The sequence below is a fragment of the Aegilops tauschii genome, chromosome 3 (assembly GCF_002575655.3).
Source record: "Aegilops tauschii subsp. strangulata cultivar AL8/78 chromosome 3, Aet v6.0, whole genome shotgun sequence".
NCBI lineage: Eukaryota > Viridiplantae > Streptophyta > Magnoliopsida > Poales > Poaceae > Aegilops > Aegilops tauschii.
The window spans coordinates 591,867,132-591,939,220 of NC_053037.3; the positions used below are offsets into that span (position 1 = coordinate 591,867,132).

Genomic DNA, 72,089 nt, shown 5'->3' on the forward strand with positions numbered 1-72,089 from the left:
CACCTCCCCTTTTAAAAACAATCTCTCTGTACACGATCTAAATTAAATGAATTAAACGAATTAATACTCACCCGAACATACACAATGTGGGCAACTACTAATTGGCTAGGAACATGTGTTGAAAGTAAAGAAACACATGGACTCACCAGATGATAAAAAGGCAAGTAGTGAGATGCCCTCACACTCACAAAGCCCAAGCCATACATGTAGATCCTTAATTCATAGACTCTGAGTTTCTCTTCCTTTGGAGATTATGTACATACATCATTCATGCATTGAGGGAGTGTTGGTTGCACATCTGGATTTGTTGCATAGGCTTGGAAGGCATTGGGATTTACTCTTTCACCACATGTGGCGCTTCATCAAGTAACTTGGTTCTTCAACTTTGTTCAAAATGCACAACTGGGTGTTGAAGAGACCTTTCATGTGAAGTCTCAAGGAACATGTGATATTGGTGGGTACATAGCATTCTTTCGGGGCACAAAAGCCAACAACCTTGTGGCAACTACAATAGCAAAGATTATGATGGTGTGGAATAAACCACAATCAGGGCATTCCCATGTATAACTCCTATACAAACAAGATAGGCGTTGCAAAAATAGAAATGTCATCAATACTACATATAACAGTGCGCAAACACAGACTTAGGGCATCTCCAATGCCGACCCGCAAATTTCCTCCCACATCTGTCCACGGACACGGATGCGGAAGGACGCCGTCAAACCGTAGGCGCATAAATTTTGACAACACTTCGAACCAACCGGACGAAATTTCTGCAAACACGGCCAGATTTGATATAAATACGACGGATTTCATACAAACCAGACGATAACATTTATATTTTGAACATATTTTAAATAAAAAGGTAAAACTATGTGCATGTACGGTCGCGTGGAGCTCCACTCCCACGACATGGATACACTACACGAGTCAACGGCCCGGTAGCGGCGGATCCCTTCTGTCTTCCTCATGTCCGGCAGATCGCTCTCCGAACTGCCGCAAACCCCGGAGGTATATGCTTCAGCGCAAACGGCGGGTCGCTTCCCCGCTGCTCATCGGTGTGGAACCGCCGGCTGATGCTTCAGCCAGAGGGGAAGGAGGCGCCTCCGCTTCCGTAGAGACCATGTGAGGGTCGATAATGATATGCGCTGAAGAAGAACCGGGCAAGACTCCGGCTGTGTACGCCGGCTGTCGGTGTCAAAACCGGCGGATCTCGGGTAGGGGGTCCCGAACTGTGCGTCTAAGGCGGATGTAACAGGAGGCGGGGGACACAATGTTTACCCAGGTTCGGGCCCTTTCGATGGAGGTAATACCCTACTTCCTACTTGATTGATCTTGATGATATGAGTATTACAAGAGTTGATCTACCACGAGATCGTAGAGGCTAAACCCTAGAAGCTTGCCTATGGTATGATTGTTGTTGTCCTACGGACTAAACCCTCCGGTTTATATAGACACCGGAGGGGGCTAGGGTTACACCGAGTCGGTTACAAGGGAGGAGATCTACATATCCGTATTGCCAAGCTTGCCTTCCACGCCAAGGAGAGTCCCATCCGGACACGGGACGAAGTCTTCAATCTTGTATCTTCATAGTCCAACAGTCCGGCCAAAGGATATAGTCCGGCTGTCCGAGGACCCCCTAATCCAGGACTCCCTCAGTAGCCCCTGAACTAGGCTTCAATGACGATGAGTCCGGCGCGCAGATTGTCTTTGGCATTGCAAGGCGGGTTCCTCCTCCGAATACTCCATAGAAGATTTTGAACACAAGGATAGTGTACGGCTCTGCAAAACAATTTCTACATACCACCGTAGAGAGAATAACATTTCCACAAATCTAATCTGCTGATGCATTTTGCAGCAGACATCACACCACGGCCCGGTCATTATTCGAACCGTTTTTCACAACCAGCCACTGCACATATTGCGAGGCAGTTTCCTTGGCACGTCTTGTTGAAGCAGAGATCGTGTCCCCTTATCACGGGATTCTCATCAATACGGGTGTGGGTAACCCAACCGCGCCATCAATTATGGCGCTTGGGGAATAAGTGATTTTACCAGGTAGGTGGGGAGGTGCATAGCTTCTTCTGTCCTTATAAAGGGACAAGGATTCACCCTTTTCACCCACGCCTTCTTCCTCCTTGCTCATCCATTCTTGCGCACTCGAGCTCCAGCGCCCAAGTTCGCGTTTTTCTCCTCAAACCACTCCAAGCATGTCCGGAGCGGGAGGCAAGTGGATGGTCTCCTCCGTTACGGAGGAGAACATCACAAAGCTGCGGGGAGCCGGATACCTAGCCGCGGATATCGCGCATCGGCTGCCAGATGCGGGGCAGATCATCCCTACTCCAGAACCCCATGAGAGGGTGGTTTTCCTTACCCACTTCGTCCGTGGACTGCGTTTTCCCCTCCACCCGTTTGTCCGCGGGCTCATGTTCTACTACGGGCTGGACTTTCATGATCTGGCCCCAAATTTCATCCTCAGCATCTCGGCGTTTATCGTCGTGTGCGAGGCCTTCCTCCGCATCAAGCCACATTTCGGCCTGTGGCTGAAGACCTTCAATGTTAAACCGAAGGTGGTGGTCGGCCAGCAAGCGGAGTGCGGAGGCGCCATGGTGGAAAAAATGCCCAACGTCACCTGGCTCGAAGGCTCCTATGTGGAGACCATAAAGGGGTGGCAATCGGGGTGGTTCTACATCACCGAGCCGCGCGACACCAACTGGGTGGCGGCCCCCAAATTTCGATCCGGAATCCCCATGCGGCTCACCTCCTGGAAAGAGAAGGGCCTGTCCTGGGGTTCCCCGGTAGAGCTGACCGGACTCCAGACATGCATCAAAAACATGATGAGCAAGAAAATCAAGCTCGTCAACGTGGTCCAAGTCATGCTCTTCCGCCGGATCCTTCCGTGTCAAAGACGGGCATTCACATTGTGGGAGTTCGACCCGGCCGAGCACCAGACGCTGCGAGAGCTCTTCGACACGACGCACAAGGACGTCTGGAAGGTGCTGTTCAAGGGCGCCGAGGTACCACCTCCCCTTACCAAGGACCGCGGACTCAGCGCAAAGCACCCTGCGAATCTGGTAAGTCTTTTATATCTTATAAGATGTTCATTTCCCCAGTATAACTACGCGCGGGATCTAAGCCTCCACGCCGTTTAACAGGACTGGGTAGCGACAGCAGAGCGGATCGATTGTCCGGCTCCCCTGCCCGAAGATCCAGCAGATGCTCTCCTAACGGAGATGCTGGTTCCGGCACCTTATGAGGTGCCGGAGAAGAAGGCCAAGAAGAAGTCCACGGTGACCAGGAAGGGTCTCCGGCGCAAGGTTATATCAGACTCATCGTCCGAAAGCACCGAGGCGCACTCCTCCCGCGAAAACAAGGAGGAGGAAGAGGAAAGTTCTCCCCCCTCCAGCCGGGGGAGACAAGAAAAGGAAGGCCGCCCCGTTCAGGGCAGACGAAGGGTCCAAGAAGGGAAGAACCCTCCTTCCGGACAACTCCACCACCGCCGCCTTCAGCGAAGAGGAGTGGTTGCCCAGGGACAAGCCCCTGGCGAAGTTGTAAGTATCCGGATACCATAATAATTTTGGTATGTTTCATTTTATTGCTCCTTATCATGCCGAACATGATTATGCAGTCCCTCCAAGGCCCATATTGACGTATCCTCTTCGGATGGGTCTTTGGATCCGTTGGTGATGAACAGCGATTCACTCCCGACCGCCACCTCCCCCGCCCTACGGACGACGCCGAGGTGTTGTCTCGAAGGGTGGTAGCTCAAGGGGAGATAGTCTTGGAGGCGCCCCAAGGCGACATCCCGGACACTGGGCGCATGGGGAACAAGACTCCCAAGGGCTCCAATGGCGGGGGCAACAAGCTTGGCCCCCAGCCGAATACTGTGCCGGAACCTCCAGTGGTTCCGGACTCCGTCGGGCGACCCCTCGCTAAGGGGGGTGAGCCGTCTGTGCCGATGACCTCTGTCCATCCAGAGGCATCGGAGAACTTGCTAGAAGCGCTTCGCGACGCTTCCATTGATGAAGAGCACCGTACTATCATGAGTGCGGTGGTCAAGAAGGTTTAGTCCGTCAAAAGTGGACTGACTGAAGCCTGTGCCAACCTCCTAACAGGCTTTGAGGTAAGTAATCAAATTATAAGAAAATATTATGTCATAGACAGTAGTCCCTGATGCTCTGTTTGGCATTCGCGAAGAAAAGCCGAATAGAGGATCAAATAATAATCGCAGGAGTCTAATCATAATATGTCTATGTGCATATGCAAGCTTCACTGCTGGCCGCTGCCGCACGTACTGCGGAGGTCGCCGCACTGAAGCGGGATCTTGAGCGGTCCAAGGAAGAGCTCGGCCTTACCAAGAGGCAGCTCGAAGAGAACAAAGGTAAGTGATACCCCGTCTGTATATTGATTAGAAAAAACAAGGGTGGTTGCTTAGATCATAGGATCCTCATGAATTTTACTAGGGGCCACGACCGAAGTGGCGACCCTGAAGAAGGCGCTGTCCGAGGCCGAGGACAAGGCGGCCAAGGAGAGCATCGAGCGAGAGAAACAAGAGGCCCGAGTAGGCGAGGTGCGGCAAGAGCTCCAGGCCCTCGTCCAAAAGCATGAGTCCTTGGAGCGTGACTCTAAAACGCAAGGGTCCGAGCTTGCGAAGGCCCTCGAAAGTGCACAACACGCCAAGGCCGAAGCCCAAAAGGCCCTCCAGGAAATTGAGGCGGTTAAGAAGATAGCGGCGGGTAAGGCATTCATTATGCAAAGCAAGCATGTGAAAGAAAATTTCCTTTTACTTACCCGAGTTCGGAGCTCTCCAGGAGCGTTCGCAGATCTACCCCGCAGTGTGTCAGATGCCGCGGAGTTCTACCGGGCCGAGGAGGGGAGCTCGACGGAGAAGTTGTTCTGGTCTCAGTATACTGGGACCGAACACCCCATGCCCTTGAGCGACCAGCTGAAGCAACTGGTCGAGCTCCACAAGGCAGCCGAACAGGCCATGAAGGGTCTTATAGTCCGGATGTGGCCTGGCGATCCCCTGCCTGATAGCTACTTCGGCCTGGTGAGGCGGCTTGTGAATGCCTGCCCACGGCTTGAAGTCATAAAGTGGTCCGTCTGCATCGAGGGTGCGCGCAGGGCTTTTGCCTGGGCAAAGGTGCACTGGGCGAAGCTGGACGCTGAGAAGCTGGTGAAGGAGGGGCCGCCGGAAGGCAAGGAGCATCGCCACCCCGAAATGTATTATAACAGTGTCCTGAAGGGTTCTCGCCTTGTGGCGGAGGAATGTGCTAAGGATGTAATATTCGAATGAATGTACTTATGTGATCCTGTAATATGAAACGAGTTCATTTGCGCTATGCAACGCTTGTGAATTTAAAATATTACCTTCTGTGCGGCCGTTTATAAAATCTGAGAGTTGGCCAGTCGTCGGCTTCTACCCCCGTGTAACTAGTACTGGGGTGTTCGGGATAAACCTGAGCACTCTTTATCCCAATTTTGGGTCCTTCCAGGGAGGTGTTCAGCACAACGAACCAGGCAATCGGACTATAAGGCTTTATCACTCTCACTTAGCCATAGAAGTCTACAATTTTAAATTTTGGCGAAGCCCCTAGTATTCGGAAGGCCGAATTTGGGGCGCTATATACGCCTAAGTAGGGCAAGGCCGACTCCTCGCCCGAAGCGGAAAATGTCTTTAAGGACTTGAGACCTCTCGAACAGCGACCAGCTCTCGCCTTATCATGACAGTTAGTTTTCGGCTTTCTCTACTGAGGTGCTCGTCCGGAAGAACCGGGACACAATCGCAGTAGTTCTCCCAGCGCTACCTTAGCCGATATTGCGGAACGTAAGGTACCAAAACATGGGAGCCGGGAAAACCCAACTATTGACCCAAGACATGATTCGGAGCTGATGCATATAATGCTATAAGTTTGGGGTGCCGCACTATCGAAAGTGTTCGGACTTCTCACGCTGTATTATGGGGTATACTGAAGCCCCTGGCGTACTGGTCGTACCAGAATGTACGGGTGCAAGTTGTCGTAAATAAACAGACAAGGAAAAAGGGAAGGGTAATGCAATAATAGACTAATGCTTTGCATTGTGATTTAAATAATACGTCGAAGCGTACTGATACAAGTAGTGCAATAAGCAAAAAAAGGACTATTTGACATGTCCTATCCAAGGGCAAGCTGCGTATCGGTATTAAAAACGGGTACTTCGGTTGTTATCAGAGACCACCTGGGGATTCCCTTGTACGTCTTAGCTTCTTGCCTCCTTGGTTGTTCCTTCCCGTAATGTGTCCAGCAATCAGACTGCCGAAAAGGGCTTCCAAAGAGTAAGGTCCTGAAAGAGAGAAAATGATCAAGATATACATCCCCTGGGGCGGTTGAGCCGCATTTTGGGACGAGCCCTGGTCGTGCCCCCGCCTAAGCCCATGGTATTTTTAGTGCGTAATTATGTACGCGCGGCACAGATTTTGTCGCTTGACTGGGACTAGGACGGGGGCCGAATTTCTAGGCGAGCTCTAAACGTGCCAGGCGATCCTGTTGCAGGTTACTCTGGACTCGCTTGAAGGTATCCGGGGGCTTTATCACCGAATTGGCGGTTTGCCTTAAAAGGCTGCTTTGTGCCTCTGCTGCGAGGGCCGCAGTGTGCTCCTCTGTGCGGAGCGAGCGTTCTGTGTTTCCATTGACTGTTATAACCCCACGAGGTCCTGGCATTTTGAGCTTGAGGTATGCATAATGCGGTACCGCATTGAATCTGGCAAATGCGGTTCGCCCGAGCAGTGCGTGATAGCCACTGCGGAATGGGACGATATCGAAGATTAACTCCTCGCTTCGGAAGTTGTCCGGAGATCCGAAGACCACTTCCAGTGTAATTGAGCCCATGCAATGGGCCTCTACACCTAGGATGACACCTTTAAAGGTGGTTTTAGTGGGTTTGATCCTCAAGGGGTCTATACCCATTTTGCGCACTGTATCCTGATAGAGCAGGTTCAGGCTACTGCCGCCGTCCATAAGGACTCTAGTGAGGTGAAATCCGTCGATGATGGTGTCAAGGACCAATGCGGCAGATCCGCCATGACGGATACTAGTGGGGTGGTCCCTGCGATCGAAGGTGATCGGACAAGAGGACCATGGGTTGAATTTTGGGGCGACTGGCTCCATCGCATAGACGTCCCTTAGTGCACGCTTTCGTTCCCTCTTGGGAATGTGGGTTGCGTATATCATGTTCACCGTTTTCACTTGTGGAGGGAATCTCTTCTGTCCTCCTGTGTTCGGAGGCCGAGGCTCTTCCTCGTCGTCGCTATGCAGCCCCTTGTCCTTGTTTTCGGCGTTCAACTTGCCGGCCTGCTTGAACACCTAGCATTCTCTGTTGGTGTGATTGGCTGGCTTATCGGGGATGCCGTGAATTTGACACGAGCGATCGAGTATGCGGTCCAAACTGGACGGGCCCGGATTACTTCTTTTGAACGGCTTTTTCCGCTGACCGGATTTAGAGCCACTGAATCCGGCATTGACTGCCGTGTCTTCGGCGTTGTCGCCGTTGTTGCCGCGCTTGTGTCTGTTACGACGTGGTCTGCCGTTAGTATCCTTTGTATCTGAAGTGCCATGACTTCTTGATGTTTTGTTGCAGCGAGCCAGCCAGCTGTCTTCGCCCGCACAAAAGCGGGTCATGAGCGGCGTGAGGGCTGCCATAGACTTCGGCTTCTCCTGGCCGAGGTGTCGGGCGAGCCACTCGTCACGGATGTTATGCTTAAATGACGCTAAGGCCTCTGCATCCGGACAGTCGACAATTTGGTTTTTCTTAGTTAGGAACCGGGTCCAGAATTGCCTGGCCGATTCCCCTGGCTGCTGAGTTATATGGCTCAAGTCATCAGCATCCGGTGGTCGCACATAAGTGCCCTGGAAATTGTCAAGGAATGCATCTTCCAGATCCTCCCAACTGCCAATGGAGTCTGCAGGCAAGCTATTCAGCCAATGCCGAGCTGGTCCTTTGAGTTTTAGTGGGAGGTACTTGATGGCATGTAGTGTTATAAATATGCCCTAGAGGCAATAATAAATTGGTTATTATTATATTTCCTTGTTCATGATAATCGTTTATTATCCATGCTAGAATTGTATTGATAGGAAACTCAGATACATGTGTGGATACATAGACAACACCATGTCCCTAGTAAGCCTCTAGTTGACTAGCTCGTTGATCAATAGATGGTTACGGTTTCCTGACCATGGACATTGGATGTCGTTGATAACGGGATCACATCATTAGGAGAATGATGTGATGGACAAGACCCAATCCTAAGCCTAGCACAAGATCGTGTAGTTCGTTTGCTAAGAGCTTTTCTAATGTCAAGTAGCATTTCCTTAGACCATGAGATTGTGCAACTCCCGGATACCGTAGGAATGCTTTGGGTGTACCAAACGTCACAACGTAACTGGGTGGCTATAAAGGTGCACTACAGGTATCTCCGAAAGTGTCTGTTGGGTTGGCACGAATCGAGACTGGGATTTGTCACTCCCTGTAAACGGAGAGGTATCTCTGGGCCCACTCGGTAGGACATCATCATAATGTGCACAATGTGACCAAGGAGTTGATCACGGGATGATGTGTTACGGAATGAGTAAAGAGACTTGCCGTTAACGAGATTGAACAAGGTATCGGGATACCGACGATCGAATCTCGGGCAAGTAACATACCGATAGACAAAGGGAATTGTATACGGGATTGAATTAATCCCCGACATCGTGGTTCATCCGATGAGATCATCGTGGAACATGTGGGAGCCAACATGGGTATCCAGATCCCGCTGTTGGTTATTGACCGGAGAACGTCGCGGTCATGTCTGCATGGTTCCCGAACCCGTAGGGTCTACACACTTAAGGTTCGATGACGCTAGGGTTATAGGGAATAGATATACGTGGTTACCGAATGTTGTTCGGAGTCCCGGATGAGATCCCGGACATCACGAGGAGTTCCGGAATGGTCCGGAGGTAAAGATTTATATATGGGAAGTCCCGTTTTGGCTACCGGAAGAGTTTCGGGCATCACCGGTAATGTACCGGGACCACCGGAGGGTTCCGGGGGTCCACCGGGAGGGGCCACCAGCCCCGGAGGGCCCTATGGGCTGTATGTGGAGAGGGACCAGCCCCTTAGTGGGCTGGGCGCCTTCCCTCCCAGGGCCCATGCGCCTGGGGGTTTGGGGGAACCCTAAGGGGAGGCGCCCCCCTTGCCTTGGGGGGCAAGGCAACCCCCTGGCCGCCGCCCCCTCCTCAGATTGGATCTGAGGGGGCCGGCCCCCCTCTCCCTTGCCCCTATATATATGTGGGGGTGGGAGGGCAGACACAACCCAAGTTCTGGCGCAGCCCTTCCCCTCTTTCATGTCCTCCTCCTCTCCCGCGGTGCTTGGCGAAGCCCTGCAGGATTGCCACGCTCCTCCATCACCACCACGCCGTCGTGCTGCTGCTGGATGGAGTCTTCCCCAACCTCTCCCTCTCTCCTTGCTGGATCAAGGCGTGGGAGACGTCACCGGGCTGCACGTGTGTTGAACGCGGAGGCGCCGTGGTTCGGCGCTTAGATCGGAATCAACCACGATCTGAATCCCTACGAGTATGACTCCTTCATCCGCGTTCTTGCAACGCTTCCGCATCACGATCTACAAGGGTATGTAGATGCACTCCCCCTTCACCTCGTTGCTAGATTACTCCATAGATTGATCTTGGTGATGCGTAAATTTTTTTGAATTTCTGCTACGTTCCCCAATAGTGGTATCAGAGCTAGGTCTATGCGTAGTTTCTATGCACGAGTAGAACACAAAGTAGTTGTGGGCGTCGATTTTGTCAATTTACTTGCCGTTACTAGTCTTATCTTGATTCGGCGGCATCGTGGGATGAAGCGGCCCGGACCGACCTTACACGTACACTTACGTGAGACAGGTTCCACCGACTGACATGCACTAGTTGCATAAGGTGGCTAGCGGGTGTCTGTCTCTCCCACTTTAGTCGGATCGGATTTGATGAAAAGGGTCCTTATGAAGGGTAAATAGAAATTGGCATATCACGTTGTGGCTTTTGCGTAGGTAAGAAACGTTCTTGCTAGAATCCCATAGCAGCCACGTAAAACATGCAACAACAATTAGAGGACGTCTAACTTGTTTTTGCAGGGTATGCTATGTGATGTGATATGGACAAAAGGATGTGATGAATGATATATGTGATGTATGAGATTGATCATGTTCTTGTAATAGGAATCACGACTTGCATGTCGATGAGTATGACAACCGGCAGGAGCCATAGGTGTTGTCTTAATTTATTGTATGACCTGCGTGTCAATGAAAAGCCATGTAATTACTTTACTTTATTGCTAACCATTAGCCATAGTAGTAGAAGTAATAGTTGGCGAGACAACTTCATAAAGACACGATGATGGAGATCACGGTGTCATGCCGGTGACGAAGGTGATCATGCCGCGCCTCGGAGATGGAGATCAAAAGGCGCAAGATGATATTGGCCATATCACGTCACTTTATGATTTGCATGTGATGTTTATCATGTTTACATCTTATTTGCTTAGAACGACGGTAGCATAAATAAGATGATCCCTCACTAAAATTTCAAGAGACGTGTTCCCCCTAACTGTGCACCGTTGCGAAGGTTCGTTGTTTCGAAGCACCACGTGATGATCGGGTGTGATAGATTCTAACGTTCGAATACAACGGGTGTTGACGAGCCTAGCATGTACAGACATGGCCTCGGAACACATGCGGAACACTTAGGTTGACTTGACGAGCCTAGCATGTACAGACATGGCCTCGGAACACAAGAGATCGAAAGGTCGAACATGAGTCGTATAGTAGATGCGATCATCATGGAGATGTTCACCGATGATGACTAGTCCGTCTCACGTGATGATCGGACACGGCCTAGTTTGACTCGGATCATGTATCACTTAGATGACTAGAGGGATGTCTATCTGAGTGGGAGTTCATTAAATAATCAGATGAACTTAATTCATGAACATAGTCAAAAGGTCTTTGCAAATTATGTCATAGCTTACGCTTTAGTTCTACTGTTTAAGATATGTTCCTAGAGAAAAAAAATTAGTTGAAAGTTGATAGTAGCAATTATGCGGACTGGGTCCGTGAACTGAGGATTGTCCTCATTGCTGCACAGAACGCTTATGTCCTTAATGCACCGCTCGGTGTGCTGAACCTCAGCGTCGTCTGTAGATGTTGTGAAACATCTGACATACACGTTTTGATGACTACGTGATAGTTCAGTGCGTAATGCTAACGGTTTAGAATTATGGCACCAAAGACGTTTTGAAACGTCGCAGAACATATGAGATGTTCCGAAGACTGAAATTGGGATTTCAGACTAGTGCCCACGTCAAGAGGTATGAGACCCCTGACAAGTTTCTTAAGCCTGCAAACTAAGGGAGAAAAGCTCAATCGTTGAGCATGTGCTCAGATTGTCTGAGTACCACAATCGCTTGAATCGAGTGGGAGTTAATCTTCCAGATGAGATAGTGATGGTTCTCCATAGTCACTGCCACCAAGCTATTAGAGCTTCGTGATGAACTATAACATATCAGGGATAGATATGATGATCCTTGAGCTATTCGCGATGTTTGACACCGCGAAAGTAGAAATCAAGAAGAAGCATCAATTGTTGATGGTTAGTAAAACCACTAGTTTCTAGAAGGGCAAGGGCAAAAGGGATACTTCATGAAACAGCAAGTCATTTGCTGCTCTAGTGAAGAATCCCAAGGTTGAACCCAAACCCGAGACTAAGTGCTTCTGTAATGAGGGGAACGGTCACTGAAGCAGTACTACCCTAGATACTTGGTAGATGAGAAGGCATGCAAGGTCGACAGAAGTATATTGGATATACATTATATGAATGTGTACTTTACTAGTACTCCTAGCAGCACCAGGGTATTAGATACCGGTTCGGTTGCTAAGTGTTAGTAACTCGAAATAAAAGCTGCGGAATAAATGGAGACTAGCTAAAGGTGAGATGACGATGTGTGCTGGAAGTGTTTCCAAGGTTGATATGATCAAGCATCGCATGCTCCCTCTACCATCGAGATTGGTGTTAAACCTAAATAATTGTTATTTGGTGTTTGCGTTGAGCATAAACATGATTGGATTATGTTTGTCGCAATACGGTTATTCATTTAAGGAGAATAATGGTTACTCTGTTTATTTGAATAATACCTTCAATGGTCTTGCACCTAAAATGAATCTCGATCGCAGTGATACACATGTTCGTGCCAAAAGATATAAAATAGTAATGATAGTACCACATACTTGTGGCACTGCCATTTGAGTCATATTGGTATAGAACGCGTGAAGAAACTCCATGCAGATGGATCGTTTGGACTCACTTGATTTTGAATCACTTGAGACATGCAAATCATACCACATGGGCAAGATGACTGAAAAGCCTCGTTTTCAGTAAGATGGAACAAGAGAGCAACTTGTTGGAAGTAATACATTTGATGTGTGCAGTCCAATGAGTGCTGAGGCACGCAGTGGATATCGATATGTTCTTACTTCACTGATGATTTGAGTAGATGCTGAGAATATTTACTTGATCAAACACAAGTCTGAATTATTGAAGGGTTCAAGTAATTTCAGAGTGAAGTTGAAGGTCGTCGTGACAAGAGGATAAAATGTCTATGATATGATCATAGAGATATCTGAGTTACGAGTTTGGCACACAATTAAGACATTGTGGAAAGTGTTTCACAATTAATACTGCCTGGAACACCACATGTGATGGTGTGTCCGGACATCATAACTGCACCCTATTGGATATGGTGCATACCATGATGTCTCTTATCGAATTACCACTATCGTTTATGGGTTAGGCATTAGAGACAACCGCATTCACTTTAAATAGGGCACCACGCAATTCCGTTGAGACGACACCGTTTAGAGAAACCTAAGCTGTCGTTTCTTAAAAGTTTGGGGCTGCGATGCTTATGTGAAAAAGTTTCAGGCTGATAAGCTCGAACCCAAAGCGGATAAATGCATCTTCATAGAATACCCAAAACAGTTGGGTATACCTCCTATTTCAGATCTGGAAGCAAAAGTAATTGCTTCTAGAAACGAGTCCTTTCTCAAGGAAAAGTTTCTCTCGAAAGAATTGAGTGGGAGGATGGTGGAGACTTGATGAGGTTATTGAACCATAACTTCAACTAGTGTGTAGCAGGGCACAGGAAGTTGTTCCTGTGGCACCTACACCAATTGAAGTGGAAGCTTATGATAGTGATCATGAAACTTCGGATCAAGTCACTACCAAACCTCGTAGGTTGACAAGGATATGTACTACTCCTGAGCGGTACGGTAATCCTGTCTTACATATCATGTTGTTAGACAATACTGAACCTACGAGCTATGGAGAAGCAATGGTGGGCCCATATTCCGACAAATGGTTAGAAGCCATGAAATCCGAGATAGGATCCATGTATCAGAACAAAGCATGGACTTTGGTGAACTTGCCCGATGATCGGCAAGCCATTGAGGTAAATGGATCTTTAAGAAGAAGATGGACGTGGACGGTAATGTTACCGTCTATGAAGCTCGACTTGTGGCAAAGAGTATTTTCACAAGTTCAAGGAGTTGACTACGATGAGATTTTCTCATCCGTAGCGATGCTTAAGTCCGTCGGAATCATGTTAGCATTAGCTGCATTTATGAAATCTGGCAGATGGATGTCAAAACAAGTTTCCTTACCAGTTTTCGTAAGGAAAGGTTGTATGTGATACAATAAGAAAGGTTTTGTCCTAAGGATGCTAAAAGGTATGCTAGCTCCAGCGATCCTTCCATGGACTAGAGCAAGCATCTCGGAGTCAGAATATACGCTTTGATGGAGTGATCAAAGTTGTTGGGTTTATACAAAGTTTGTTAGAAACTTGTATTTACAATAAAGTGAGTGGGAGCGCTACAACATTTCTGATAAGTATATGTGAATGACATATTGTTGATCCGAAATGATGTAAAATTTCTGGAAAGCATAAAGGGTTATTTGAAAGGAGTTTTTCAAAGGAAGACCTGGATAAAGCTGCTTACATATTGGGCATCAAGATCTATAGAGATAGATCAAGACGCCTGATGATACTTTCAAAGAATGCACACCTTGACATGATTTTGAAAGAGTTCAAAATAGATCAGCAAAGAAGGAGTTCTTGGCTGTGTTACAAGGTGTGAGTATTGAGTAAGACTCAAGACCTGACCACAGCAGAAGAGAGAGAAAGGACGAAGGTCGTCCCCTATGCTTTAGACGTAGGCTCTACAGTATGCTATGCTGTGTACCGCACATGAAGTGTGCATTGCCATGAGTTGGTCAAGGGGTACAATAGTGATCCGGGAATGGATCACATGACAGCGGTCGAACTTATCCTTAGTATCTAGTGGACTAAGGAATTTTCTCGATTATGGAGGTGAAAAGGAGTTCGTCGTAAAGGGTTACGTCGATGCGAACTTTGACACTCATCCGGATGACTCTGAGTAGTAAACCGGATTCGTATAGTAGAGCAGTTATTTGAAATGGCTCCAAGTAGCGCGTGGTAGCATCCACAAGATGACATAGATATTCGTAAAGCACACACGGATCTGAAAGGTTTAGACCCGTTGACTAATAACCTCTCTCACAAGCATAACATGATCAAACCAGAACTCATTGAGTATTAATCACATAGTGATGTGAACTAGATTGTTGATTCTAGTAAACTCTTTAGATGTTGGTCACATGGTGATGTGACCTGTGAGTGTTAATCACATGGTGATGTGAACTAGATTATTGACTCTAGTGCAAGTGGGAGACTGTTGGAAATATGCCCTAGAGGCAATAATAAATTGGTTATTATTATATTTCCTTGTTCATGATAATCGTTTATTATCCATGCTAGAATTGTATTGATAGGAAACTCAGATACATGTGTGGATACATAGACAACACCATGTCCCTAGTAAGCCTCTAGTTGACTACCTCGTTGATCAATAGATGGTTACGGTTTCCTGACCATGGACATTGGATGTCGTTGATAACGGGATCACATCATTAGGAGAATGATGTGATGGACAAGACCCAATCCTAAGCCTAGCACAAGATCGTGTAGTTCGTTTGCTAAGAGCTTTTCTAATGTCAAGTATCATTTCCTTAGACCATGAGATTGTGCAACTCCCGGATACCGTAGGAATGCTTTGGGTGTACCAAACGTCACAACGTAACTGGGTGGCTATAAAGGTGCACTACAGGTATCTCCGAAAGTGTCTGTTGGGTTGGCACGAATCGAGACTGGGATTTGTCACTCCCTGTAAACGGAGAGGTATCTCTGGGCCCACTCGGTAGGACATCATCATAATGTGCACAATGTGACCAAGGAGTTGATCACGGGATGATGTGTTATGGAACGAGTAAAGAGACTTGCCGGTAACGAGATTGAACAAGGTATCGGGATACCGACGATCGAATCTCGGGCAAGTAACATACCGATAGACAAAGGGAATTGTATACGGGATTGATTGAATCCCCGACATCGTGGTTCATCCGATGAGATCATCGTGGAACATGTGGGAGCCAACATTGGTATCCAGATCCCGCTATTGGTTATTGACCGGAGAACGTCTCGGTCATGTCTGCATGGTTCCCGAACCCGTAGGGTCTACACACTTAAGGTTCGATGACGCTAGGGTTATAGGGAATAGATATACGTGGTTACCGAATGTTGTTCGGAGTCCCGGATGAGATCCCGGACGTCACGAGGAGTTCCGGAATGGTCCGGAGGTAAAGATTTATATATGGGAAGTCCCGTTTTGGCTACCGGAAGAGTTTCGGGCGTCACCGGTAATGTACTGGGACCACCGGAGGGTTCCGGGGGTCCACCGGGAGGGGCCACCAGCCCCGGAGGGCCCTATGGGCTGTATATGGAGAGGGACCAGCCCCTTAGTGGGCTGGGCGCCTTCCCTCCCAGGGCCCATGCGCCTGGGGGTTTGGGGGAACCCTAAGGGGAGGCGCCCCCCTTGCCTTGGGGGGCAAGGCAACCCCCCTGGCCGCCGCCCCCTCCTCAGATTGGATCTGAGGGGGCCGCCCCCCCTCTCCCTTGCCCCTATATATATGTGGGGGGTGGGAGGGCAGACACAACCCAAGTTCTGGCGCAGCCCTTCCCCTCTTCCATGTCCTCCTCCTCTCCCGCGGTGCTTGGCGAAGCCCTGCAGGATTGCCACGCTCCTCCATCACCACCACGCCGTCGTGCTGCTGCTGGACGGAGTCTTCCCCAACCTCTCCCTCTCTCCTTGCTGGATCAAGGCGTGGGAGACGTCACCGGGCTGCACGTGTGTTGAACGCGGAGGCGCCGTGGTTCGGCGCTTAGATCGGAATCAACCATGATCTGAATCGCTACGAGTACGACTCCTTCATCCGCGTTCTTGCAACGCTTCCGCATCACGATCTACAAGGGTATGTAGATGCACTCCCCCTTCCCCTCGTTGCTAGATTACTCCATAGATTGATCTTGGTGATGCGTAGAAAATTTTGAATTTCTGCTACGTTCCCCAACATGTAGATAATCACCGCGAGCCATGTGGATGTGGAGGAGGAAATCCTCGATCCATACCGCGGGATCTGTTGTACCATCAAATGATTCAATGTTTACGGGTTTAAAACCCTCTGGGAATTCGTGATCCATTACTTCATCAGTGAAGCATAAGGGGTGTGCGGCGCCTCGGTGGCGGGCTATGTCACGACGCAGTTCATACGAGTCTTGTCTGCTGTGTTCGGCCCGGCCGGATTTGTTTTTAGTGTATCCGGCGTGACGATCATCGTCACGTGTTGGGGCGCGACCCCGTGATCCGTAGATCGACCTTTCATGTTTTGTTTTGTTCTCCAATACGTCTCGCAGGTCCCACGTGTTGCCCCGGGCCTTGGTATTTTTGTTTGAATGGCGGCGGGGTGCGGGCTGGACTTCGGGCTGAAATGCCTCTCTGTCTCGGCCACGAGGTGGTCGATCAGCCGCATCATACGCTGGTGCTGTAGGTTTCAATGCTTCCTCCTCGAGTTGAGGTAGCAACCTGCGCTTTGGGTAACTCTTGGTTGGGCGTTCGAGTTCGTATTCCTCGGCTGCCAGGACTTCAGTCCATCTATTCGCTAGCAGATCTTGATCAGCTCGAAGCTGCTGTTGCTTTTTCTTCAGGCTGTTTGCTGTGGCTATAAGCCGGCGCTTGAAGCGCTCCTGCTCGACGGGATCCTCAGGCACGATAAATTCTTCATCGCTGAGGCTCACTTCGTCTTCGGAGAGAGGGATATAATTGTCATCCTCTGATTCTCCGTTTGCTGCCTGTTCCGGAGGGCTAGCTTGTTCATCCTCCCGCTCGAGGTCTAGCTGGAGGGGATTATCGTCGTCTTCGGCACTATCCGGAGCGTTATTGTCTCTTGTGCCGGTATCGCTGCTTTTGCTATGGCGAGACTTAGAGCGGCGTCGCTGACGTCGGTGCTTGGGTTGCTTCTTGAAGGGATTACCCTCCGTTGTCTTATCGCCATCCCCTTCTTTGGGGATGTCCACCATGTATATGTCATATGATGAGGTGGCAGTCCAGCGCCCTGTGGGCGGTGGTTCCTGTTCGTCTCCTGCGTCGTTGTCCATACCATCGATGTCTTCGGAGCCGAAGTCGAGCATGTCGGTTAAATCGTCGACAGTGGCTACTAAGTGGGTGGTGGGTGGGGTGCGAATTTCTTCGTCGTTCGCATCCCATTCTAGCCGGACATAGTTCGGTCAAGGGTCTCCTGACAGGGAGAGAGACTTCAACAAGTTTAGTACGTTGCCAAAAGGCGAGTGCTGAAAGAAGTCCGCGGAGGTAAACTCCATGATCGGTGCCCAATCGGATTTGATGGGCACGGACGCAAGCGGCTTGGAGTCCGTGGCCGGGGACGAATCCAACGGTTCGGCAACACGGGTCTCGTAGGAGGTGAAGTCAGTATTCGGCGCTATCGCCACTGAGTGTGCGGCCTCCGTGGCGGGGTCCATCCACCCGTCCACAGATGGCGCAATTTGTTCCGGATTGAGGGCCGGAGTAGTTGCAGGTGTGATCAACACTGTCCGACCGCAGAGCTAAATCATGCTCGTCGTGATTGTGCGGCGCACCTGACATGGGCTCAAATCTGCCGAAGATCAAGTCTCCGCGGATGTCGGCAGTGTAGTTCAAGTTTCAAATCTGACCTGATGGCCAGGGGCGTAGCTTTCGATCTGTTCCAGATGGCCATGCGAATTGGCCCGCAGTACGAAGCCTCCGAATACGAAGATCTGTCCAGGGAGGAAAACCTCACCCTGGATCGCATCGTTGCCGATGATTGAAGGAGCCATCAAGCCTTATGGTGACAGCACAGTGGAACTCTCAATGAAAGCACCAATGTCGGTGTCAAAACCGGCGGATCTCGGGTAGGGGGTCCCGAACTGTGCGTCTAAGGCGGATGGTAGCAGGAGGCGGGTGACACAATGTTTACCCAGGTTCGGGCCCTCTCGATGGAGGTAATACCCTACTTCCTGCTTGATTGATCTTGATGATATGAGTATTACAAGAGTTGATCTACCACGAGATCGTAGAGGCTAAACCCTAGAAGCTAGCCTATGGTATGATTGTTGTTGTCCTACGGACTAAACCCTCCGGTTTATATAGACACCAGAGGGGGCTAGGGTTACACGGAGTCGGTTACAAGGGAGGAGATCTACATATCCGTATTGCCAAGCTTGCCTTCCACGCCAAGGAGAGTCCCATCCGGACACGGGACGAAGTCTTCAATCTTGTATCTTCATAGTCCAACAGTCCGGCCAAAGGATATAGTCCGGCTGTCCGAGGACCCCCTAATCCAGGACTCCCTCACCGGCATCGCCTCGGCGGTAGCCTTCATGGGACCAAGCGGCGACGACCTCATGTGTTCTACTTCTCCTCAATGATAACGTCAGGCGCGGACGTGCTGGTCACCACCTCATCGACATCCCTGCAACTGGTTTCTTTCTCTGCCTACATGGCATGGCTACACGTGCATCGACGGCGGATGGCGCGGTCGCAGGCACTAGAGGCGCAGTACGACGCAGCATCATCGACGACAGCGACGATGCCCGTGCCGCCATGCTCCACGCCGCGCCGGCATGGAGCAACTCACCACTCCTCAGCTAGCTGGCTTGGAGTGACTAGTTGCTAAACCACGCGCCGGCTTGGGGCGGCAACTTGCTCCGTCGGGCTAGGCGAGGGACGTGGAGCAGTGAGCTGCCTCGCTCGTATCCGCAGGCTTGGGGCTGCAACTTACTCCGTCGGGTTTTTATGCCGGAGAACTGCTCTTCCTGCACGTCGAATGCCATCGAAAGAGTGGAGAAAATTGTGGAAGGAGGAGATGGGGAGTGGCACAGTGGTGCGATTCTTGCCCGGTGTCTGGCCTCGTTTAAATAGAGGGCGGACGGAGGAGCTTGCCCGGTGTTGCGTTTAATGTCGACCCCCTCCTGAACAGACGTGTGGACGGAGTAGGTTTCTCGGCTTCCACGCAAGTTTAATGGAGGCGTTTGAATGTTGCGAGGAGACGGGTTCAGCCGGGCGTGCAACCGGCAGTGCCCTCGGCCGGCATGCCGCTTCAATGGCGGAGACAGTGAGAGGTCGCATCCACCCTGAGCCGCCTTCAATGTGGTGCTACGCGCTGTACAATGGCATGAATGCGGGCGGCTGGCCACGGGCGGGAAACACGCGCGGGAGGGGGAAGGGGTTTTTGGTGGGCCAGGGCCGTCAGAAGCGGGCGCGTCTGCTGTCCGGACTTCCGCAAAGCTCCCCATGTTTATCTCCAGTTTGCGGAAGAAAATGCGTCCGGACCTCCCCGCGGACCGATACATGCCCGCGTTGGATGGCTTCCACGGTCCGGACAACGCTATTCGGACGGATGCGGGAGGTTTGAGGGTCGGCGTTGGAGATGCCCTTAGCACAACATATTCATCCATATTGCGGTCCTATGAATTGAATAGTTTTCACCGAAAGGAAATGTTTTGTATGGAAGTTATTTGGATTATTTTTTTTAGAAAAGGAGGATGACCCCCTGCCTCTGCATCTGGACGATGCATACGGCCACTTGATTAATTATTCTCACAAGACCTTATAAAGCCATACAACAACAACACTAAAACCACCGTCTAAGCAACAACTGCCGCTACACCTATCCAATTGATGAAGGGGCGCAGATAGTCTGGGCCTAATACCAAACAGACATCGCAGCCAAACCTAAACATCTAAAACCTGAAGTCCCAATCAGGACGCCTGCCGGGTATGGGGCACCTACCAGTCCGGCGCACTCCTCAACCAGGACGCCTGCCGGGTATGAGGCCGCCGCAGCCACCTGCCACCAATCCATCTTCAAAACTGTACTGTTGCATGTACCGTGCCAAGTCTCTCTGCCATCATTTGGATTAAATGAAGTAGATAATCAATACCTTTTCCTTCATCTCCCTTATATGGTTCTTTCCGATCAAAATAATTCACACCGATATAATGATGTGGTCAAAGTAATGGCCGACCACCCAATTCTCATGGCCTAAAAGACGAAGGAAAAACAAAGAAATATGAATCGTTTCTATGGTTACACAACATTTGGTTCAAAGAAACAGAGCAAATATTCACTTGGACCTCAGCAAAACCTCAGCAAAAAAATAATGAGAATGTTATTATGCCCCAAAGGATCCTAGTCCCGTCACTACTAGAAAAACAGCTATAGCCAATATAGACACTAATGATACACTGTGCATGTGGTGCGCCATTACTAAATAGTGGTGCGCCATTAGTGTGTAAATACTAATGACGCACCACATGCACGGTGCGCCATTAGTAAAAAAATTATTTTTATTTTTTCAAAACTAGTAATGGCGCACCAGGGGATAGTGCGCCATTACTAGTTAAACTAGTAATGGTGCACCACTCCCACAGTGCGCCATTAGTAATTATGTTTCAAAAAAAAAATTCAAATTTTTTTATTTTATTTTTTAAACTACTAATGGCGCACCGTGGGAGTGGTGCGCCATTACTAGTTGAACCGTGGGAGTGGTGCGCCATTATTAGTTCAACCGTGGGAGTGGTGCGCCATACACCACTCCCACAGTGCGCCATTAGTAATTTGGCCCAAACAATCCCCCGAATGCACCCCTCCCCCTTGGATCGCCTTTTCAGTTTCAGAAAAAAATAAAAGAAAATGATAGAAATGTCAAAAAAATAAAAGAAAATAAGATTCCCATGTGATATGTGGTCTAGTTGTTAGCAAAATTTACAAACATGAATTTTTGACTTTTTTGCAAAATCTCTCGAGAATTTGTAAAATGGGCATAACTTTTGCATACGAATTCGGATGGAAAAGATTTTTATATGAAAAATCATCTACTCGAAAAGATACATCCAAATATAACAGGGAAACCCCGTTAAACATTTTTAAAATCCTCAAAAACCTAACAGAAAAAAAGATACGGGGCTTTTAAGATCTGGAGAGGCAAAAAAATTCAAAAAAATTCAAACTTACTAATGGCGCACCTGCCCGTGGTGCGCCATTACTATCTTCCCGCCTTGAAAATTCAAAATAAATAAAAAAAGTTAGTAATGGCGCACCTGCCCACGGTGCGCCATTACTATGCCGTATATATGGCTGGGCGTGGTCCTCTCCTCCTTACCTCTTCATTCTTCTCCTCCACTCCATCTCCTCCTCTCCTCCACTCCATCTCCCCTTCTCTCCTCCACCATACTACCCTCCTCCTCTCCGGCGACCTCCTCCTCCTCTCCGGCGACCTCCTCCTCCTCCTCCTCCTCTCCGGCGACCTCCTCCTCCCTCCTCTCCTCCCCTCCCCTTACGGTTTCTCCTCCCTCCTCTCCGGTGAGCTCCTCCTCCCTCCCCTCACGGTTTCTCCTCCCTCCCTCCTCTCCGGTGAGCTCCTCCTCCCTCCTCTCCGGTGAGCTCCTCCTCCCTCCTCTCCTCCCCTCCCCTCATGGTTTCTCCTTCCTCCTCTTCGATGCTCCGGTGAACTCCTCTCCGGCGACCTCCTCCTCCTCTCCGGCGATGTAGGCGAGCGCCTCTCCGGTGACCTCGGCCCTCCTCTCCGGCGAACTCCTCTCCTGCAAAAGAACGTACAAGATCCAAAAACGAGAACAAAATTTGAAAAAAAAACGAGCAAAAAAAACGAGCAAAAAATGGGCAAAAATATCGCGATCCAGATCCAAATTCAAAATTCAAAAATAGCAATGGCGCACGGTGGGGGTTAGACGGTGCGCTCTACTATTTTCCTGTCTTCAAAATTCAAAAATACTAATGGCGCACCGTGGCCTATACTAATGGCGCACCCGTGGTGCGCCATTAGTATACCAGATACTAATGGCGCACCAGTGGTGCGCCATTAGTAAAAAATACTAGTGGCGTGGTACTAGTGGCGCACCAGTAGTGCGCCATTAGTAGGCAAAACTGGTGCGCCACTAGTAGGCCTTTTCCTAGTAGTGCGTTCTTCTTCCTAGGAAATTGAAAAGGAGGTCCAAGTAAATGTTTGCTCCATTTCTTTGAACCAAATATAATGAGAAGTCTACAAATTTCATGTGCTTTTAGTCCGACGTTTCACGCATGTATTCCTATCGCGTTCCAATGTTTTTCACGTTCCTGCGTATTTAGAACACTGCATATACTTATATAATTGTTGGTTAGGCGGGTCAGTCGCTCATGCATGGATCAAACTTGATGCGTATAATTAATTAAACTATAGTGCACTTCTACGAAACAAGAACTCTCCCTTTTCTCAACCGTCCATGAAAAGGTGCTTTCCAACCATTGGCCGGCAGTTCCTTTATGCGTAAGCTACCTTTCCAAGTCGACCGATCATTGGAGCTCAAATTTAAAACCAGATACCGTACTCACTGCGACTTATGCTTGGAAGATACTATATAAAAATGCTCCTAAACTTTTCAAACCTGCCGCATTAGCGTAAAACGCTGGGCTTAACCTCTCCCGTTACACGTGCGTGTGTGTCAAACCCAACTAAGCACCGCGATGATAGTATTATGGGAAGCCTTTTGACGAACTCGTTGGATTATATTTATGGTCCGTACTGTCAACGCACCAAGGAATAGCTACGAAGTCGCGTGTGTGTTGTTCAAACATTTAAAGCCATTTTACACGTGATATACACGACTAAATTGGTTTTGTTAAATTAGAAGTTTCCCTGGTTCATCGGAAGCAACTTATAGACGTGAAAAACATTACAAGTGACAAGGTCTCTGCAAGAAAGGAGAACATAAGGAGTGCAGCGTTCTGCACCCAGCCTCCGATTGCACCCGCTGATGAACATTAAAACAAAGAAAATCAAACAAATCTGAATTTTTTATGCATGAAAGTTGAGAGAATCTTCTAGATGATACCACGGACTGCTCAAAGTTCGAAACACCTTGAGAATTTGCAGGTACAGGAAGATTCTCTTAACTTTCATGTGTACAAATTTCAGATTTTTTTGAATTTGTGTGCTATTTATTGTTCATCCGGTGCAGCTGAGCCTAGGCTAAGACGCGAATTTCTGCAACATAAGGGCATCTCCAATGGCGACCCATAAATTTTCTCCTGCATCCGTCCGGGAGGGGGGGGGGGGCAGTCCTTGGACACAGATGCGGGAGGCTGCCATCCGACCGTATCATGTTTATGTCCACCAGTAAATTCAAATGTATGCTGATCCTGGGCCAAAAGAAGCTGGCCAAATGTCCGAACAGGAACAAAAGGTGTCTTAATGTATGTAGCGGGACTTGATTAACTACTCGGAACAGGTAGTGCTTGCATGTGACCTCTAGGTCCTATCTTGTGGCTGTACTCTACTACACAACTCCCGTTGCACGCATATATCCCCTTAACATCATGATCTAGGCAACCGGAGTAGGACATTAAAATGTCCTACTCCAGTATGATGCGATAAATAAACTAATCACGCAGCCGGCAATCACATGGTTAGGCTTAAAGTACTCATCTCACGTTTCTTTTGCTAGGTGTGATGCATAATCTTTATCTTCATTTAGGTTTATTAAGATATAATATTAACTTTTGTGAAGCAAAGGACATTATACGATTATAACTATTTAATTTTACTATGTTTTATTTTGACTTGGCATGCTTCTTTCATCCTCAATATAAAAAATCAGAGTTATACACACAATCATTTATATTTATAAAATGAGTAAGACATTAAATAAGAAACAAACATGAACAGAATGTATTTTTAAGAGAATGAGCCGAATGTTTATAGAAATGTGTAAAGTGATATATGTTAGATAAAAGGCTAAAAAATACTTAAGTATAAATATGAAGTTTTAAATAAGAGTAAATAATAATAATAATACTTGATTAAGACGGCATTATGTTGGTTCAAAAAAAGAAAAAACAAGTAAATAATCACCATTTGCTCGCGCGCAAAAAAAAGATAAATGGTTCCTACAACACTTATGAGCAGGATGACAAGGAAACATGGACTGTCGAGAGCGGTGAAGCGGAAAGTTTCCGAGCCCTCCTCCCGCCGGTGAGGGCGTGGATCCTACCTCCTTCGCTCGTTTCGACAGCGGGAGGAGGTGGGGATCCCGTTCCTCTGCTTGAGGCATATAGCTAGGGTTAGGGTAGTCCCAGGCGGCGTCAATTCGGGGATGTGGTCACCGCCGTTCGAGATTAATAAATCCTGCTTCGTTCCCTTGTCGGTGCTAGTGGTTCCGACATGAGGGTGGTGTTGCTCTCCTACTGATCTACGTATCGACCCGCGCTTTGGATCCCACAGTCGTCGGTGGTAGCAGCGATCTGTGGGATTTCTTCGGTCCGTGTGGGTCGCCAGATCGCACGAGTTCTTCGATCCTCGGATTGGATAGTGAAGCGACATCGGCGACTGGGCCTTGTGAGTACCATCCTCCCCTCCCTCTTCGTCGCGGCGCCAACGTGTTCCGCATAAGCAGTGCGTAGATTGGTCCTGGTGTGATAGTGGGGTTGAATCTCTGGATTTCCATGAAGATTCGTCGGTGGTGCCTGCCTCTAATCTGTGCTAGTCCTTCATGGCCCAGGTTGGTGACTTCCAGTCCGCCATGGCTGTCAACATGAGGGTGATGTCTCCAGGAGGAGCTGGAGCGACATCGGCGTGCGCTCAACCCACTCTGGCGATGTGGTCTTCTATGAGTTGTCTAAGGACCTCACTACTAGGAAAATGCTTATACATAGAAGTTTAGCAGTAGCGTTTGTTTGGGCCCCCACGCTACTGGTAATTTCTAGTAGCGCTGGGTACAAAGCGCGCTACTGGTATGGCTTAGCAGTAGCGTTGGTTAGCACGGGCCCCACTGCTGTTACGTGGGCCGCAGGGCCAAAACGGTAGCCCACTTAGCTGTAGCGTAGGTTGTCCACTCGCATTACAGCTAGTGGGTTAGCAGTAGCGCCGGCCCGTACGCAGCGCTACTACTACACCAAAAGAAAACCCGCGGCCGCCCGCACCCTCACTTCGTTCGATCCCCTCCGCCCGTCGCCGCCGCGGTTACGGTTCCTCCCCCAGCCACCGCGTGCCACCTCCCGCTGCTGCAGGTAATGCTCTTCCCCTCCGCTGCTCCTCCCCCCGCTCGCCGCCCCGATCTGTCGCCGCCCGCGTGCTCTCGCCGGCCTGCCTCCCCACTCCCCCTGCTGCCCCACTATCCCGGCCACCCCCAAATCCGCCGCCGCCCCCACACCGGCCGGCTCGGGTCCTCACTGCCCCACTATCAAGCCCCTGAGTCTCGACGCTCGAGTCCGATGACGAGAGAGACATTGAGAGCCCCGCTGCTCTAGTGTAGTATTTTGTAGGCTACCGATGCTCTAGCTCTGCTTTGGTTGTGGTTTTTGTGTTCCTCACAGTAGTTGTTTTTTATGCTATATTGAAGTTGGTGTACCACTGTTTTTGATTGGGTTAATTTTAGCATCTTTAGATCCTACTGTTAGTATCACATATAAACCTGAATATATTCAGTTTGGCTTGGGTTGAGATATCTTGTGGTCCAATTTAGGTTAGGTGGCATAACACATTTGTGTGGTTTGGTCTGGTTTAGTTTTCTTAAATTTGTCACATGGGTTCAGGTTGGGTATGGTTAAGTTACCCAACCATTGCCATAATCACATAGGATCTTATATGTTACTAGATCTTAGGATTATAATTGTCCATCATATGGCAGTTCTTATTATATGTAATGTCCTCACATGCAGAATCTAATAAGTTTTGGAATTTTGTTTTGTTTCTTTATATGCACAAGATAAACAACAAAGATTGAAAACAGTAGCATGGCAGTTCATGTTATATGTAATGTCTCACACTGCAGTTCTCGTTAGCCTTTGTGACTAGATATTTCTGTCGCTTGTACGACCTGTTGCAACTTGCAAGTGTTGACGATTTTTATGTAAATATAAAAGTTGGACGGCAGCATGTGCATGCTGTTAATTTTAGTTACTAAACCTAAATATTGTGTTTTCTGATTAAGATCGATGCATTGAGAACTTTATGTTACTGTTTTTCTTTCCTCTGAAGTGGATCACTCTTCCTTGCTCATATTGCTTTAGGAAAATGGCGCCACCACCACCACCACCATGTCGACTGTGCAAGTCAAGGTGCGCCAGCAGCCTTGAAACTGGCACGCTGTTCGACATCTACTTCCAACTGAATTTCCTTCATGCGGCGGTATCAAATTATATGAAACTTGTAACGACTATTTTGTTTTTAGTGTTATTGGCATTAAGCATTGTGTATATATCATTTTTCTTTTTTTACACAGATCGCCCATGCAATGTGAGGTTGAAATTCAACAAGCTGACCGGAGATACTGTGACCTTTGAGGCTCCTGGGGGCCCCTACACTATGGAGGTTGAGAAAGGACGAAATATGTCGTAGATTGGAGGAGATCGATGGGTCCGTTTCCTCGCCCACATGGGTATCAGTGGTGGTGAGTTGATCAGCTTCTCCTTTAGAGCAGAAAGACCCAAGCTGGCTGTCATTTATATTAACACGGAGGAAGATGATGAAGATGATGAGGACCCACTTGATGAAGCCATCTATGCTCAAAGAATGAGGCTGGGCGAGGAGGAGGTGTGCAACCTATGGGAGATAATTCCGCCACGTGCTGACTTTGTCGGGGTGCCATTCGTGACCCGCCTGACAAGTACCATGGTTGATCGGCATGTCATGGTATGTTATACTTACTGTAGTAATTTGATGATATGCTTTATTGTTATACTTACAAATGCAAATTATCCGATGATATGCTTAGTGAATCCGATGATATGCTTAGTGTAGAGTCCAATGATATGAAGTGTGGAAGCTAGCCGATGATATGCTTTAGTGTAGAGTCCGATGACATGCTTAATTAGTGTAGAGTTCAATGACATGCTTACTGTCCGATCAATGATATATATACTTTAGTGTGTAGCTAGAGTCCAATGATATATATGCTTACTGTAGAATCCGATCGATGATATGCTTTAGTGTAGCTAGAGTCCAATGACATATATGCTTAATTAGTGTAGAATCCAAGGAACTGTTAATAGTGTAGATAATCCATACTTATTAATAGAATTCATGCTTAGTAGAAATGTAGTATTGTGTCTTTTGATAGTGTAGAAATCTATACTTAGTGGAAATATATTTGCGAGAGTATGTGCGAGGCTACTTATTAATTGATATGTTTCTCTTATTCAGAAATTGCCAAAGAGCCTATCTGTGAGTTGTGGTATCGAGCCTGATGAAGAAGGCTCTGCTGGAATACCCCTTACTGCAAGGGGCTCCATCACCAGTTGTGCGTACGGTGTGGACACGGACGGTCGCACACACTTAAGTTCGGTTGGGTGGAAGAGCTTCCTGTTGGCAAGAATCTTCGTGTTGGACAGGCCATCCTAATTATTATCAGGAACACCCACCGCCAAGGCTTGAGGATGATGATCATCATCGATATCATCTAGAACTATATATGTGTGTGGCTGTATGACTACCTAGTAGACTGCTTATCAACTATTATTATATGCTACTGTATGAACCATATATGTGTGTGAGGATGCATGTTGGCTATATATGAGTACCTATAATGTTTAATGATATTGTATGACTACTGTATGATTATATATGAGTATATGGTATTGTGGTTAATGATATTGTTATCTGGTATATGTGAAATTGCAGTTTATTGAAACGGGTACTGTTCTACAACAACAGAAAGCAGAAAAAAATGTTGAAAGATACAGCAGCAACGCGTGGATAGGAAAAGCGCTACAGCGACTGAATAGTAGCGCGTTACTGAAGAGCGCTACTGATACAGTTACTAGTAGTAGCGCTGGGTTAGACCGTGCTACTACTACCTGTTAGCTGTAGTGCCATAGTAGTTGTGTGGCTACCCGCACTACTGATAGCAATAAAACTCGCCTCACTACTAGGGTTTTCCCTAGTGGTGCCTCTTTGTTAATTTATTTACCTACGGGGTGCTTTGTAGCTTTGCACTACATCTGAAACTTCAATATAATCATGAGGTCCTTTTTGGAAAAAAAAAGTAAAAATATTTTAGATCAGAAGGCTAAATATGTATTTTTAATCAATGTAAATATCTAAATTTAGATAATTAAATAGTTGTCTGGTTCCAAAGAAATTAAATAGAAGCACGTAAATGGCTGCTAGAAAATAGGAGCCTTGGCTACAAAGCAGCTAGCTGACCGATGCTCTGCTCCGCTCCAGCTCCAGCTCCACTGGCGCCAAGTAGTCGTTGAAACCTAGGATCTGGTTTTCCAGATCGGACGATAGCGGCACTGCGGTGTCGTTTCTTTCTTGGGAGCATCGTTTATGGAGCAGCGCTGGAAGTCAGAGGTAGGAGTTGGAGCGGCTTTGTCTTGCACGGAGCTTCGGTGATGTCAAGTCATGCCTGGCCAACAGGTGCTACGCTTTGTCATGCCTAGTCGGCAGGTGCTACGCACGACAGATCTTTCAGAGACTTCAAGCTGTGTCGGCTGGTGGTACTTGGCGGCATGGTGCTGAGGTGTACCAGCAGTGACCACGACGTTCTCAACAGTTCGCGTGTAGGGAAGTGGTGACGTTGGGCGCCATGGTGGTGTCGACGGCAGCTAGACCAGGCAAGGATGATGCGTCAGTACAGCTCTAAAGATGGTGTGGTGGCAGTTGGCAGCGGCGGCCTCTGAGAGCGCGCTGGACCGGTCTGTGTCCCATACCCGGCAAGTGGCTTGGTTGGGGCATCAGGTATTAGATGTTAGGCTTGGCTGCGAGGTCTGTGGTATTAGGCCTGGACTATCAGCATCCCTTCGTCAACTGGACAGCAGTAGCCATAGATGTTGCCTAGACTATGGCTTCAGACTTACTGCTGTATTTCTTTGTAAGGTCTATTGTGAATAATTAATAAAGTGGTTGCATGCATCGCCTAGATGCAGAGGCCGGGGGTCTTCCTCCTTTTCAAAGAAAGTAGCCGTTGAACCACGCCTCCGTCCCGGACCCGCCCACGATCGCCTTTAAACTTTTCTTAATTTTCTCTGTTATAAGAAGGGAAAAGAAACGGCAGCCGGGGGTCGCCGTCTTAAAACCAAGCCCCGCCACTTGTCGCCCACCGCGCCTCCACTCCTCCTCTGCAATTATAGTCAAGCCTCCTGCCCCATTCCCAACCCAACGTCTCTCCTTCCCAACCCCGCGTGCCGGGCGTGCGCCAAGAAACCAACCATGGCGACAATGCCGCCGGACCAACAACGCGCCGCGATATCCGAGCCCCTGCTCCCCTGCCCGGCCTCCCTCCCCTCCTTCGCATCCTCCCCCTTCTCGGCGTCGGCGTCCTCCTCCCCGACCGACGCGACGCCGGTGCTCATGCGCGGCGACCCATCGGCGGCGTGCAAGGAGCTGGCTGTGCTGCGGGACGCGCACAACCTAGGCACCGGCTTGGTGTCCTGCCTCTATAATGCACGGTCTGATTTTCTTTCGTACCGGGCGGCGATCTGAATTGCAACTAAACACCCATTAAAACCAGATTGAGAGGAAAGAAAACATCATAACGACACATGCACACCTCTGAAAAATCTCTCGGGGAAGAACATCATATTTCTCATCTTATTCCGAGTGAGTGCGACTGCGAGAGAGAGAGAGACCTTACAACTAACCACATTCAAACGTGTTTTCGTTGTGTGAGTACTGAGGCCACCATCGGTACAATAGATGTGATGCCATGTTGAAATAAAGGACACGGACCTATTAGGGTCTTGAGTTATGGTTATTGGGCTAAGAGCGTGTGTTATTTTCTCTCCCGTTGCAACGCACAAACTCTTTTGCTTGTTTAAAGAAAATAAAGCAAGGACTTCTAAGCATGTATACCCCCACCTTTCCAGAAGAAAAGCATTTTATAACTTATGCCTAAGTGTATTTAACAAATTAATATTGAGCGAACTATGCACAATGTGGGTAACCTGACGAATAACAAGTACTCCCTCTGTCCCATTGATACGTCCATTTTGCATCATGCTTTTATATAGATATTTATTGCATTATGGGCTGTTATTACACATTATGTCACAATACTTATGCCTATTCTCTCTTATTTTACAAGGTTTACATAAGGAGGGAGAATGCCGGAAACTGGAATTCTGGGCTGGAAAAGGAGCAAATATTAGAGACCTATTCTGCACAACTCCAAAAGTCCTGAAACTCCACGAAAGTTATTTTTGGAAATAATAAAAAATACTGGAAGAAGAATCTACGTCAGGGGGCCTCCACCTGTCCACGAGGGTGGGGGCGCGCCCTACCCCCCTGGGCGCGCCCCCTGCCTCGTGGGCCCCCTGTTGGCCCTCCGATGCCCATCTTCTGCTATATGAAGTCTTTCGTCCGAAGAAAAATCATAAGCAAGCTTTCGGGACGAGAATCCGCCGCCACGAGGCGGAACCTTGGCGGAACCAATCTAGGGCTCCGGCAGAGCTGTCCTGCCGGGGACACTTCCCTCCGGGAGGGGGAAATCATCGCCATCGTCATCACCAACGCTCCTCTCATCGGGAGAGGGCAATCTCCATCAACATCCTCACCAGCACCATCTCCTCTCAAACCCTAGTTCATCTCTTGTATCCAATTCTTGTCTCTAAGTCTGGGATTGGTACCTGTAGGTTGCTAGTAGTGTTGATTACTCCTTGTAGTTATGCTAGTTGGTTTATTTGGTGGAAGATCATATGTTCAGATCCTATATGCATATTAATACTCCTCTGATTATGAACATGAATATGCTTTGTGAGTAGTTACGTTTGTTCCTGATGACATGGGAGAAGTCTCGCTATTAGTAGTCATGTGAATTTGGTATTCGTTCGATATTTTGATGAGATGTATGTTGTCTATCCTCTAGTGGTGTTATGTGAACGTCGACTACATGACACTTCATCATTATTTGGGCCTAGTGGAAGGCATTGGGAAGTAATAAGTAGATGATGGGTTGCTAGAGTGAGAGAAGCTTAAACCCTAGTTTATGCGTTGCTTCGTAAGGGGCTGATTTGGATCCATATGTTTCATGCTATGGTTAGGTTTACCTTAATACTTTTGTTGTAGTTGCGGATGCTTGCAATAGAGGTTAATCATAAGTGGGATGATTGTTCAAGTAAGGACAGCACCCAAGCACCGGTCCACCCACATATCAAATTATCAAAGTACCGAACGCGAATCATATGAACGTGATGAAAACTAGCTTGACGATAATTCCCATGTGTCCTCGGGAGCGCTTTTCTCTATATAAGAGTTTGTCCAGGCTTGTCCTTTGCTACAAAAAGGATTGGGCCACCTTGCTGCACTTTATTTACTTTTGTTACTTGTTGCTCGTTACAAATTATCCTATCACAAAACTATCTGTTACCTAAAATTTCAGTGCTTGCAGAGAATACCTTGCTAAAAACCGCTTATCATTTCCTTCTGCTCCTCGTTGGGTTCGACACTCTTACTTATCGAAAGGACTACGATAGATCCCCTATACTTGTGGGTCATCAAGACTCTTTTCTGGCGCCGTTGCCGGGGAGTGAAGCACCTTTGGTAGGTGGAATTTGGTAAGGAAAAATTTATATAGTGTGCTGAAATTTACTGTCACCTATTACTATGGAAAGTAATCCTCTGAGGGGCTTGTTCGGGGTATCTTCACCCCGACCAGTAGAGCAAAGAGTTGCTCCTCAACCTACTGAACCTACTAAAAATGAAAATATCTACTTTGAAATTCCTTCGGGTATGTTAGAAAAACTGCTAGCTAATCCTTTTGCAGGAGATGGAACAATGCATTCTGATGAGCACCTAATCTATGTGGATGAAGTTTGTGGATTATTTAAGCTTGCAGGTATACCCGATGATGTTATTAAGAAGAAGGTCTTCCCTTTATCTTTTAAGGGAGATGCATTGACATGGTATAGGCTATGTGATGATACGGGGTCATGGAACTACAAACGATTGAAATTGGAATTTCATCAGAAGTTTTATCCTATGCATCTTGTCCATCGTGATCGCAATTATATATATAATTTTTGGCCTCGCGAAGGACAAAGCATCGCTCATGCTTGGGGGAGGCTTAAATCAGTGTTATATTCATGCCCCAATCATGAGCTCCCAAGAGAAATAATTATTCAAAAATTTTATGCTCGGCTTTCTGATAACAATCGCACCATGCTCGATACTTCTTGTGCTGGCTCTTTTATGATGAAGACTATTGAATTTAAATGGGATTTATTGGAAAGAATTAAACGCAACTCTGAAGATTGGGATCTCGACGAAGGTAAGGAGTCAGGTATGACACCTAAGTTTGATTGTGTTCAATCTTTTATGGATACCGATGTTTTCCGTAAATTCAGCACTAAATATGGAATTGACTCTGAGATAGTAGCTTCTTTCTCTGAATCTTTTGCTGCTTATGTTGATCTCCTTAAAGAGAAGTGGTTTAAATATCATCCTCCCATAGAAGTAAAAGTAGCTGCACCTATTAAAGCTGAAGAAAAGACTATCACTTATAATGATCCTATTGTTCCTACTGCTTATGTTGAGAAACCACCTTTTCCTGTTAGGATAAAAGATCATGCTAAAGCTTCAACTGTGGTTCGTAAAAGCAATATTAGAACCTATACACCTCCTGAGCAAGTTAATGTTGAACCTAATATTGCTATTGTTAAGGATCTCTTGTCTGATAATATTGATGGGCATGTTATTCATTTCCGTGATGAAACTGCTAGAATTGCCAAACCTTGTGCTAAAGATAAACATAGACCTGTGGTAGGCATGCCTGTTATTTCTGTTAAAATAGGAGATCATTGTTATCATGGCTTATGTGACATGGGTGCCAGTGCTAGTGCTATACCTCATGACTTATATAAAGAAATTATGCATGATATTGCACCTACTGAGTTAGAAGAAATTGATGTCACAATTAAGCTTGCCAATAGAGATACCATATCACCCATTGGAATTGTTAGAGATGTTGAAGTCTTGTGTGGGAAAACTAAATATCCTGCAGATTTTCTTGTTCTTGGTTCCCCACAAGATAGCTTTTGTCCCATTATATTTGGTAGACCCTTCTTGAACACGGTTAATGCTAAGATAGATTACGAAAAGGATGTTGTTACTATTGGCTTGGGTGATATGTCTCATGAGTTTAATTTCTCTAAATTTAGTAGACAACACCGTGAAGAGGAATTGCCTAGTAAAGATGAAATTATTGGTCTTGCTTCTATTGCCGTACCTCCTAGTGATCCTTTAGAACAATATTTGCTAGACCATGAAAATGATATGTTTATGAATGAAAGAAGGGAAATAGATGAAGTATTCTTTAAACAGGAACCCATCCTGAAACACAATTTGTCTGTCGAAATCCTAGGGGATCCTCCTCCACCCAAGGGTGATCCCATGTTTGAGCTTAAACCGTTACCCGGTACTCTTAAATATGCTTATCTTGATGAGAAAAAGATATATCATGTTATTATTAGTGCTAACCTTTCAGAGCATGAAGAAGAGAGATTATTGAAAACTCTGAAGAAGCACCGCGCTGCTATTGGATATACTCTTGATGATCTTAAGGGCATTAGTCCCACTCTATGTCAACACAAAATAAATTTGGAGAAAGATGCCAAACCAGTTCGTGATCATCAACGACGGTTGAATCCTAAGATGAAAGAAGTGGTAAGAAAGGAAATACTAAAGCTCGTTGAGGCAGGTATAATTTATCCCGTTGCTGATAGTCAGTGGGTAAGTCCTGTCCATTGTGTCCCTAAGAAGGGAGGTATTACTGTCGTTCCTAATGATAAAGATGAATTGATTCGGCAAAGAATCATTACAGGTTATAGGATGGTAATTGATTTTCGCAAATTAAATAAAGCTACTAAGAAGGATCATTACCCCTTACCTTTTATCGATCAAATGTTAGAAAGATTATCCAAACATACACATTTTTGCTTTCTAGATGGTTATTCTGGTTTCTCTCAAATACCTGTGTCAGCCGATGATCAATCAAAGACCACTTTTACTTGCCCTTTCGGTACTTTTGCTTATAGACATATGCCTTTTGGTTTATGTAATGCACCTGCTACCTTTCAAAGATGCATGATGGCTATATTCTCTGACTTTTGTGAAAAGATTTGTGAGGTTTTCACGGACGACTTCTCCGTCTATGGATCCTCTTTTGATGATTGCTTGAGCAAACTTGATCGAGTTTCCCAGAGATGTGAAGAAACTAATCTTGTCTTGAATTGGGAAAAGTGCCACTTTATGGTTAATGAAGGTATTGTCTTGGGGCATAAAGTTTCTGAAAGAGGTATTGAAGTTGATAAAGCTAAGGTTGATGCTATTGAAAAGATGCCATGTCCCAAGGACATCAAAGGTATCAGAAGTTTCCTCGGTCACGCCGGTTTTTATAGGAGGTTCATTAAGGACTTCTCAAAAATTTCTCGGCCTCTGACTAATTTATTACAAAAATATATACTATTTGTCTTTGATGATGATTGTGTAGAAGCATTTGAAATACTTAAGAAAGCATTGATCTCTGCACCCATTGTTCAACCACCTGATTGGAATTTACCCTTTGAAATTATGTGTGATGCTAGTGATTATGCTGTAGGTGCTGTTCTAGGGCAAACAGTTGATAAGAAATTAAATGTTATTCAATATGCTAGTAAAACTCTAGACAATGCTCAGAGAAATTATGCTACTACTGAAAAAGAATTCTTAGTTGTTGTATTTGCTTGTGATAAGTTCAGGCCTTATATTGTTGATTCTAAAGTAACTATTCACACTGATCATGCTGCTATTAAATATCTTATGGAAAAGAAAGATGCTAAACCTAGACTTATTAGATGGGTTCTCTTGTTACAAGAATTTGATTTGCATATTATTGATAGAAAGGGAGCTGAGAACCCCGTTGCAGACAACTTGTCTAGGTTAGAAAATGTTCTTGATGACCCACTACCTATTGATGATAGCTTTCCTGATGAGCAATTAAATGTCATAATGCTTCCCGTACTGCTCCATGGTATGCTGATTATGCTAATTATATTGTTGCTAAATTTATACCACCTAGTTTCACATACCAGCAAAAGAAAAAGTTTTTCTATGACTTGAGACATTACTTTTGGGATGACCCACATCTTTATAAAGAAGGAGTAGATGGTGTTATTAGACGTTGTGTACCTGAGCATGAACAGGAACAGATCCTATGCAAGTGACACTCCGAAGCTTATGGAGGACACCACGCTGGAGATAGAACTGCACATAAGGTATTGCAATCCGGTTTTTATTGGCCTACTCTCTTCAAGGATGCCCGTAAGTTTGTCTTGTTTTGTGATGAATATCAAAGAATTGGTAATATTAGTAGACGTCAAGAAATGCCTATGAATTGTTCACTTGTTATTGAACCGTTCGATGTTTGGGGCTTTGATTATATGGGACCTTTTCCTGCCTCTAATGGATACACACATATTTTAGTTGCTGTTGATTACGTTACTAAGTGGGTAGAAGCTATTCCAACTAGTAGTGCTGATCATAACACTTCTATTAAAATGCTTAAAGAAGTTATTTTTCCGAGGTTTGGAGTCCCTAGATATTTAATGACTGATGGTGGTTCACATTTTATTCATGGTGCTTTCCGTAAAATGCTTGATAAGTATGATGTTAATCATAGAATTACATCCCCTTATCACCCACAGTCTAGTGGTCAAGTAGAATTGAGAAACAGAGAGCTCAAATTAATTTTGCAAAAGACTGTTAATAGATCTAGAACGAATTGGTCCAAGAAACTGGATGATGCATTATGGGCCTATAGAACTGCATATAAAAATCCTATGGGTATGTCTCCGTATAAAATGGTTTATGGAAAAGCATGTCACTTACCTCTCGAACTAGAACATAAGGCTTATTGGGCTATTAAAGAACTCAATTATGATTTCAAACTTGCCGGTGAGAAGAGGTTATTTGACATTAGCTCACTTGATGAATGGAGAACCCAAGCTTATGAGAATGCCAAATTGTTTAAAGAAAAAGTTAAAATATGGCATGACAAAAGGATACAAAAACGTGAGTTTAATGTAGGTGATTATGTATTGCTATACAACTCTCGTTTAAGATTTTTGCAGGAAAACTTCTCTCTAAATGGGAATGCCCTTACGTTATCGAGGAGGTCTATCGTTCCGGTGCCATAAAAATCAATAACTTCGAAGGCAGAAACCCGAAGGTGGTGAACGGTCAAAGAATCAAACATTATATCTCAGGTAATCCTATAAATGTTGAAACCAATGTTATTGAAACCGTAACCCCAGAGGAATACATAAGGGACACTTTCCACAACGTTTCAGACTCCGAAAAGGAATAGGTATGTGGTACGGTAAGTAAACCGACTCCAAAACAGTTCTAATGGCAATATTTCTCCGTTTTGGAATATTTAGAAAAACAGAAAAATAAGAAGCAGTCCGGGAAGGACACGAGGTCTCCACGAGGGCGGAGGGCGCGCCCTACCCCCCTGGGCGCGCCCCCTGCGTCGTGGGTACCTCGTGCGCTCTCCGGACTCCGTTTTCTTGCACGATACATATTTTGGTTGGTAAAAATTCATTATATAATCTCCCGAGGGTTTTGACTCCCGTATCACGCAATTATCCTCTGTTTTCGTTTCGAGCTGTTTCTCTGACAGATCTAGATCATCATGACGTCTCCAAGCGCCCCCAAGGGCAAGTTCTTCGATAAGGTCATCAACCCCTACCTCGCGGAGGTGCTGCAACACCCTCAAACCATTGAGATGCGTGATGGGTTGCTGCACATCCGCGATGTTGAGGGACCACGGAGGACCGGAAGCGTGGAGACAAGGCTTGAAGCAATGGAGCAACAAGTTTTCAAGTGCCAGGAGATGGTGGAGCGTGGACTTGACTCCAATCACATAATGATCACGGAGTTCACCAACAACCACAAGCTGGATGCCAAGGACATTGGGGAGGCCATCTTCAAGCTCCACGAGAAAATCGAGCACCTCCAAGCTCAAATCTATGACCTGCAAAACCAAAACTGTGAGTATGAATATAGATTCAAAAGGATGAGTTTGGCTGCTGATTTAAGGATCCCGGAGACTCGATCATCCTTCTATGATGGTGAGCCTATGCTTTGGAAGATGGACGACAAGCCTACATCATCAACAATCCCTTCACCAACAAAGGAGACATAATCACATGGGTATGGGCACTCCCCTTGGCAACTGCCAAGCTTGGGGGAGATGCCCCGGTATCGTATCACCACCACATCTCCTATCTTTACCGTTTTTCTTAGTTCGATCCTTTTAGTAGTATCTTGATGTAGTAGAATAAAGTTTTAGTATGATCTAGTTTTGAGTTTTGCTTTATGATCTCTCTATGTAATCGTCCGTGAGCTATATATAATAAAGATTAGCGTTGAGTCAAGGGCTTGATTATTTTGCTATGATCTTGAGGGAATAAAATAAAAAGAAAGAATAAAAAGAGATCATATTGATCTTATGAAGAGTAATGACTTCACATAGGAAGAGTTTGATGATTAAAAATTGTTGAGAGTTGACAAACATAGCTTTGGTCATCGTTGCAATTAATAGGAAGTAATAAAGAAAGAGAGGTTTCAAATATAAATATACTATCTTGGACATCTTTTATGATTGGGAGCACTCATTAAAATATGACATGCTAAAGAGTTGATGTTAGACAAGGAAGACAACGTAATGGGTTATGTTTTCTTATATCTGAGATAAAGTATATTGTCATGGATCATCCAACATGTTGAGCTTGCCTTTCCCCCTCATGCTAGCCAAATTCTTTGCACCAAGTAGAGATACTACTTGTGCTTCCAAATACCCTTAAACCCAGTTTTCCCATGAGAGTCCACCATATCTACCTATGGATTGAGTAAGATCCTTCAAGTAAGTTGTCATCGGTGCAAGCAATAAAAATTGCTCTCTAAATATGTATGATTGATTGGTGTGGAGGAAATAAGATTTATACGATCTTGTGATGTGGAAGAAATAAAAGCGACGGACTGCATAATAAAGGTTCATATCACAAGTGGCAAGATAAAGTGACGTTCTTGCGCATCAAGATTTTGTGCATCCAACCCTGAAAGTGCATGTCAACCTCTGCTTCCCTCTGCGAAGGGCCTATCTTTTATTATTATCTTCTACCTTATGCAAGAGTCATGGTGATCTTCGCCTTTCCTTTTTACATTTTATCCTTTGGCAAGCACAGTATGTTGGAAAGATCCTGATATATATATCTAATTGGATGTGGGTTAGCATGAGTTATTATTGTTGACATTACCCTTGAGGTAAAAGGTTGGAAGGCGAAACTATAAGCCCCTATCTTTCTCTGTGTCCGGTTAAAACTCCGTAACCACAAGTATTGCGTGAGTGTTAGCAATTATGAAAGACTAAATGATAGTTGAGTATGTGGACTTGCTAGAAAGCTCTGACATAGACTCTTTCTGATGTTATGATAAATTGCAATTGCCTCAATGACTAAGACTATAGTTTGTTAGTTCCCAATAAAGTTTCTGATTCGTACTTTGCATTGTGAATAGATTATTACTTGAGCATAAGAAATCATATGACAATATCCATATATGTTGCTGTTATGAGAATAATCATGATGCCCTCATGTCCGTATTTTATTTTATCGACACCTCTACCTCTAAACATGTGGACATATTTATCGTTATCGGCTTCCGCTTGAGGACAAGCGAGGTCTAAGCTTGGGGGAGTTGATACGTCCATTTTGCATCATGCTTTTATATTGATATTTATTGCATTATGGGCTGTTATTACACATTATGTCACAATACTTATGCATATTCTCTCTTATTTTACAAGGTTTACATAAGGAGGGAGAATGTCGGCAGCTGAAATTCTGGGCTGGAAAAGGAGCAAATATTAGAGACCTATTCTGCACAACTACAAAAGTCCTGAAACTCCACAAAAGTTATTTTTGGAAATAAGAAAAAATACTGGAAGAAGAATCTAAGTCAGGGGGGCCTCCACCTGTCCACGAGGGTGGGGGGCGCGCCCCCTGCCTCGTGGGCCCCCTGTTGGCCCTCCGGTGCCCATCTTCTGCTATATGAAGTCTTTCGTCCGAAGAAAAATCATAAGCAAGCTTTCGGGACGAGACTCCGCCGCCACGAGGCGGAACCTTGGCGGAACCAATCTAGGGCTCCGGCAGAGCTGTCCTGCCGGGGACACTTCCCTCCGGGAGGGGGAAATCATCGCCATCGTCATCACCAACGCTCCTCTCATCGGGAGAGGGCAATCTCCATCAACATCCTCACCAGCACCATCTCCTCTCAAACCCTAGTTCATCTCTTGTATCCAAATCTTGTCTCTAAGTCTGGGATTGGTACCTGTAGGTTGCTAGTAGTGTTGATTACTCCTTGTAGTTGATGCTAGTTGGTTTATTTGGTGGAAGATCATATGTTCAGATCCTATATGCATATTAATACTCCTCTGATTATGAACATGAATATGCTTTGTGAGTAGTTACGTTTGTTCCTGAGGACATGGGAGAAGTCTCGCTATTAGTAGTCATGTGAATTTGGTATTCGTTCGATATTTTGATGAGATGTATGTTGTCTATCCTCTAGTGGTGTTATGTGAACATCGACTACATGACACTTCACCATTATTTGGGCCTAGAGGAAGGCGTTGGGAAGTAATAAGTAGATGATGGGTTGCTAGAGTGACAGAAACTTAAACCCTGGTTTATGCGTTGCTTCGTAAGGGGCTGATTTGGATCCATATGTTTCATGCTATGGTTAGGTTTACCTTAATACTTTTGTTGTAGTTGCGGATGCTTGCAATAGAGGTTAATCACAAGTGGGATGCTTGTTCAAGTAAGGACAGCACCCAAGCACCGGTCCACCCACATATCAAATTATCAAAGTACCGAACGCGAATCATATGAACGTGATGAAAACTAGCTTGACGATAATTCCCATGTGTCCTCGGGAGCGCTTTTCTCTATATAAGAGTTTGTCCAGGCTTGTCCTTTGCTACAAAAAGGATTGGGCCACCTTGCTGCACTTTATTTACTTTTGTTACTTGTTGCTCATTACAAATTATCCTATCACAAAACTATCTGTTACCTACAATTTCAGTGCTTGCAGAGAATACCTTGCTGAAAACCGCTTATCATTTCCTTCTGCTCCTCGTTGGGTTCGACACTCTTACTTATCGAAAGGACTACGATAGATCCCCTATACTTGTGGGTCATCACCCATAGTATAAGAAAGTTTTGCAAGCTAACACATGTCTTGAAACTGAAGAAACACATGGACATGCAAGCTGATAAAAAGGCAAGCAGTGAGTATGCATGTACATGTAGGTCCATAGTTTCACAGGCTGTAAGTTTTGATTCCCCTAGAGATTATGAACATACATCATCCATACATTGAGGGAGTGAATATTGCACCACATCTAGATTTTTTTTCTTAGGCTTGGTATGCATCTGGATTTACTCTTCCACGTCGCAACAATGTCACAAGAATTACTTGGTTCAGTCAACCTTCTAGAGGATGATCCGTTGGGTGTTTCAGACACCATATATTTCCTCTGTCAAGGAACACACGATGTTGTTGGGTACTTTGAATTCTACTATTGTGTCTGTGGGTCACAAATACCAGCAACAGTGTGGAACTATTGTCCTATAGACTACCAAGAACTCGGTGTGGAATAAACCGTGACTAGGGCTCCGATGTAAACCTTGGGAAACCATGAGATCTCAAGGTTAGCAAATACAAGATGTGTATGCTTCTAAGTGAAAAGTTGTCGAAAAGATATGGACCAGTGCATTAACCAATAAATAGCACAAGAACTAAGACATAAAATCCTTTCAAATGCATGATTTGATGAGTAAAAAATATGTTAAATGGAATTATTTGAATCAATGGAATAAAATCACCAAAATTCATATGAATGCCATTACTACACTTCTTGTTGGGGGTCAAAACAACGCACACCAACATAATGACATGATTATAAATCCCAATAACCAGACATACCCTTTAGACAACGCAAACATGAATATCAATTATTCAATACTACCCACTAGGATGCATCACCTACAACAAACTCCCGTTACACATCATCAATCGGTACAAGAATGATTATCTACTCCATTCCACCCACGCCTAGTAGTCGTTGAGACATCCCTCCACGTCTTTTGCAAGAAGTGGTGAAAGAAAGGAAACGACAATTAGTGGCCAAGGTCGGCGCGGTCGGATGCCACAAGGGGTGTATGGTGTACAACGGGAGCCTCGGAAAGATCATCAGAATTTGGTGGATGCCGATCGATGGTGAACAATGGACATGAAGGATCAAATGTTATGTGTGTTTGTGAGGTGAAGTGTGTGATTCTCTAGTTAGAAAGCATGTTCTTGATATTTTTACTGCTTGGGGGCATTGGATGACTGAGTTGGTAATTATAGTTGTGGGAGGATTTAAATTATATAAGATTCACAAAAAACTAGTTATAGGTTTGGGTGTAAACGGCTATAAAGTATTAAATATAACCCCCATTCTCTAATTTTTATATGGGTTTTGATATTCTTAACTTATTTTTGGGCATTGCCAGATTGGTTTTGAATACAAATGATTGTTCTCTCTCTCTCTCTCTCTCTCTCTCTCATCGATATGTATTTCCTTCTGAAACGAGGAGGACATTGAGTTGCTCATGTGTAGTATAAGATTTATTCCACTTTGGAGCATGTTCTTGTCTTGTTACATAGTTTAGTTATTTTAATAAGATAAACTTGTGATTTATAAGCATGTGCATCTCCTCCTTTCAAGAAAAAAAAATCTCCTTATGCACCTTACACATTAAATATATATGAAAGAAAATTAATACTCACCAAACTATGCACAATGTTGGCCACTCCTAGTTGACTAGGAACAAGTACATGTGTTAAACCCCCGCAAAAAAAGGTACATGTGTTAAAAGTGAAGCAACATAGAAACTCATGAGCCGATAAAAAGGCAAGTGCTATCACACCCACAATGCCCAAACTTATTTCACACCCACAAGTTTTGATTCCTCCGAAGGTTAGGAACATCATCATTCATGCATTGAGGGAGTGGAGATTGCACAACATCCTGATTTGTTGATTAGGCTTGGAAGACATCGGGACTTACTCTTTTGCGGCATACTGCCTTGGTGCGATTAACTTGGTTCCCACAACATTGTTCAAAATGTACTAGCTATCGATCTCCACTGCTTTTGGCATTTTTGTTTAAGTGGTACGTGGACGTGTGCGGTGTTGTCTACTTGTCTTTGTGGGTTTTGGTCGGTGGACAAATAGTATTCGTAGCATGGTAGGTGTAGGAGTACTGGCCGGCCGGCCTGCAGACTTGTTATTATACAGAAGCAGTACTACTCTTCAAGGGAGCTCCAGCTACATACGGACGTCATGCGGCTGTGTGTAAAGGATACATCGGGCGGGTCGTCCGGCCGGGAACGACGACATGCGTGCATGCAGGTCATGCATGCGACGGAAAGTCACCGCGAGATTGCTTGGTTATGAGTGGCTCGTATATTCCTGCGTCGAAAGATGCTGGCCAAATGTCCGAACGGGAACAAAAGGTGTGTTAATGTATGTGCGCGACTTGATTAACTACTACTCGGAATGGGTAGTGCGTGCATGTGACCTCTAGGTAGGAGTACCATATTGTGGCTGTACTGCACGGCTCCCGTTGCACGCAAATGTTCTTTCCATCATGATCTTGGGTATGATGCGATGAATAAACTAATCACGCATGCAGCCGGCAATAACATGGTTAGGCTCAAGTGCGATGGATAAACTTTACCCTCATTTATAGGTTTATTTGGTATAATTTCCAGTAGTAACTTTTCCGAAGCAAAGGATATTCTGCGATTATGATTAATTTAATTTTATTATGTTTTATTTTGACTTGGCATGCTTCTTTTATCCTCAATATAAAAGATTAGGAGTTATACACACATTCATTTATATTTATAAAATGAGAGGACATTAAATAAGAAATAAACATTAACCGGATGTTTTTTTAAGGGAATGAGTCAAATGTTTTTAGAAATGTTTAAAGTGGTACTCCCTCCGTTTTTATTTACTCCGCCAAGATTAGCTTTGTTTGAAGTCAAATTTTACAAACTTTAACTAAGTTTATAGAGAAAATTGTTAACATATACAAAATCAAATCAATACCATCAAATTCATCATTGAATGTATTTTCACCTCATACAAAAATTTATTGTAAATGATTTTATTATTTTCTATAAACTTAGTCAAACTTTATGAAGTTTGACTTCAGTCAAAGTTAATATGCGGACTAAATAAAAATGGGCGAGTATATTTTAGAAACAAGCCTAGAAAAGACTTAAGTATAAATATGAAGTTAAAAAAATAATATTGATTAAGACGGCATTATACTGGTTCAAAAAAGAAAAACAAGTAAATGGTTTGCTACTTGCTCTTGTGCAAAAAAGGTTATGGGGAAAGGAATCAGGGACAGTCGAGAGCGGCGAAGTGGAAAGTTTCCGAGCGTCCCCTCCTCCCGCCAGTGAGGGCGTGGACCTTGCCTCCTCTGCTCACTTCAGCGGCGGGAGGAGGTGGGGATCATGTTCCTCGGCTTGAGGCGTTTAGCTAGGGTTAGGGTAGTCCCAGGCGGCGGCGATTCGGGGATGTGGTCACCACCGTTCCAGAGGAATAAATCCAACACTTCTTTCCCGTGTGCCGTGCAGGTGGTTCCGTCATGAGGGCAACGTTGCTCTCCCGCTGATCAACGGATCGACCCGTGCTTTGTATCCCAGGGTTGTCGGTGGCAGTGTCGATCTGTGGGATGCTTTTGCTCCGTGTGGGTCTCCAGATCACACGATTTCTTCGATCCTCAGGTTGGTCGGTGAAGCGACATCTGTGACTAGGCCTTGTGAGTATCACCCTCCCCTCCCTCTCCGTCATGGTGCCGACGAGTTCCCCATCAACGGCGCGAGGTTGGTGACTTCCTGACCGTCATGGCAGTCTACACAAGGGTGCTGGCTCCAGGAGGAGCAGCAGTGACGTCGGTGCGCCCTCAGCCTGCTCCGTCGAGTGTGGCCTTCGATGAGTTGTCTAAGGACCTCGTTGTAAATTTATTTACCTTTGGGGTGCTTTGTAGCTTTGTACTACATTTGAATCTTCAATAAAATCATGTCCTTTTCACAATTGTTTAAAATACTTTAGATCAGAAGGCTAAAGTTAGATTTTTAATCAATGTAAATATAAAAAATTAGATAATTAAATGGTTGTCTGGTTCCAAGGAAATTAAATAGAAGGAAGTAAATGGTTGCTAGAAAACAGGAGCCTTGGCCACGAAGGAGCTAGCTGACGATTCTCTGCTCTGCTATGATCCAGCCCCGGCTCCAGCTCCACCCGCGCCAAGTAGCCGTTGAACCGCGCCTTCGTCCCCGGCCCACACACGCTGCGCTAGCCTTTAAACTTTTCTTTATTTTTTAAGATTGGAAAGAAACGGCAGCCGGTGGTCGTCGTCTTAAATCCGAGCCCCGCCACTCTGTCGCCCACCGCGCCTCCCCTCCCCTCCCCTCCTCTGCTCTGCAATTATAGCCAAGCCTCCCAACCCCGCCCAACGTCTCTCCCTACCCCGCGTGCGCCAAGAAAACCAGCCATGGCGACAATGCCGCCGGACCAACAACGCGCCGCGATGTCCGAGCCCCTGCTCCCCTGGCCGGCCTCCCTCCCCTCGTCCGCCTCCTCCTCCTTCTCGACCTCGGCGTCCTTCCCCTCCTTCTCGGCGTCCTCCTCTCCGGCCGACGCGGCGCCGGTGCGCGGCGACCCGTCGGCGGCGTGGAAGGCGCTGGCAGTGCTCCGGGACGCGCACAGCCCGGGCGGCGCCGGCTCCGTGTCCTGCCTCTCGCTCTGCGGCGAGTTCCTGCTCAGCGCCTCCACGGGCGCCGACATCGTCGCCTGGCAGCAGCCGGACCTCCGCCTCTTCGCGCGGTTCGGGCATGGCGGGGAGGGCGCCGTCAAGGCGCTGGCCGCGGCCGGCGGGCGCGTGTTCTCGGCGCACCAGGACGGCCGCGTGCGCGTGTGGCGCGTGTCGCGGAGCTCCGAGAACGCGTTCAAGCTCGTCGCCGCGCTGCCCACCACCCGGGACTACCTGGGCCGGGTGTTCCGCCAGGCCAGCTACGTGCAGGCCGGGCCCCGCCGCGGCCGGCGCGGCGGGCGGCGCCTCTGGATCGAGCACGCCGACAGCATCTCCTGCCTCGCCGTCGCCGCGCAGGACGGCGTCGTCTACTCGGGCTCCTGGGACCGGACGCTCAAGGTGTGGCGCATGTCCGACCTCCGGTGCCTCGAGTCCGTGCGCGCACACGACGACGCCATCAACGCCGTCGCCGCCGACTGCGGCGTCGTGTACTCCGCCTCCGCCGACGGCCGCGTCAAGGCGTGGGAGAGGGGCAAGGCCGGCGCAGGTGCACACACCCTCCTGGCCATCCTCGTCGCCCGTGACGGCGTGTCCTGGAACGCCGTCGCGGCGAGCGGCGACGCCGATGCCGCGGGGCGGCGCGTGTACGCGGCCGGCTCGGACGGGCACGTCCTTGGTTGGGACCGGCACGGCGCGCGGTGGAGCCTGGCGTGCGACGTCAAGGCGCACGCCATGGCCGTGCTGTGCATGTGCATGGCCGGCGACCTGGTGTGCACCGGCTCCGCGGACAAGACCATCGGCTTGTGGCGCCGGCAGCCGTGCGGCGGCCTCGCCAAGGTGGGCGCCGTCGGAGGCCACGAGGGCCCCGTGAAATGCATCCAGGCCTCCCTGTGCAGGGCCAGCAATGGCTATATGGTGTACAGCGGCGGGTTGGACAAGAGCATCAGAGTCTGGTGGGTGCCGAATGGGGCCGACGGCGACGAGCGCCCGGGAGAAACGGACGCCAAGGATCACAGGCCCTGCGTGTTCCTGAGGTAAAGCGTGTGATTTGTCCGGCTTGCCTAGAAGAGTGCACATTTTTTTTTCGAGAGGATTCTTTGGGTCTGTAAAATTTACCCGAGGAAGGGTGTTGTTCAGATTGTTTTGGGTTTGGTTTCATAGATTTAAATTTTAAAGCGACACACAACTAGTCATAGGTTGTTGGGTGTAAAATAGCTGGAAACTGTAAAGTATAGCACTTATACTCTGGTTTCTATATAGGTTTTGATTTTTTTAATAAGAAAAATATGTTTTTATCCCTCAAGTTCACTAAAAATAGACACTCGGTTCCTCAAGAATTTTAGCAAGATATTTGGTCCCTCAAGTCTCAAAACCGGATAAATTTTGGGGCAGTAATAGGCGTCGGTGCGCCGGCCCAAATTTGGGCCGGTCACCTCGCAGCCACGCGATTTGCCCCTACTACTAGAATCAAATCTAATCCTCACCAAGTCAACACAGCCCGTCTCTTCCTCCGCTGGTGTCTGCCTCCATCTCTATGCTTGTCGTCCGCCTCAACGATGCAGCGGCGCACGGCTTCGTCCCACACAGTTGCAGCACCGCTGCATCCTCACCGGACTGCTTGCCGTCCTCGCTGGTGGCCGCAGGGATTGTTGTAGCACGACCGCGAGTGGGTCCCAGCTCCTGTTGTTGACGACTGCAGCTCTAGTCGTTTCCAGCGCGTGGTTGCCATGGTTGTAGCACTCCAGCGTCAATGCCGCTGGTTCGCCGTCGTCGCAATTCACCGCCGTGTTCCAACAAAGAAACTCAAAAACCTTATTGAAGAATTAGCCGGTTCCAGCAAAAAAATAACATCGGTTCCAGCAAAAAGTTCACAGAAACAAAAACACCAGTACTCAATGGTAGCAAAAACACTAGTCAGTCCAGCAAAAAAGAAGAGTGGTTCCAGCACCTCACAACGTGGTGGTAGCAAACTCCTCGCAGCCGGCCGAAGAACTGGCGCCGCCGAACGCAACAAGCCATGGCCGCGGCACAAAACGTTTGCCGGTTCCAGCAAAAATATTCTCTAGTTCCAGCAAATGAGATCGTCCGTTGAAGCAAAAATTTCGCCGGCGGGATGCATGGTGATGCTGTTTGTAGCATTTGTGCCCCACGGTTCCAGCAAAAAAAATCTCTGGTTCCAGCAATACAGATCAACGCTTGCAAACAAATGTCGCAGACGGGGATGCGTGTGTGCCGCCAAGTACGCAACAAACCATGGCGCCGGTTCCAGCAAATTTTGCCACCGGTGCCAGCATGTCGCAAAGCTCGATTCCACCATGGCCATGGAGCTTGCAGCAAAGCCATGGTCGCTACGGGAGGGGGTCGATGGGGTGGGTAGTGCACGGCCATGTCATCGGCGGCGCGGGAGAAGAGATCCGCATCTCCAGGAGCGGGGGTGGGAGCGGGGAGGGGGGTGCGTGGGTGATTTGCTCGCAGCAAACCACATGTGCTAGCGCCGTTTGTCGGCGGCGAGTTCCTTGCGGTGATGTTAGAAAGAAGGGAGACGAAAGGAGAATCAGTCGATGAAGAAGATAAGGACGAGCGTGATAAGCGGTTTGTGGGCCCCGGCCTATGGACTTGTGGGAGGACGTGTGGTCTGTTGCGGGAGGCCGCGTGGTCTGTTGGATCAAGACAGATCCAACGACACACGCTCGTCCGGCTGAATGTTCCGCCGGCCTGCCGGCTGGGAACGTTTTCCTAAATTTTGTTTAAAAACATATTTAAGTGCAAAATCGCCCACATGGCAGCGGTTTTCTCTCTCCCCACTTCCACGTAGGGCACCCTCTGGTCAAACTAATGCCTTCCATTCTCCCTCCCCCCTCTGTATCTTGACCGCCTCGCCGTCGACTTGACCGGCGGCCTTGCCGACGGCCAGTCCAAGGTGGTCCCTTCCTCAACTATATCTCGCCTCACCTCTCGCTCGACCTTGCAGTTCACGGGTGAGCATCTCCTGGCCGGGAGGCAGCGGGCGTGTAGATCGCGGTCGAAGCCGTCATGCCTCTGCCCGTATGGTTGCAGCCGACTTCCTGCAGGGAGATCCGAGGCAGTATGGTGTCACCGGCCAGGACGGGTCACCGAACACCACCTCGCCAGACCACGATGAGCGACGGGTGTGACCTCGTCCACGGAAGAGAGGATGGTCGGATCCGAGGAAGTCGCTTCCTGATGCAGCAGAGAGGGGGGGGGGGTGGAGGCTCGTTGGGGGCAGCTCGCTGGAGCCTGCTGTGTCGGAGACCACGGGAAGGGAGCAATGGAAGGGCGGCGGCGTAGGAACCGAATTCCGTGGTGGGAGGTGAGCGCGACACACACGAAGGGGCATTGCGGCTTGCCTTCGCCCTCATCCGATGGTCGAGCTTGCCGTCAACGGGAAGTGGGTCGCATGGTGGATGCTGACAGCGTGTGGGAGATCGAGGGAGAGAGGGGCAAGGCCTCCCCGACTTCGGATGTTGGTGCTGCGGATCCGAGCAGTAGATAGTGGATCTCAACGGTGGGAAGAAAGGGAGATGACTGAGCTACTGGAGCTCCGCCGGTGGTTTAGACATGACCAAAAAGGTTTGTTATGAATGAAAAGGGTTAATATTGTTTATCCCTTTTTTATACTATCTCACTCTTTTGTGATCTGCCTCCTACCCCTTCATGTACTTCTTCTGAAACAAAGCCATCTCATGTTATTTTTTTGGTGAGGACTCACCTATGTTTATAAAATTGATACAAGATTTACGTCATGGGTTCATTTTAAAATAAACTTATTATTTATAATCATGTACACGTCCTCTTTTAAGGAAAGTATCTTCTTTTACACCTAACATACTTTAGAAATTACTACTCTTTGTGTGGGCCACCCATACTTGAATAGAACAAGAACATGTGCTGAAAGTGAACAAACACATGTATTCACAAGCCAATAAAAAGGGAAATTGAAGACACGCATAGACTCACAAAACAGATAAAAGGGCAAGCACTGAAGTGCCTAACACTCACTATGCCAAAACTATACCTATACACGCAGATACTTAATGTCATAGTCTCCAATTTTTGATTCTTCTAGAGATTATGAACATACAAGAATCATACATTGCTTAGGCATGGAAGTCACCAGGATTCACTCTTCCGCGTCCGGTAAATATTTCACGAGCAACTTGGTTAGTTCAACCTTCTACATGGGGACTCATTCGGTGTTGGAGCCTCCCCCCCCCCCCCCCCCCCCCCCCCCCCAAAAAAAAACATGGCGACATGGTCATAGATATGGTCTCATGGTGATGTTCCAGGCGCTTTTATGGACTATTGAGATGTCACATAAGTATATATACATGAACACCATGTTTATAGTCACTCACCCAAATTCCCTAATTCTCACTCATGACATGAACACATTTGTGAGTTAATGAAACATTGTACTTTCACAAGTCATCTTGGTTAGTTAGACATTGTAAAACATAGTTCTTCTGTCATATTTTTTGTGAATAAAAAATAAAGATTTTCCATCATTTACACCTCTTCTTTTAAGAAAATAATCTTCTTGTACACCTAAATGTATTTTAGAAATTAATAGTCACAAGAATGTGGACAATGCGGGCAACTCCTGGTTGAATAGAACGAGCACATGTGCTGAAACTGCAGAAATACATGGACCCACAAGCTGATAAAAAGGAAAATTTAAGAAACACAGAACCACATGCCCATAAAAAGGCAAGCAGTAAGGTGCCATCATACTCACCGTACCCAAACTATTCACGTAGGTCCTCAATTTTGTAGTCTCCGAGTTTTGATTCCTCCAGAGATTTTAAACATGCATCATTCATACAGTGAGGGAGTGTATATTTCAGCAGATCCAGATTTGCCCTTAGTCTTGGAAGGCATCATGATTTTCTCTTCCACATCACTGTTCTGTTCCATGAGCAACTTGGTTCCTCAAACCTTGTTCAAAATAACCAGTTGGGTGTTGGAGACACCATTCAAGTGCAACCCCAAGGAACACATGAAGTTGATGGGTACATTGCACACTTCCCAATACGATTTGTGGAGCACAAACGCCAACAACATTGTGGCAATTGTTGTCCAAGAGACTACCAATAATTTGGCATGGAACAAACCACAACCTGGACATTCCCATGTAAAACCCCATTAATTTATGGTCAACAGGAAGTGTGTACATTTTACTACAGGAAGATTCTTGAGTTTGTTTTTACCAGTTTAAAGGGCTTCAAGATTGGTTTTGTTCCGTTTTGATTATCTGGCGTCACTGGATACCTGATATTGTGATTGTTGTTGAGTATAGTATTTTAGATCCAAAGAATCACTGAAACTAGCCATAGTTTGGCTACAAAATGGTTGTAAATGGTAAAGTATATATGTCACCTATACCTTTATTTCTATATAGGTTTTGATTTTATTTAAATTTGTTTTCAGGCATAACCATATAGCTTTTTTTGCGAACTGAACATAGCTTAGATGGTTAGGTTTCTTGTGTTGAATGAGCCCACCCAGGTTCAAGTTCTAGACTTGACATGTGTGCTCGCATATTTTCCAGATTTATTTCAGGTTCTTCTGCTATTCTTTCAGTGGTATGGCGTGCCCGTCAACTCAAGCCATCAATGACAACTTCGTCAATCTCAAGATCCATCGACTCAGTCTCTCGAAGATGCTCACAAGGGTAGGGAGTGAGGACATGTGTTCATAGGAGTGAGTGTGTGTGCATGAATGTAAGCGTATGTGGTTGCTGCCTTGTTATGTTATTTATCTCTTTTGGCAATCGATATGCCTTTTGCTTCTTCTGAAACAAATCCATCTTCTAAAGTTTGTTTGCACATCCATCTAGAAAAGGTTGTTTATTTTCTTAAAATAAAATCATGAGTTGTCCTTAGTACAATTTATCCTTTCGAAAACACAATATTCTTGTACACCTTGTATGTTAATGTATTATAAAAGAAATACTTGCCTAACAGTACACAGTGAAGCTACTGCTTTTTTTTTAACGTATGACTCTACTGCTAGTTGACTATGAATGGGTACATGGGCTAAAATTAAAGAAACACATGGACACACAAGCATATAAAAAGGCACGCGGTGACGTGACCACTGACCACACACTCTCAAAGCCCAACCTATACATGCATATGTATGTTATAAACCGCAAAGTCTATCAGTTCTCATTTCTCTAGAGATTATGAACACACATTATTCGTACCTTGAATCAGTGGAGTGCACCACATCTAGATTTGTTGCTTAAGTTTGGAGGGCATCGGAATTTACTCTTTCGCATCATGTTAATGTTCCGTGAGCAATGTGGTTCTCCTTCAACCTTGTTCAGAATGACCAGTTGGATGTTGGAGACACCATTCATGTCCAAACCGAGGAACACATGATGTTGGCGGGTACATAGCATAGTAGCATTCTTCCATACACGATGCGGATGGGGCACAAACACCAGTGGCATTGTGGCATCTGTTGTCCTAGAGACCACGAAGGATTCAACATGGAACAAGGTACGATTGGTGCACTCCCATGTAAAACCACTGGAACCTAGGGATTACAATGTCAGTGTAGCAAAAATGAAATGTCGTTTATTCTTCCTATTTTGCTAACATGAAGGGGTTCTGCTAATGGTGTAACAATAAATAAAATGATGGGCATGCCGTTACACATTTGTATATAGATGAAATAAAAAGGGCAACCACACATATGGGAAATTTTGTTTTATAATTATAGTATTACAAAGTACAACTTTCCCACATGATTACAATATACTGTGCCATCACTGAAATCTGACTTAACTCGGTGACTATGTAGTTGCAGGTTACCATGGCCTCGCAAAATAACCCAATTAATAACATCTGCTTGTTAATCCTGCAAAACATCTTGATTAAGCTGTGTTGATACTTGTCGTCTTGAAACTTGAAATGTTCGCCAAAAGGGTAGGTGGCAAAAGTGGCCATTGTGACATAACTGAGTCTCGTTAGTCACGAAATTCATTGAATAGGCTGAAGGTAAATGTTTGGTCCTGTCAATCGTAAACAATGGATGTTTAGCCTCGTCAATCAGAGAAATTCAGAATGCGTGAATAATATTCGGCCTTATCGGTCACGGAAAAGTTGATGATGTCCTAGCCTCGTCAATCAAGGTAAAAAAATGTCTAGTACCATCGGTCATGACTAATTAATGAATGGTTCCAATATCATCGATCATGAGAAAAGGGTTGAGTTATGACACAACAACGAATCATGGCGACGAGGATCGCGGAAAAATATTTTCCTTGTATCATTCGGCCAAAATTAATTAGTTAAAGTGTTGCATGTACCTCTGACGTGCCAAAATATTTTCCTGGGGTCATGTCACCAAAGTTCGGCTTAAATATTTTCCTTGTATCATTCGGCCAAAATTGCCGAAGCTGGGTGCAGTACCTCTGACGCGCACTGCAGCCCTGTGAACAAGCATAATAATTCACGCAATCGAGTTGTGCTTCAGATGATGTGGAACTTATAAATGAGTCTTTTACATGTCTCTACTACCCCTCATTACAATTTCAGAGCTAAACTCTTCTTGGTTGTAGCACTACCTGCTGGATGTCTAGATTGTTTGAGTGGCGGCCTCTGATGTCTCGTTTAACTGAAATCTTTACAGAACATTGAAAATCTACTATGGCCACAAAATGATTCAGGCCCGAAGCCTTCCTTGTTAAGCCAGGGTGATTACCTAAGTTATAGCACTACTGATGACTGATGTTGTGGTTCTGCAAGTAGGCAGTCAACTCTGCTAATATTGAGGAGAGGAGACTATTAATGCATCAGTTGAGTTGAACATTTTACCGCAGATCCATTAATGTGTCACCGTCCTCAGATGAAATTTCCAGGGCCCAACTTACAACAATTCGCTCGTGGTTAATCAGCCAACGTTGGCCACTTTGGTTCATGAAACGGCGCCTTGCTCTGGACTCATGAATGAAACATGCTGAATCTTTGCTGGTGGCTGCGTAGAATCTTTCAGTGTAAATTTCTGGCGCAACGATTGCTGATCTATCCAATTGTTTCGTGGACTTCCGGGAACCAAACAGGCTGACATTTTCATACATTTGGCCACCGTGCGTTTTCATTCTCTCACTAAAATTGCTGCTTTTCATGGATGAAAACTACTAATCCAGCGGCTATTACCCATGCACACATGTCAGACTTTTGGGGCACAAGCATCAAGCCGAATCTTGCAGCATATTTTAGGAGACGACATTTGTTCTCCTTTACTGTCATGAGTTAAACTAAATATAATAGGTATTGTCTTGAAAGCAAAAAGATATCCATCAAGTTTTTACTAAAGTTGATAAACAACACAAAGTTTAATTTTATAACTTGGCAGGGGCCGCGCGAACTCGTACCCCCTCTAACACAAATTTTGACGTCCACTCTCCCAAGGGAGATGGTAGATCAACACATTCACTATGTGCAATGTGAACCATTGATCTAGGTCATGAGCCTTCTTGATCGTCCATTGACCTCGTCCATGTAAGTATGTTCAAAGGTCGAGCTACCCTCTAGTTATATACTCCCTCCGTTTCATATTAGTTGTCTCTGAAATGGATGTATCTAGACATATTTCAGTGCTAGATACATCCATTTAAGCGACAACTAATATGGAACGGAGGAAGTACTTTTATTTACTGTGCCAATCTTGTTAATCTTTCTGTGTGGGACTAAAACAAACGTAATTACCCTGGTAGCGTGGTCAGGCAACCGAACACACACTGGCTAGCTATATTTTGTCACCCATCATCATCGGTCTCACAGAAAGGCCGAAGGATTCAAGGCCCAGTTGCGTCTAGCCCATTAACAAAGAGCCAACCTCTTGCAAGATCTCCAAAAACAAGAAGAAAAAAGCAGTCTCCTTCACGACGACGTCCTAGGGGTAGGAGGCACACCTCTTTCACGATTTCTGAACTCAAGAGCTAGCCGGCCGGAGGCGTCGATTTAATTGGCTGCTCGTTAACTATTGCTGGATTTTTGTTTTTTGTTTTTGAAAGGGGGGGGGGGGGGGGGGGGGGGGGGGGGGTTGGGGGTTTTGAGGGGTTAATTTAGGTGTTTCATATATTGTGTTAGCTAGCTAATTAATAGAGAGAAGTGTCCTCTCTTATCTCCGTGCTTGGTCGACGCTACGTACTATATACGTATAGAGAGGACTAGACACGCTAGCTAGTAAGCAAATGAAGGAAACAGAAGATCGTCATGAACATATGCATACAGAGAGAAGTGATATCGACCACCTCTCCTTCTCTGAGAGATTGGTCGAACAATAAGTTCTCGTATATCTATCCGACACTATCGGCTACATATATACTATAATTATCTCTTACAATATAATCTCCTAATTATATATGAACGCAGGGTCCACATAGTATTCCCCGTTTTCAGCGATCACGTGGTCAAGGAAGAATGCCGCCAATTCCTCTTGAATTGCTCGCATACGATCTGGTGGCAGGAGTTCATCCCGCATCCGAAAGGTCTAATTTGAAGAAGGGGGTCAATACATATATATATGAATAAATGAAACTCAACACAAATGATGGTAATAAAATAAAATTGTGAATATTATTGCTTACGCGCTTCATATTGTTCGTCAGAGTAGCCCCGCTCACAGGTCGTGTGGCGGATGGACTCGCAAACATAGTATCCACAGAAATCATTCCCTTGTTCCTGCCACAACCACTTTACAAGAAAGAGAGGTCAATCAAACTGATAAGCAAGCATGCTAAATGGTATTATTGAAACTAGCGCTTGAATCACTAGGAGATGCGCGGAACATGCTACTATAGTACTTACTTTCGGGTGTCTAAATTGCAGCTTCTTCGGCAGTCCCGGAGCTTTTTTGGTGAATTTTCTCCAAACCCTGCCAGACAAAGAAAACAATTACTTGATATCAGGAAATGAACAAAGTTGCTGATATGGTGGATAATGATCGATTTAACTTACTTCTCGAGCATTTGAGTCATGTCCGCATAGTGCTGGGGATCTTTTTGTCTCGAGTCTACGACGGTTACTACTCCCTGCTCAAGCTTAATCTCTAGGAGAATATAGTAGAAGCTGCGCACGCATGCATAAGTCATCAATTACATTACTATAATCTGGACTAATAAGGGAAACCGAATATGCACAAGACAGTAACACTCACTTGAAGTTGTAAGGAAAGAGTATTATATCTTTGTTTTCATTTATTACCAACGATCGTAGAAAGTTGGCCTCGGTATTTTCGGCATGATATTTAACCTCAGTTGCATCTATGAGATTTGTGTTAATGAACCAAATATCACCGATTTGTCTTTTCTTCAATTCGGCGACAGTGAGGATAATTATAAATACATGCAATGAAAGAGCTGACCTATATAGAGAGACTTAATGGCAGAAGTAGTACTACTTACAGACAGTAGCAAGTGACCGTTGATTTATCGAGGGCCTTTTGATTGAAAAACTGGAAGAACTCCTCAAATGGAACATTCAACAGTTCAATTCTAACGAGGTCATGCTCCTCTTTAACTATCAGCGTCAAAGTATTCCTCCCCCCAGACTCTCTGCAGGTTTTCATGTACCAATCATGCAATCTTCGCATCATCGTTGTTAGAGATCTTTCATCTTTGACGAGAGGCTTCCCGTACTCTTATCTGTGTTCCTCCACCTCCAAGAAATCATAATGTACATTGTCGGGCAGGTAATCTCCAAGATTGCTATAACCTGGCACCATCCTCGGATCATTAGCGATGATGTCGCTAGACACCTTGAGCGGGGGGCACGATTGGTTCGCTTGTTCGCCGAGCTGGGCAATTTTTTTCCCAGCTCGTCGTTCTTTTAACCTTTGATCACTGACAGTTCTTCCCGACCGCTCCGCTTCGACAAATATCTTTGCAATAATGCGCTCATAGTTGCCTTTCGGCGGAGACTTTGGTGGTTTTGTCAGGGCAGCCAGAGTTCGCTTCTCTTTCACCGGATCTACCTTCTCCTCCGGAGGTGGATGTTTCTTTGCTTTCACCCCTTCAAAGAAGTTCGTCACTTCGGCTCGCACGATCTTCGCGTTCTCCTCCGGGGTCCTCTCGTATGGTAACTTCTCTGGAGTCTTCAGAGAAGGACAGAATCTGTATTGCCTCCCGCCTCTGGCTGTACTGCTAGACGCCAGCAGAGCAGACGGAGCAGCTGCGGCTGTCTTCTTTCCTTGCTTACAAGGCGGAGGAGAAGGACTACGACGCGCCGGAGCAGCCGGAGCGGTGGCGGGTCTCTTCCGCCCTTGCTGACGAGGCGGAGAAGGAGGAGGCTGGCTGCTCGGGCGCGCCGGCGCAGGCGGAGAAGGAGGCGGAGTGCCGCCACGTGCCGGAGAAGGAGGCTGAGTGCCCTGATCACTTGCCGGAGGAGGAGGCGGAGTGCCCTTACTCGCCGGAGGAGGAGGAGGAGGCGGAGGCGTCCAGTTCGGAAGGTTGATGAGCTCCTTCCGCCATAGGCATGGAGTCTTCAGAGCAGAACCCAGCCGAGTCTCCCCTTCACCGGTAGGGTGGCCAAGCTGGAGGTCCTCAAATCCCTCTGTTATTTTGTCCACCATCACCCTAGCATATCCTTTTGGAATCGGACGATAGTGAAAAGTTGCGCCGGGTTCAGGAGGTCGAACAGAGCCGACAGCCGCCTTGACTTTGAAGTTCTGCCATTGCGTCATAAGGTGGCAATGTTGAGACTCCGTGATAGCATCCACGGGGTAGCTAGCAGGAGCCGCCAAGACATGCTCCGGCTGAAGCAGCTCGGTGGAAGCCATGCTGCTTCTCCGCTGAGATGGCGGGGTAGCTTCGGGGGTAGTTTCGGCAATTCGCTTGCTGCGAGCTACGTCTCGTTTCTCTAGCGCTTGAACCCTTTCGTGCAGCTTCTGAATTTGGGTCTGCTCCACTTTTTTCCTCCTCTCCTGGCATTTGTAACCGCCTGCGTCCGGAAAACCAACCTTCCACGGAACGGAGCCTGGCGTGCCTCGTGTCCGTCCAGGGTGCTCAGGATTCCTGAGGGCCATTGTGAGCTCGTCGTTCTCTCTGTCTGGAACGAACGTCCCTTGCTGCTCTGCATCGATATAGTGCTGAAGCCTCTTGACTGGTATTCTCATTTGCTCGTCCGTCCAAACGCACTTCCCTGATACAGGGTCCAAGGTTCCGCCAGCCCCGAAGAACCAAGTCCGGCAACGGTCTGGCCAGTTCATTGTCTCTGGTTTGATCCCTTTATCAAGCAGATCATTCTCAGCCTTGGCCCACTTAGGCCGAGCTTTGAGGTAGCCACCTGACCCCGTGCGATGGTGAAGCTTCTTCTTCGCAGCATTTTTCTTGTTTGTCGCTGACATCTTCTTACTCTTTTCCGATGTCTTGTGGGCCACAAATGCGGGCCAGTGATCTCTAATCTTCTCATATTTGCCGATGAATTCTGGTGTCTCTTCTTTGTCGACAAACATTTTCAGCTCATTCTTCCACCTCCTGAATAGGTCTGCCATCTTCTTAAGAGCATGAGACTTGATTAATTGCTCTTTAACCAGCTTCTCCGGATCCTCCTCTGGCGGTAGGCTGAAATTTGCCTTCAGCTCAGTCCAAAGATCATCTTTCTGCATATCATTGACATAAGACACCTCAGGGTCTTCATTCTTAGGCTTATACCATTGGTGGATGCTGATCGGGATCTTGTCCCTAACAAGAAAACCGCACTGAGCAGAAAATGCTTCCTTTGTCCGGATGGGTTCAATCGGTTGGCCGTCGCGCGCGATTGCTGTGATCTCAAACCTTTCATCCGAGTGCAACTTTTTCTTCGGGCCTCGTCTCTTTACCGAAGTTGTGCTCGATCCGGAGGGCTAGAAAAAAGAAGAAAGACGAGAGTTAATTAATATGTGTACATACCAAAACAATGAATGCATCAATTAGCTAGTCAGCACAGGCTTAACTAATATATTTACCTGGCCGGACTCTGTTCGGTAACCGGAGCCGTCACCACGGGCTCCTTCTTGCACCAGCATTGGGTCACCGGAGCTATCATAATCATGTCTTTCCTCCACTCTTCGATCACCGTAGCCTGCTTCTTCACCCTATTCTTCCAGACCATCATTGTCGTTAAGATACGACAAGACATCACCTCCGGCTAAGATTATGTCCCCCAACACCTCTTCTGCTTCCTCGTCTCGTCCGTGCTCCATTGTTTCTGCAAATATTACAACATGGCAATTATTACACAAACATGACAGCAGGTGGATATATTAGTGCAAACGCAGACCTAGCTTATTCCGGGTTTGGGGTGGCCTCGGCAACGCTTCAAGGGTAGGGGCGCGGCGGGAGGGGGTAGGAGACCGACATCGTTTTTTTCTAGGGTTTGGGTGTCCTCGAGAGTTTTGGTCGAGCGAGAGGGCCGGGGGGGGGGTGCTCCCGTGGTATAAGTTATCACGGTCGAAGTTATCCGGGAGGGGGTTATATCGACAACGACGACATACATACATGGGAAAATAATGTTATCGGGGAGCCCCCCCCCTCGTGTTGAAGTTATCGGGACACGGGGTGTATCGACAACGACATATCCGATAAAAAAAAAAGAAGACGAAGAAGAAATAAAAAGAGGAGAAGAAGATATTAATAGAGGAGAAGATTGAAGAAAAAAAGAAGAAAAAAAGAGGAGAAGAAGAAAGGAATAGAGGAGAAGAAGAGAAAATAGAATATTCTATTCCTTTCTTCTTTTTCTTCTTTTTTCCTCTTCTTATTTTCCTTTTTCCTCTCCTTCTTTTTCTTATTCTTCAATATCTTCCTGGCTAGATATATAATACTTTTCTAAAAATGTAACTTTTGCATATATAAAACTTTTTCTTCTTCTTCCTTCTTCCTTCCCTTCCTTCTTTTCCTAAATATATAAAACTTTTCTAAAAATGAAACTTACCAAAAATGTACTAAATCAGAGAACATATATAGATAAAACTAACCTAAAATGTACCCAAATGTATTAAAAATCTAACTTTTATATGCACAGAGAACATACATACATATATACATTTTTATAAAAATGCAAAAACCAAATCATCATATATATATATATATATATATAATCTAAAAAAAGGACATATAATCAGATATACACACATACATTACTGACACATATACATATAATCTTGAAAAAACATCATAAATATGTGAAAAAACAGAGGAGAGGACAGGGGGGCGGCGCCGGCCTGACCAAGGAGAGGTGCGGCGTGGTCGGGGCAGGGGCAGAGGCATGGCGCCGACGTCGGTGTAAAGGGCGGCGACGGCGGCGTGGTCGGGGCAGGGGCGATGGCGTCGACGGGGCAGAGGGCGGCGACGGCGTCAACGGGGCGGGTCGGGGGCGCGGCAGAGGCACGGAGAGGGTGCGCGGCGTGGTCGGGGGGCAGGGACGACGACGGCGTCGTCGGGGCAGGGGCGATGGCGTCGACGGGGCAGAGGGTGGCGACGGCGTCGACGGGGCGGGTCGGGGGTGCGGCAGAGGCACGGCGAGGGCGCGCGGCGTGGTCGGTGGGGGGGGGGGGCAGGGGCGATGGTGGCGTGGTCGGGGCGGGGCAACGGCGGCGTGGTCGGGGGCGCGGCAGAGGCACGACGAGCTCGGGCAGCCTGGCGGTGTCGTCGGAGGGATCGAAGAACTGGCGATATTTTCACAAGTGCTGGCTTATATAGCAAACCCATTGGTACCGGTTGGTGGCAAAAACCGGTACCAATGCCACCCTTTAGTCCCGGTTGGTGTCACCAAACGGGACCAAAGGCCTCTTTTCAGCAGCCCAAAGGGCGGGAAGCGGCGGCCTTTGGTCGTGGTTGGTGGCACCAACCGGGACTAAAGGGGGGGGGCATTGTTCCTGGTTGGTGGCACGAACCGGGACCAAAGGGTGGCATTGGTCCCGGTTCGTGCCACCAACCGGGACCAATGGCCTTGCACAGCGGCATGGTGGTGGGAGTTTAGTCCCACCTCGCTAGTTGAGAGCGTCGACTACCTGTTTATAAGCACTGCTGCCTCCTCTCTCTCGAACTCCTCTGAACTGCAGGCCTATGGGCCTAATTTGACACTGCTTGCCTGTGGGCCTGCTGGGCCTTCTGCGGGCCTGAATCCTGGCCCAACTAGCGGGTTTCTAGTCGTATTCAGCCGTGGTGGCCCAGCAGGTGGCATTTTTTTTATTTTTTTTCTAGTTTTTTGTTTTCTTTGTTGCTTTATTTTTTTATTTTGTTTCTACTTACAACAAAATACTTACGATTGCTACTTTATTTATTTTATTAAGGTTTATTTATTTTGTTTTATTATAGTTTATTTTATTTTATTTTATTTTGTTTCTACTTATTTATTTTATAAAAGTTTATTTTATTTTGTTTCTACTTATTTATTTTATTTTATTTTATTTTGTTTCTACTTATTTATAAAATTTTATTTTGTTTATACTTATTTATTTTATTTTGTTTTTTGCTTTTTGTATTTATTTTATGAAAATTCTTTTTGCTTTTAATGTTTTGAACAGAAAATACTTTGATAATTTTAGTTGCATAAATTCTATATAATTTTAGTTTCAATAATACTAGAGGTTTATAAAAGCTTTTTAGTTGATTCCTTTAGTATCGGTTCTTTCTGCCCTTTCTGACTTCATTTGTTATTTTTCATGCATTTATTGATTATTTTGAGCTATAAGACCCTGAAATTGAAAAGCATTTCAAATGAATTCTGAAAAGGTTGAAAGTTGGCATGGTATCATCATTTTATCCACATAGCATGTGCAAGAAAGTTGAGAGGGTTACAGCAAAAACTGGATGCACTTCGTGTACAAAACGGACAATCTTTTTCGAAGTATCAGGGTTTCGAACGAAAACTCATCAGTTACAAAGCGATTTCATTTTTTTGAACTTATTTGAACTCCAGACTTTATGTGTGTTCAAAATGCACCATTCAAAGTCACATCATCATTTTTCAACCCTTTCTAACTTCATTTGTTATTTTTCATGCATTTACTGATTTTCATGAGCTATATGACCGTGAAATTGAAAAGCACTACAAATGAACTCTGAAAAGGTTGAAAGTTGGCATGGTGTCATCATTTCACCCACATAGCATGTGCTAAAAAGTTGAGAGGGTTACGGCAAAAACTGGATGCACTTCGTGTACAAAATGGACGATCTCTTTCGAAGTATCAGGGTTTCGGACGAAAACTCATCTGTTACAACAGGCATTTCAAATGAACTACAAAAAGGTTGAAAGTTGGCATGGTATCATCATAATAGTTGTGGAGAGAAAGTCTTCACTTTTTCTTCGCTTGTGTTCTTTGCTTATTGCGTCGTAACCATGGATAATCTTCATCGTTTATCAGGATGCTTGGATCAGGCTTGACTTTGAAGGGAGGAATTTCATGAAACTTTTCATAATCTTCAGACATGTCTGTCTTGCCCTCCACTCCCACGATGTCCCTTTTTCCTGAAAGAACTATGTGGCGCTTTGGCTCATCGTATGATGTATTCGCTTCCTTATCTTTTCTTTTTCTTGGTCTGGTAGACATGTCCTTCACATAGATAACCTGTGCCACATCATTGGCTAGGACGAACGGTTCGTTAGTGTACCCAAGATTGTTCAGATCCACTGTTGTCATTCCGTACTGTGGGTCTACCTGTACCCCGCCTCCTGACAGATTGACCCATTTGCACTTAAACAAAGGGACCTTAAAATCATGTCCGTAGTCAAGTTCCCATATGTCCACTATGTAACCATAATATGTGTCCTTTCCCCTCTCGGTTCCTGCATCAAAGCGGACACCGCTGTTTTGGTTGGTGCTCTTTTGATCTTGGTCGATCATGTAAAATGTATTCCCATTTATCTCGTATCCTTTGTAAGTCAATACAGTCGAAGATGGTCCCCTGGACAACGAGTACAGCTCATCACAAACAGTGTTGTCACCTCTGAGACGTGTTTCCAACCAACTGCTGAAAGTCCTGATGTGTTCACATGTAATCCAGTCGTCACACTGCTCCGGGTGCTTGGAGCGCAGACTGTTCTTGTGTTCATCGACATACGGGGTCACCAAGGTAGAGTTCTAAAGAGTGTTGGGAATCGTAGCATAATTTTAAAATTTTCCTACGTTCACCAAGATGCATCTATGGAGTATACTAGCAACAAGGGGAAGGGAGTGCATCTACATACCCTTGTAGATCGCGAGCGGAAGCGTTCCAATGAACGTGGATGACGGAGTCGTACTCGCCGTGATCCAAATCACCGATGACCGAGTGCCGAACGGACGGCACCTCCGCGTTCAACACACGTACGGTGCAGCGACGTCTCCTCCTTCTTGATCCAGCAAGGGGGAAGGAGAGGTTGATGGAGATCCAGCAGCACGACGGCGTGGTGGTGGATGTAGCGGGTCTCGTGCAGGGCTTCGCCGAGCTTCTACGAGAGGGAGAGAGAGAGGTGTTGCAGGGGAGGAGGGAGGCGCCCAAGGCTGTTGTGTGCTGCCCTCCCTCCCCCCTTTATATAGGCCCCTGGGGGGGGTGCGCCAGCCCCAAGAGATGGGATCTCAAGGGGGGCGGCGGCCACAAGGGGGGGAAGGGGTTGCCTTGCCCCCCAAGGCAAGGGGGAACTCCCCCCCTAGGGTTCCCAACCCTAGGCGCATGGGGGGAGGCCCAAGGGGCGCTCCCCAGCCCACTAGGGGCTGGTTCCCTTCCACTTTCAGCCCACGGGGCCCTCCGGGACAGGTGGCCCCACCCGGTGGACCCCCGGGACCCTTCCGGTGGTCCCGGTACAATACCGATAACCCCCGAAACTTTCCCGGTGGCCGAAACTGGACTTCCTATATATAATTCTTCACCTCCGGACCATTCCGGAACCTCTCATGACGTCCGGGATCTCTTCCGGGACTCCGAACAACTTTTGGGTTTCCACATACATATATCTCTACAACCCTAGCGTCACCGGACCTTAAGTGTGTAGATCCTACAGGTTCGGGAGACATGCAGACATGACCGAGACGCCTCTCCGGTCAATAACCAACAGCGGGATCTGGATACCCATGTTGGCTCCCACATGTTCCACGATGATTTCATCGGATGAACCACGGTGTCGAGGATTCAATCAATCCCGTATACAATTCCCTTTGTCAATCGGTATGTTACTTGCCCGAGATTCGATCGTCGGTATCCCAATACCTTGTTCAATCTCGTTACCGGCAAGTCTCTTTACTCGTACCGCAATGCATGATCCCGTGACTAACGCCTTAGTCACATTGAGCTCATTATGATGATGCATTACCGAGTGGGCCCAGAGATACCTCTCCGTCATACGGAGTGACAAATCCCAGTCTCGATCCGTGCCAACCCAACAGACACTTTCGGAGATACCCGTAGTGCACCTTTATAGTCACCCAGTTACGTTGTGACGTTTGGCACACCCAAAGCACTCCTACGGTATCCGGGAGTTGCACGATCTCATGGTCTAAGGAAAAGACACTTGACATTGGAAAAGCTCTAGCAAACGAAACTACACGATCTTTTATGCTATGCTTAGGATTGGGTCTTGTCCATCACATCATTCTCCTAATGATGTGATCCCGTTATCAATGACATCCAATGTCCATAGTCAGGAAACCATGACTATCTGTTGATCAACGAGCTAGTCAACTAGAGGCTTACTAGGGACAGGTTGTGGTCTATGTATTCACACATGTATTACGATTTCCGGACAATACAATTATAGCATGAATAATAGACAATTACCATGAACAAAGAAATATAATAATAACCATTTATTATTGCCTCTAGGGCATATTTCCAACAGTCTCCCACTTGCACTAGAGTCCATAATCTAGTTACATTGTGATGACTTGAACACCCATTGCGTCCTGGTGTTGATCATGTTTTGCCCTAGGGAGAGGTTTAGTCAACGGATCTGCTACATTCAGGTCCGTATGTACTTTACAAATATCTATGTCTCCATTTTGAACACTTTCACGAATGGAGTTGAAGCGACGCTTGATATGCCTGGTCTTCCTGTGAAACCTGGGCTCCTTTGCAAGGGCAATAGCTCGAGTGTTGTCACAGAAGAGAGTCATTGGGCCCGACGCATTGGGAATCACCCCTAGGTCGGTAATGAACTCCTTCATCCAGACTGCTTCCTGTGCTGCCTCTGAGGCTGCCATGTACCCCGCTTCACATGTAGATCCCGCCACGACGCTTTGCTTGCAACTGCACCAGCTTACTGCTCCTCTATTCAAAATATACACGTATCCGGTTTGTGACTTCGAGTCATCCAGATCTGTGTCGAAGCTAGCGTCGACGTAACCCTTTACGACGAGCTCTTCGTCACCTCCATAAACGAGAAACATATCCTTAGTCCTCTTCAGGTACTTCAGGATATTCTTGACCGCTGTCCAGTGTTCCTTGCCGGGATTACTTTGGTACCTTCCTACCAAACTTACGGCAAGGTTTATATCAGGTCTGGTACACAGCATGGCATACATAATAGACCCTATGGCCGAGGCATAGGGGATGACACTCACCTGTTCTATATCTTCTGCCGTGGTCGGGCATTGAGCCGTGCTCAATTACACACCTTGCAATACAGGCAAGAACCCCTTCTTGGACTGATCCATACTGAACTTCTTCAATATCTTGTCAAGGTATGTACTCTGTGAAAGACCAATGAGGCGTCTTGATCTATCTCTATAGATTTTGATGCCTAATATATAAGCAGCTTCTCCAAGGTCCTTCATTGAAAAACACTTATTCAAATAGGCCTTTATACTTTCCAAGAATTCTATATCATTTCCCATCAATAATATGTCATCCACATATAATATGAGAAATGCTACAGAGCTCCCACTCATTTTCTTGTAAACACAGGCTTCTCCATAAGTCTGTGTAAACCCAAACGCTTTGATCATCTCATCAAAGCGAATGTTCCAACTCCGAGATGCTTGCACCAGCCCATAAATTGAGCGTTGGAGCTTGCATACTTTGTTAGCATTCTTAGGATCGACAAAACCTTCCGGCTGCATCATATACAACTCTTCCTTAAGGAAGCCATTAAGGAATGTCGTTTTGACGTCCATCTGCCATATCTCATAATCATAGTATGCGGCAATTGCTAACATGATTCGGACGGACTTCAGCTTCGCTACGGGTGAGAAAGTCTCATCGTAGTCAACCCCTTGAACTTGTCGATAACCCTTAGCGACAAGTCGAGCTTTGTAGATGGTCACATTACCATCTGCGTCCGTCTTCTTCTTAAAGATCCATTTGTTTTCTATGGCTCGCCGCTCATTGGGCAAGTCAGTCAAAGTCCATACTTTGTTCTCATACATGGATTCTATCTCGGATTTCATGGCTTCTAGCCATTTGTCGGAATCCGGGCCCGCCATCGCTTCTTCATAGTTCGAAGGTTCACCGTTGTCCAACAACATGATTTCCAGGACAGGGTTGCCGTACCACTCTGGTGCGGAACGTGTCCTTGTGGACCTACGAAGTTCAGTAACTTGATCTGAAGTTTCATGATCATCATCATTAACTCCCTCCCCAGTCGGTGTAGGCACCACAGGAACATTTTCCCGCGCTGCGCTACTTTCCGGTTCGGAAGGGGTGACTATCACCTCATCAAGTTCCACTTTCCCCCCACTCAATTCTTTCGAGAGAAACTCCTTCTCCAGAAAGGACCCGTTCTTGGCAACGAAGATCTTGCCTTCGGATCTGAGGTAGAAGGTATACCCAATAGTTTCCTTAGGGTATCCTATGAAGACGCATTTTTCCGATTTGGGTTCGAGCTTTTCAGGTTGAAGTTTCTTGACATAAGCATCGCATCCCCAAACTTTTAGAAACGACAGCTTAGGTTTCTTCCCAAACCATAATTCATACGGTGTCGTCTCAACGGATTTAGACGGTGCCCTATTTAAAGTGAATGCGGCAGTCTCTAAAGCATAACCCCAAAATGAGAGCGGTAAGTCGGTAAGAGACATCATAGATCGCACCATATCCAATAGAGTGCGATTACGACGTTCGGACACACCATTTCTCTGAGGTGTTCCAGGCGGCGTGAGTTGTGAAACTATTCCACATTTCCATAAGTGTGAACCAAATTCGTGACTTAAATATTCTCCACCACGATCTGATCGTAAGAATTTTATTTTCCTGTCACGTTGATTCTCAACTTCACTCTGAAATTCCTTGAACTTTCAAAGGTTTCAGACTTGTGTTTCATTAGGTAGACATATCCATATCTACTTGAATCATCAGTGAGAGTGAGAACATAACGATATCCTCCGCGAGCCTCAACACTCATTGGACCGCACACATCGGTATGTATGATTTCCAATAAGTTGGTTGCTCGCTCCATTGTTCCGGAGAACGGAGTCTTGGTCATCTTACCCATGAGGCATGGTTCGCACGTGTCAAATGATTCGTAATCAAGAGACTCCAAAAGTCCATCTGCATGGAGCTTCTTCATGCGCTTGACACCAATGTGACCAAGGCGGCAGTGCCACAAGTATGTGGGACTATCGTCATCAACTTTACATCTTTTGGTATTCACACTATGAACATGTGTAACATCACGTTCGAGATTCATCAAAAATAAACCATTGACCAGCGGGGCATGACCATAAAACATATCTCTCAAATAAATAGAACAACCATTATTCTCGGATTTAAATGAGTAGCCATCTCGAATTAAACAAGATCCAGATACAATGTTCATGCTCAAAGCTGGCACTAAATAACAATTATTGAGGTTTAAAACTAATCCCGTAGGGAGATGCAGAGGTAGCGTGCCGACGGCGATCACATCGACCTTGGAACCATTCCCGACGCGCATCGTCACCTCGTCCTTCGCCAGTCTCCGTTTATTCCGTAGTTCCTGTTTTGAGTTACAAATATGAGCAACCGCACCGGTATCAAATACCCAGGAGCTACTACGAGTACTGGTAAGGTACACATCAATTACTAGTATATCACATATACCTTGGGTGTTGCCGGCCTTCTTCTTGTCTGCTAAGTATTTGGGGCAGTTCCGCTTCCAGTGACCACTTTCCTTGCAATAAAAGCACTCAGTCTCGGGCTTGGGTCCATTCTTTGACTTCTTCCCGGTAACTGGCTTACCGGGCGCGGCAACTCCCTTGCCATCCTTCTTGAAGTTCTTCTTACCCTTGCCCTTCTTGAACTTAGTGGTTTTATTCACCATCAACACTTGATGTTCTTTTCTGATCTCTACCTCAGCTGATTTTAGCATTGAATATACCTCGGGAATGGTCTTTTCCATCCCCTGCATATTGTAGTTCATCACAAAGCTCTTGTAGCTTGGTGGAAGCGACTGGAGGATTCTGTCAATGACCGCGTCATCCGGGAGATTAACTCCCAGCTGAGACAAGCGGTTGTGCAACCCAGACATTCTGAGTATGTGCTCACTAACAGAACTGTTCTCCTCCATTTTATAGCTGAAGAACTTGTCGGAGACATCATATCTCTCGACCCGGGCATGAGCTTGAAAAACCAGTTTCAGCTCCTCGAACATCTCATATGCTCCATGTTTCTCAAAACGCTTTTGGAGACCCGGTTCTAAGCTGTAAAGCATGCCGCACTGAACGAGGGAGTAATCATCAGCACGCTGCTGCCAAGCGTTCATAACGTCTTGGTTCTTAGGGATTGGTGCTTCACCTAGCGGTGCTTCTAAGACATAATCTTTCTTGGCTGCTATGAGGATGATCCTCAGGTTCCGGACCCAGTCCGTATAGTTGCTGCCATCATCTTTCAGCTTGGTTTTCTCTAGGAACGCGTTGAAATTGAGGACAACGTGGGCCATTTGATCTACAATACACAGTGTAAAGATTTAGACTAAGTTCATGATAATTAAGTTCATATAATCAAATTATTTAATGAACTCCCACTCAGATAGACATCCCTCTAGTCATCTCAGTGAAACATGATCCGAATTTGACTAGGCCGTGTCCGATCATCACGTGAGACGGACTAGTCAAGATCGGTGAACATCTCCATGTTGATCGTATCTTCTATACGACTCATGCTCGACCTTTCGGTCCTCCGTGTTCCGAGGCCATGTCTGTACATGCTAGGCTCGTCAAGTGAACCTAAGTGTATTGCGTGTGTTCCGAGGCCATGTCTGTACATGCTAGGCTCGTCAACACCCGTTGTATTCGAACGTTAGAATCTATCACACCCGATCATCACATGGTGCTTCGAAACAACGAACCTTCGCAACGGTGCACAGTTAGGGTGAACACTTTCTTGAAATTATTATAAGGGATCATCCTACTTGCTATCGTCGTTCTAAGCAAATAAGATGCAAAAACATGATAAACATCACATGCAATCAAATAGTGACATGATATGGCCAATATCATCATGCTCCTTTGATCTCCATCTTCGGGGCACCATGATCATCTTTGTCACCGGCATGACACCATGATCTCCATCATTGTGTCTTCATGAAGTCGTCACGCCAACGATTACTTCTACTTCTATGGCTAACGCGTTTAGCAATAAAGTAAAGTAATTTACATGGCGTTTATTTAATGACACACAGGTCATACAAAATAATAAAGACAACTCCTATGGCTCCTGCCGGTTGTCATACTCATCGACATGGAAGTCGTGATTCCTCTTACAAGAATATGATCAATCTCATACATCACATATCATTCATCACATCTTCTGGGCATATCACATCACATAGCACTTGCTGCAAAAACAAGTTAGACGTCCTCTAATTGTTGTTGCAAGTTTTTACGTGGTTTGTAGGTTTCTAGCAAGAACGATTTCTTACCTACGTATGCACAACGTGATTTGCCAATTTCTATTTACCCTTCATAAGGACCCTTTTCATCGAATCCGTTCCGACTAAAGTAGGAGAGACAGACACCCGCTAGCCACCTTATGCAACTTGTGCATGTCAGTCGGTGGAACCAGTCTCACGTAAGCGTACGTGTAAGGTCGGCCCGGGCCGCTTCATCCTACAATGCCGCCGAAACAAGAAACGACTAGTAGCGGCAAGAAGAATTGGCAAACTCAACGCCCACAACTGCTTTGTGTTCTACTCGTGCATAGTAACTACGCATAGGCCTGGCTCATGATGCCACTGTTGGGAATCGTAGCATAATTTTAAAATTTTCCTACGTTCACCAAGATGCATCTATGGAGTATACTAGCAACGAGGGGAAGGGAGTGCATCTACATACCCTTGTAGATCGCGAGCGGAAGCGTTCCAATGAACGTGGATGACGGAGTCGTACTCGCCGTGATCCAAATCACCGATGACCGAGTGCCGAACGGACGGCACCTCCGCGTTCAACACACGTACGGTGCAGCGACGTCTCCTCCTTCTTGATCCAGCAAGGGGGAAGGAGAGGTTGATGGAGATCCAGCAGCACGACGGCGTGGTGGTGGATGTAGCGGGTCTCGTGCAGGGCTTCGCCGAGCTTCTACGAGAGAGAGAGAGAGAGAGAGAGGTGTTGCAGGGGAGGAGGGAGGCGCCCAAGGCTGTTGTGTGCTGCCCTCCCTCCCCCCCTTTATATAGGCCCCTGGGGGGGGTGCACCAGCCCCAAGAGATGGGATCTCAAGGGGGGCGGCGGCCACAAGGGGGGGAAGGGGTTGCCTTGCCCCCCAAGGCAAGGGGGAACTCCCCCCCTAGGGTTCTCAACCCTAGGCGCATGGGGGGAGTCCCAAGGGGGCGCCCCAGCCCACTAGGGGCTGGTTTCCTTCCACTTTCAGCCCACGGGGCCCTCCGGGACAGGTGGCCCCACCCGGTGGACCCCCGGGAGCCTTCCGGTGGTCCCGGTACAATACCGATAACCCCCGAAACTTTCCCGGTGGCCGAAACTGGACTTCCTATATATAATTCTTCACCTCCGGACCATTCCGGAACCTCTCGTGACGTCCGGGATCTCATCCGGGACTCCGAACAACTTTCGGGTTTCCACATACATATATCTCTACAACCCTAGCGTCACCGGACCTTAAGTGTGTAGACCCTACGGGTTCGGGAGACATGCAGACATGACCGAGACGCCTCTCCGGTCAATAACCAACAGCGGGATCTGGATACCCATGTTGGCTCCCACATGTTCCACGATGATCTCATCGGATGAACCACGGTGTCGAGGATTCAATCAATCCCGTATACAATTCCCTTTGTCAATTGGTATGTTACTTGCCCGAGATTCGATCGTCGGTATCCCAATACCTTGTTCAATCTCGTTACCGGCAAGTCTCTTTACTCGTACCGCAATGCATGATCCCGTGACTAACGCCTTAGTCACATTGAGCTCATTATGATGATGCATTACCGAGTGGGCCCAGAGATACCTCTCCGTCATACGGAGTGACAAATCCCAGTCTCGATCCGTGCCAACCCAACAGACACTTTTGGAGATACCCGTAGTGCACCTTTATAGTCACCCAGTTACGTTGTGACGTTTGGCACACCCAAAGCACTCCTACGGTATCCGGGAGTTGCACGATCTCATGGTCTAAGGAAAAGATACTTGACATTGGAAAAGCTCTAGCAAACGAAACTACACGATCTTTTATGCTATGCTTAGGATTGGGTCTTGTCCATCACATCATTCTCCTAATGATGTGATCCCGTTAGCAATGACATCCAATGTCCATAGTTAGGAAACCATGACTATCTATTGATCAACGAGCTAGTCAACTAGAGGCTTACTAGGGACAGGTTGTGGTCTATGTATTCACACATGTATTATGATTTCCGGACAATACAATTATAGCATGAATAATAGACAATTACCATGAACAAAGAAATATAATAATAACCATTTATTATTGCCTCTAGGGCATATTTCCAACATAGAGCTGTGTAGTGTGCTTGAGACCAAGAATATCCGTCCCTGCATATTATTGAGTCCCCTCCAAGCGTGCCTTTTCTAGTCAGTCTCCCCTCATACTGCGATTTAGGGAGACCTATCTTCTTAAGGCCAGGAATGAAGTCAACACAAAACCCAATGACATCCTCTGTTTGATGGCCCATGGAGATGCTTCCTTCTGGCCTAGCGCGGTTACGGACATATTTCTTTAGGACTCCCATGAACCTCTCAAAGGGGAACATATTGTGTAGAAATATGGGCCCCAGAATGACAATCTCGTCGACTAGATGAACTAGGACGTGCGTCATGATATTGAAGAAGGATGGTGGGAACACCAGCTCGAAACTGAAAAGACATTGCGCCACATCACTCCTTAGCCTTGGTATGATTTCTGGATCGATCACCTTCTGAGAGATTGCATTGAGGAATGCACATAGCTTCACAATGGCTAATCGGACATTTTCCGGTAGAAGCCCCCTCAATGCAACCGGAAGCAGTTGCGTCATAATCACGTGGTAGTCATGAGACTTTAGGTTCTGGAACTTTTTCTCTAGCATATTTATTATTCCCTTTATATTCGACGAGAAGCCAGTCGGGACCTTCATACTGAGCAGGCATTCAAAGAAGATTTCTTTCTCTTCTTTCGTAAGAGCGTAGCTGGCAGGACCTTCATACTGCTTCGGAGGCATGCCGTCTTTTTCGTGCAAACGTTGCAGGTCCTCCCGTGCCTCAGGTGTATCTTTTGTCTTCCCATACACGCCCAAGAAGCCTAGCAGGTTCACGCAAAGGT

The 72,089-nt window shown here is 46.5% G+C and overlaps 1 protein-coding gene and 1 non-coding gene across 2 annotated transcripts; one reads left to right on the top strand and one right to left on the bottom strand.

The window, feature by feature from the left end:
* The first annotated feature begins 45,038 nt into the window (after window positions 1-45,038).
* On the top strand, window positions 45,039-46,716 carry LOC109753544 (protein JINGUBANG). Its single transcript, XM_020312454.4, has one exon. The coding sequence runs from the start codon at window positions 45,164-45,166 to the stop codon at window positions 46,457-46,459; it is 1,296 nt and encodes a 431-aa protein (XP_020168043.1). The 5' UTR covers window positions 45,039-45,163; the 3' UTR covers window positions 46,460-46,716.
* A 7,087-nt stretch (window positions 46,717-53,803) lies between these two features.
* LOC120962260 (U1 spliceosomal RNA) lies at window positions 53,804-53,960 on the bottom strand. Its single transcript, XR_005753101.2, has one exon. It is a non-coding gene; the product is annotated as a U1 spliceosomal RNA (small nuclear RNA).
* Between the last annotated feature and the right edge of the window lie 18,129 nt (window positions 53,961-72,089).

Excerpts from the sequence above, each read along its gene's own strand:
- LOC109753544 (XM_020312454.4), top strand. The coding sequence starts at position 45,164 with ATGGCGACAATGCCGCCGGACCAACAACGCGCCGCGATGTCCGAGCCC.